This window comes from Paralichthys olivaceus, chromosome 21 (genome assembly GCF_024713975.1).
Source record: "Paralichthys olivaceus isolate ysfri-2021 chromosome 21, ASM2471397v2, whole genome shotgun sequence".
NCBI lineage: Eukaryota > Metazoa > Chordata > Actinopteri > Pleuronectiformes > Paralichthyidae > Paralichthys > Paralichthys olivaceus.
This window is the reverse complement of record NC_091113.1, coordinates 9678306-9738261: the sequence shown is the minus strand read 5'-3', so window position 1 is coordinate 9738261 and position 59956 is coordinate 9678306. Positions and strand designations below refer to the sequence as shown.

Here is a 59956-nt window from a genome sequence, read left to right as displayed (position 1 = left end):
AATGGATCCTCTCCTATATCCCGTGTGGCTGCTGTCAAAGTGGCTGAACTGCCCAACACACTCCAGAGCGGAAAAATGCGTAAAACTTCACTTCAACACTTCCATCACTTCATCATCACAATCCACGCGTCTCCCCGGGTCATTAAGACAACAGAAATCCCTGGCGGCAGCGCACCGACGTCCTCCTGCTCCAAAACTCCCGGCCGTCTCCATGGTAGAAGCGCACGAGGAGCGCGCTCTCTCCGGTGGCTCGAGCGCACTGTCAGCTCGAGACCTGCTGAGAGACAGAGAAATACTTCACCACGGTGACGTCAGAGCATCTTTGCAACTGAGAGGGGAAAAAGTCTCCAGCTCTCCCTCTCTCTCCTCCCTCAGACAACTGACTTCACCCACAGGAAACAGTCAAGATGAGTCCACAAGCCTTATTTTCATCCACATTTAGGAGAAGTCAAAATCGGAATATGTCCACATGCCTCTGGTGCAGATGTGGAGCAAGAAGCAAAAAGAAAGAATCGGTAAAAAAGGTTCACACATATTTAGGCTACATGACAGATGAACTAAAATCTAATCAAAATTCAGTCATTATCTATTCACCACCGTGTCGATGGGTGTGTTTGAGTCTGCAAAACACTTTTGGAGTTTCAGGCGTAAACAGCATTGCAGCTACATCCAATACAATTTAGTAAAACTCACAATAGAGAGAGAACTGCAGCAGTAAGGGGGTCACAGAGGGCATTCAGAATAAAAACATGGTGTAAATGATTCAGTTCTGAGTCTAATCTGAATGTTGGGGTTTACGGACACTTGGATGACACCACAGGAGCAGTATGGAGCCATTTTATGTTTTCTTCCTGTTCTTTTAAGTTTTAAGAAGTGGTCACCATTTACTTCAATGGGATTGGATTTGGCTGCAACAGTGTTTACCCCTGAAACTCCAAAAGTGTTTTATGGACTCAAACACTTCACCCACCCCTCCATCGGCACAGTGGTGAGAAGATAATGACTGACTATCCCTTTAAAAATGGAAAAACATCCATAACCATCCATCTTTTATGACAATAATTTTGCTCAATGATTAATACTTCAAATAAGCGTTTGATCACATAAACCATTTCCACATCAAGCTTTTGGTTGCTGTCATGGTTATAGTGTAGAACTTTACACTGCATTAATACATTTATTTATTTTATCATAGCTACAATTTTATCAATTACGACTTGACAGAGGAAATGCTCTTGATCCTCAAACACAACTACATCCACTGGGGACTAACAAACTGACAGCTGTCCACATATGTTCAGGTCAGTTCCCTTGGATGAAGGTTTTGTTTCAGTAATAACAAAAACTCTGAGCAGAGTTGTCAAACATCTTCTGTTGTTAGGTGAAACAATGAGTATTTCCCACAGCATGGCCACAGCATGGCTGGACTGTAAACTGTCTCGACCTTTTAGAGAACCAGGGATAACAAGGCCGTGGAGCAGTTGCCCACTTTGCTCAGCCGGTAATCCAGTCCTGAGAGGGTGTATCCTCTTGTGGCCTCAAACCAGTAATCTCGTCCCTGGGATCGCTCTCCTCTGAGCGGAGGAAGTGTTTGGGTGTTGTTGGTGTCAGCAGAGTGTGCAGGGTTGGGTCATCCCTCTTAGTTTCCCGATGACTGATACAAATGCAGACAAGCCCGAGGTGCAAACAGAAGAGGATAAAAACTCCCAGGACCGCGGATACACACAGGGAGGAGTCGAGGTGTCACAGAGTTGCTCCCGCGGGTGTCTGCGCCCAATCTCGGAGGCCTCTGATTAAAGAATGATTTATAGAGGCTGGTCGGAGAGGCCCGCTCAGCAATTCGTCTAGTGAATGAGATTTTTCCACAAGAAGAGGGCGGGTAAATCAAACCTTGGGGCGAGAAGTCTGCAACGCTCGGCGATAGGGCTCAGTGATTAAATGTTATAATCGCCTCTGCTGAGTGTGTGGGTTGTTTCTTTGTGGTGCCACTTTCAAGGATACTGATCCCTAAAATCAGTTTAGCCTGAGTTTAATTTAGAGAACATATGTCTTGATTTTGTTTATTACAGAGGTAATAGAGGTTAGCTTTGTGGACTGACGTAAATTATGACAGAAGTGCAACGGGGAGCAATTTAATCCCATGCTATTTGTTTTGCACTTATATAGAAAAAAAGATGATGTCAGAGGACGTCCTCTAAGAAAATTTAAAACCGATACAAGAAGCAATTTTTCTTCTTTCGTAATCTAACTTTTAAGGGAAACAAACAAAACAAAATAAAAGATGTGTCTGCACAATGCACACTGGAGTTTTCTTTATATAGCGGGATGGCTTTTGGAGATTAGTGAATAAAAGGCACTGACCACTCCATCAGCGGCACTGCATCATTTGTCAGAGCTAAGTGAAACCTGAAGGGGGAACGTCAGCCTGTCGTGACTCTGATCCGACAGTGGGCACAGATACAGATGATCCAGACAACGTTACACTACAGATGGATGAAGAATCGCTTCCACAGACCCACTTAACACCCCTTTAGTGAAGCAGTACACACACACACACACAAACTGAAATGTGTGTGTCAGTCAGAGAGTGATACAGTATTAGCGTATAAACACAGCTTCTGGGTCTCAGATGATCCAACCCAATCCAATCCAAACCAACTCAACTATATGAACAGACATTGTAGATCTGTACATTTAGCATTCACAATGAAGACTGACTGAGAGGGGACTCCATCCATCCATCCATCCATTTATTTTCTACCGCTTATCCTATGAGGGTCATACTCACATCAATCCCAGCTGACAATGAGGAGACACAGGGAGAAAATGCAAACTCCACACAGAAAGCCCCCAGCCAGGCCTGGATTAGAACGTCTTGCTCCTGAGGTGACAGTGCTACTCACTGGCCCACCGTGCCACTCTGAGGGTGGAGGATGGCTGCAATTGTTTTCGCTGCTTACTAAATCTCAAACGTACAATATAATCATTAAATATGTAGTTTGTGACTTCAGGTTCCCTCCTTTTTTGCAGGTAGAACCAAATGAGGCAGAAGTGTCACAACCACCTGGTGGATAAGATAAGATAAGATAGAGATTTATCAATACTTAAGGAAACTCTTGTGCCAGATCTTGCTCAATAACAGACAATTATGATATTATAATTTAGTATTAAGTATAAACATATAAAATAATGTGGAGTAAGAGAGGAACAGTTATTATATATTCAACAACAATAAATTAAGTTAGAAAAATATAAAAATATATTGTAAAGAATTTACTGAAAAATATTAATAGAAAAAGTAGATTGGGAAAAATAGAAGCAGGTTTTGCACATGGTAATGAACAAAGTATTGTACGTAATATCAATGGAAGTGATTTTGTACATGAAATAATAAGATGATATTTCACATGATGAAATGAAAAATCTGATATGTATATTTAATTCTATAAGAATATGAGTTTGAAAAGCGACTTTAACCTGAAGTTCCACTGATGTTTTTATTTCAGCTTTGAAATGTAGGAGGCTGCAGTTCTTTGAGAGCAGATTATTGTTACAGTACTGACCCCTGCTGGACACATCGTTGCAGTGCACCTACCGTGGATAATAATGAAAGTGAAAGTATGTGAACAAATGAATTCTGGTAAACAACAACCGGAGGCTAGAACCAGACAAACGGAGCAGGTCAACGACACAAAACAGTGAGTAGGGTCTGTGTGTTCACTGTCACAAGTCAGGTTACATCGTTAAAGTCCTGCTGGATGCAGCAACTGATGCTTACCTGAGAACATTATTCCAGCAAACACGGAAATAGGCTGTTACAGGACTCTGTATGGACGAATATACAATATATAACACTGCTATTTGATATCACGTCATTACCAGAAATGCCTTAGAACTCAGATTGTGTAGAAATTCAGATTTTGTGTTTGAGTGTGCGCACTGTGGGTACGTGTGTGTGTGTGTGTGTGTGTGTGGTGGGGGGGGTGTTGACATCATTGTCAAGACATTCTCATAAAGCTGGGATATCGGCCATCAAAAATATGATGATAAAATTACCCAGCATCTCCAGGACCACAATAATTTTCCTTTTCGCTTTTCAGGAAAAATGGGAAAACCTTCCATTTACTCACTCAAGGCTGGAAATAGTTTGGGGGCTGATGATGAATTTCTTAAAAAACTCACCAAGAAAGGTGCTAAGAAAGTTGAGTCGTTTGAGGAGAGTACCGTGACTATTGTCTTCTGTCCCATAACCACTCGTTATGAAACTGACCTCAACTCAGCACTTTCCAAATTACCAGGTAAACCTGCAGAAACCATAAGTGAAATGATGTTTTGTTTTGCCATGTAGCTGCAAACTGTGATGTGTGTTTTCTTTCTTTGTCAAAGAAATAGGAAGTCAGAAGCTGATTGTGGTGGCGATGCATCCCACTTGTAACCCAAACTATACTACACCAAACAACAGAGAGCTGGACCGTCCAGTCACTCTGGCAGTCAACTGTCTCTTTCATGAAAAAAATGGACTTTTCAAGTGTCCTCAAAATAAAACAGCATACAACATGGTTCGCAAAGAGGTAATCACACAAGTTCTGCATTGGTGTTGCAATATATAAACAATTCAAAATTAAATATCAAACAATATTCCTTTATGCTTCCTGTACGTATAACATAGATTTTGATGCTTTTTAATTTTCTTTCTTTGCAGCTGGGTCTCAAATGGAAGAGGTTAACCAAATTAGAATAAGGGATATCATTATGAAAACAGAAAAAAAGATCTGCACAATAAACAGGAATTCTTTAAATGCTGGACCAAAGGGAAGATACTTCTGGTTTTAATGCATGTACATGTTTGTGATTTCTCATTATTGATCATTTTTCACGATTTACCAACTGTGTGTGTAAATAACAAATTGAGGCTGTAGGATGACGCTGGCTTGTAAATTCCAAAATAAAACTTCTTGTGCACTTATACTTAGTCTGGTCATTGTGTCCTGGCTCAGTTCTTTGCCAGAGGTTCTGTACTCGTCCTCTCCACCCGTGTCGCACAGTGGCCCAATAGGAAGCCAAGAGAACAGACGCGGTGCAGCACAGAGACTGAGCCCCTGCAGCTGCATTGATCTCGTTATCATTCATCTGACTCTTCCTCATTACATGCTTGGAGCTGTGTGCCACTCCCATAGCCAAAGTCCTATAAATTTGGTGATGGACAGAAAGCCAGAGTCTGCTACCAATGCATTTAAAACACATTTTAAGAACATGCATCTCTGTGCTGTTAGGCCTAGGCACATTGATGCTTTGAGCTAAATGCTAACCATCACTGTCCCATGCCGCATGGTAAAATTGTTTTGGCCCAAACTTGGCCCACTATGTCATGTGATTTTGTTAAATACAAAATTGAATTGAATTGAGAACATTGATTGTTCAGCAGGTATAATGAACTGTTAGCATGTTAGCATGCTAAATTTTATATTAAACAAAGTAAAGCACAGGCTGATGTGCATGTCCTTAGTTTTGCAGTTAAGGCAAACTAAAAACGTACCCAATAATGGGGCTAAAAAGTTATTAAACTGTATTCTGAGGGGAATGGAATATCAATATAAATGTCACGGCAATTGAGTAATTGATGTGACATTTCAATCGAAACCACAAATGTGAGTGTCATGGTGGCACTAGATGAAAGAGTAAAGGGATCATCAAAGTCAGACAGATTCATCCTCGGGGATGAATTTCACTTATATTGCTACTGCTATACCTGTATCGCTAGCATGACGACAATATCATCTTTACTTGCACAGGATCTTAAAATAGTGCATAATATGTTATTGTTTATCCAGAAAATGACCCAAATCAACCTCCTTAGAGCAAAATATAAAGACATCAAGTGATATGCCCCTAATGTGCTGTATATATTCTATGTGCCAGCAGTTGTGCAGGGGGTGGCAGTATTGGTTGTAAAACAAGTTGTCCTCGGCAATATGTGTGTTGTCTGCCTTTGGTCTTTGCAGCAGTGACCTTGCTGCTGTTACTTTCCCTCAGCTCTCCCGTTTGATTTGAGGCGACACTAACGATGACGTTTTTCTTGAATAAGAATGTTTTGCCAAAGCGTGCAAATTGCGCTGAGGCATTAGCTTGGCACAATGTTGGACACTGATTCCCCTGCGATAGCTTGTAAATTGTGTGCTGATCTATGATGGTCTGACTCTTTGTGTTGCTGACTGTGTTGATTCCTGCGAGCCTGGAATAATAATCACCTTGTAGAGGTAGAAACTCATGTGTTCTTTCATGTATTGACCCATAGTCTGTTTTTGTTTACTGCAAGGTCGGCTTTCTTGGACATTTATTTTATCATTTTGCATTTTGCGATCATGATGTTAAGATATCTCGACATACGAGAAAAGCTTTCATTATGGTCAGTGGCTACTTTCTGTAACACCAAACTTCAGAATGTTATCTTTGTTATCTGCTGTAAAATCCCAGTAATCCCAGTAGAACCTTTCTTCCTGCGGAACCTTTAGTTACTCCTAAAGCTGGTCTTTGATTGTGACCCTTGTCTTTTTCCTCAGGGTGTAAGGTTTTAGAGACTTTTCTGTACTTATAGTTGGTAAATACATTTTAACAGTGTTATTAGTGTCTTTATCTCTGCCAAGGAGATTATGTTTTCATTAGTGTTTATTAGCACCGCAGCCCGTCAGCACATCCTACTAGATATTACTTTTAGGTCTGAAATTTTCCACTAAGCTGTCAGAGTTGTTCCATCTGTATGTTAGCAGCGTTACACGCACAAACTACAGGAAGCATTACCATGAAACTTGGCTCCACCAAGGACGTGTCAAACCCATAAAATATTGGTGTGGATCTAGACCAGGGGTTGGATCCAGGGATAATTTGTTCTCTTTCTTTAACATTGTGAGATAGGGCTTTTGCTACATTTCCATTGATTTCACAGAGAATACCTCATGGATCTTGATGAAAAAAAATCTGGCATGTTTAGGGGACAGATATTTGTAAGTTGCGACATAGAGCAGATCCAAAGAAAAATCCAGATCTAGTGACTCTAAGGGGACAATTGGGTGTTGGTAGTGGTATGAAAAATATCTGATTGTTATTTAAGCTAAAACATGATGTGTTTAGCATAATAGTAATAACTTGAAGTGATTTCTGGTTGCACTTCAGCTCTTTGGGCACAAGGCGGCAGCAGAAGATGACATTTTCTCTGCTTAAGACTCTGGCTGCTTGTCGGGTTCATCAACTGAATTTTCACTGGATACTGACAAACTTGATGGTGCAGACACAGAGTCTTGACTCTGAAAGTACAAACTAGTGAAAAAATAAAGACATGTTGCATAACATTAAAGCAGAACTGGTTATAGTACATGGTACAAAGTATTAAATTCAAGACACAAGAATATAGATTTCAAATTGTTTAGAGGGAAAATCCCTCGGAACTGTGAAACCTATTAGTTTTGGTCTTTATATAATAATCTCACAGCTTCATTTAAAACCTTATTTCTAAAATGAATAATAGTTCAAATACAAACAATTAATCAATTTTAAAATCAGTGCCAGTCAGTTGAATTCGAATCAATGAAAATGACATTTATTTTTCTTGACTTCAGATTGAATGACGTTCTTTAACACACTCCGACTGAATCACTAGAATACATCCCCTCTGCATCAGTGCACATTCTGCAGGCACCACATCTGCATATGAACGTGGACACACGCCAGCACACAAACAAACAGACGCACACATACATTCCCTCGCATTCGCGCACACACACAAACACACACACACAAACACACACACACAAACAAACACACTGTGTACAAACCCAAAGTGAGTTCTCACAGACAGGAAATGATGTCAGTTCTTGTCTCCAAGGAGATGGAGGCAGTTGCTAAGATACTGTGACACTAGGATTTTTCTCTCTATTTTCTCTCCCTCTCTCTAACATGCACACACACACACACACACACAGGAATGTCACCATGAATAACTCGAAACTCTCTCTTATATCTCTCTTATTCTTTTGCACAGATGGCACAGAGCACCATTCCAACTTTTTCAGTTTCATTCCTAAAAATAACCACCAGAAATGTCACTTTGTTCACAATCCCAATTGGACACTCGGGCCATTAAAGAGATCACTAATTCTCTTCAAACACATCTAATATAATCACTGCTACAAAAATGATTCATTGTCAATCTTCTGCTTTGAAATGTGCACGATTCCTCCCTGCCAGAGCGGCGAGGCCCGTAGCTACACCATGGAAGTGATGGATGTGTATCAGCCCCCCCTTCTTCTGAGCGTGAGCTGCACCTCTCCACTGCTATCAGCATGCCACATATGTCTTGGCACTAGCATGTTACTGCCAAATCCTCATTGCCCTCCCTTTCTCCTGCCCTGTGGCTCCTAACACAGCATTAAGAGTTTAAGGGGGCTTGGGTTGTATTGGAAATGCCATGCACTCGTCCTCTGGATAGTTGGATTAGCTCGCTCCGCTGTATTTCTACTCCAAAAGCCTTCCTGTACTGATGACACAAGCAATACAGCGATGAGTGTTTGTTCATTTACTGTGCACAAATGCATGTCCCTCTCCCTCCCTGCACTCCATCGCTCCCACACACATGCTCAAGGGTGCTGGCGTGCACACAAACACACACACAAGCATACAATACGTGCATAAGGGGAATATCAGATTCAATGTGCAATGACACAGTGAGGACATAGAGTGGAGAGAGGGGGAAGGAGGAAGAGCAGAGGCAGAGGGTGGGTTTGGCATGGGTGGCGTGGAATCTCTTTTAAATGGCGCGGGGGTTGGAAGGCAAAAAAAAGATGCACCGAGAGAGGAGACGAGAGGCAGAAAGGCAGTGAAAGGCAGCGAGGGTCGAGCAGAGAGGCTGGATGTGGGCTAAGATTTCAGCTTGAGTGAGAGGGAATGAGGAGAAGAGGGAGAAGGAGGGAAAGGAGGAATATCCTCTGCACCACTGTGTGACTAGAAATTTAATAGAGGGGGAGAGATAGAGAGAGAAAGCGAGGGAAGTAGAGAGGGGTAGATGGGTGGGAGAGAGAGCGAGGGAGAGGGAGGCTGAGGAGGGGGAGGGGAGAGGAAGAGAGAGGCAAAAGGCACAGAGACCTCATTGCTGTGCGGCTTTCAGCAAAAGCTAGTGGTCGTGAACAATGCTCACTACGGCATTCACGGGGAGAGGGAGGGGAGGAGCGAGGGAGAGGGTGAGGAAGAAGGGAGATGGAGAGGGAGGTGGGAGAGTATATATCTTGGGGGTCTTTCTGAAGCAGTGCTGGCCTGCTCTGTCCTTTGACCTTTACTGTGAGCTAAGACGGACTCAGATTTATTTTTACGCACAAACTAGAGGACACAGAGCCACAAAGGGCTGCTTCTCTCCTCCTGCACACATCTATCAGGGGGATGATGATGATGGTTTAGAGGAGCCGAGGCGCTTGACACGTGTGGACAAACACACCACGAGGATCAATACGCACAGGCCACGCATGCAGAGAGAAAGATCGGCATCTCTTCAATGACTAAATCTGTCTTTATCGGCTAATAACTTGCTGACTTTCTTTCCATTCCCCTAATTGAATCCATTCAGTATTACTCAATTTATGCACATTAGCAGAGGATTCAAATGGTTTGGGTTTTATGATGTGCAAACCTCACAGGGTCGCAGGGCGTGGATGCTGACAGTGGGTCACATCTGGCGGCCGGTACAACTTTAACTTCACCTCCGAGATCCGCTCCGGGGAAGAAATAAACAAATACTCAAAGTGCAAATCTGCAGAACACAGAAGTCACTAGTTTGCTAGATTACCACTGAGCATTCATTATGGTGTATAGGCCTCATACTCTTTCAGGCTCAATGGGCCGGAGATGTTTGTCACTGCAGATGTTTGGTGGCTTTTGTGGTTAAACAGGTGCCCCCATGGCACGGTGGTGAACACCGAACACACTGCAGAGCTTAATATCTCACTTTAGCATGAGTAACACACTGACTCAGATTAATGATCGTTGAGTGCTGCTGAGTCATATTAATACATACTCATTACATGACTGGAGCACAGATCATATTTAGAAAACAAAAAACCTGCAGAAAAAAAAAAAAATATATATATATGTTTATATGTAGATCTGGTGACAGCCAGGTTTGGATGGAGATGTTTTATCCAGAAGTCCTTGGTCCTCCATCTACTCTTCTAATGCTGCCTTAGTGGGATTCAGGCTGAAACATACGGAAAGTGCGTAAAAGGAGTCGCTTATGCTGGACGCAAAATGCTCTGCCCAGCGGGCGCCGTCGCGTTTTGCTGCCTGCGTTCCTCCCCAATGATGATGATAAGGCGCACGGATGCACTCGTCCAGGACCTCGCTCCTACATGTGACAATACCGACATCATCTGCTCCAGCGACCCTTAATCTCATCTCTGTGTTTTTATTTATTTGCCAGAGTTTGTGTGTGTACATGTGTGTGTCTGTGTGAGTGTGTGTGTGTGTGGATTCTGTTCATCTTTAACCTGCCATCACTGTAGCCCCCCGCGTTGCGTTGGCGCTGCGGATCTAGTCCACGAGAACAAGAGGCAGCTCACAGCCGCGGAGACAAGCGAATCAATTTAGGGGGGACGAGGAGAAAAGGAGAGACAGACAGCGAGGCTGGAGGAAGGAGAAGAAAAAAACGGACGATCGGGGAGGAGAAGGAGGACGAGAGGAGAGGAGAGGAGAGAAAACATCGAGCATCGCGCCGCAAACATTGAGGTACGTGTGGATATTGGATGTACAGGTAGAAAAGGGGGTGAAATGGCCGGCGTAATTATTGCATGTTACCCAACATGCATGGATGCTGGAATCGCTCGTGAAATGATGGAGATCGGATAATGAAATGTTGCACGGAAGCGTAATAATCAGTACATCTTTAATACCAGTATAAAGATAAAGCTGTTATGTAGTGTTGTCTGTGCGGTGCTCATTGCAAACATATTTAAAAAAACAAAAAAACATGGCTCCTTATGTAAGTGTTTTTCTACACGTCCACACATTTTCCATATCTCGGCCATATGGATTATTCTCGGGGTGCAGTCGTGTTGTCATTACCCCAAAGACGGAGAATGGATGCAAGCCATTTTGTAATGCAGCATGTGCAGAATTAGGCCTATTCAGAATTTCAATTGCGTTCCCGAGAAGGTGCGCCGTAGTGCGCGCAGCTGCATAGATGAATAAGGCCATTCTGTTGAATTGTAGGAGATATTATGCCGGGGGGTGGGGGGGCTATATGATGAAGAGAGGTCGCAGATAAATGAGAAGATGCACGTTATGTCCTCTTTTTCTTTCTTTCTTTTTTTTGTGTGAGTATTTTTTATACATCCATCTGTTGGAGGATTGAGAGAATATACTTGTCATCATTTGCGGGTGGGGGTGGGGGGATTTGGCATCAGCCTGCAATTCCATCTTTAGTTTTTTAAATATAAGCAATGCTCATCACTATAAACTGGTGAAATGCATCCCAGCATCCTTCCCTGATTCCCACGTCCTGAATCAGTCTGGTGTTGTCATAGTTACAGTAGATGATGTTGGCCCTGCTGCACCTGAGTCGCTTTGTGTTCATCTCCAGACCGTCGGTAAATACATGAGGTCTAATTGGGCCTTTGCGTAGGCATGTATAAAGGAAACATCTCACGGCCATCATAGATGTTTTAATGAAAACAACAGGACTCTGCCTCTTCATAAACCTTAATGACTCTTTTGAGGGGGGGGAGCGGGGCATTGATACAATCAGGCGCTTACGATGATGTGATTGGTTTGTAGCAATTGGTCAGCAGCTTGCAGCTAATTTGTCTTTTCACGACTGAGCGCTCTCTCAGGCCTGATCGAATAATCAATATATACATGGTTGCAATCTGCTCTTGACATGGAAAAACGGCAGAGATCAAGAAAGAGAAAATACCTCTGAGTGCAATTGGTTGGAAAACATACACCGTGTCGTAAACCCCAAAGAGCGAGGATGAGGAGGGAGGCCGCGGGCGACAGAGTTGGCCCTAAGATGAGTCAAGGTGTGATTTTCTGAAAATAAAGGCCGTCATCTGCGTATATGTGCTGTTGCTCCCTGGTGTGCTGGAGAACTTGACGCCAGGTCAAGGCAACAGGCGTCCCTGCTTGTGGATTCAAGGTCTGTTCATGCAATTTTAACCTGTGTAGTTTACGTAGATGGTTAAACTGTCTCCCCTCAGCGACGCTGGCTCTGTGAGAAAATGCTCAGTTCCTTCACTGATAAGAAAAAGCTAAACATGAAATGCATTTGAGCATTTTGCCCCCCCCCCCCCCCCCCCCATACTTTTGCCGATTTCAGAAATGGTGGCAGTGTCTGGAGGAATTCTTGCAATCCCATTTAACTACTATTGTTTTAAAGATATCCATTTAAAAGAAAAAGCACTACCTTTCTGTATTTTCAGTACCAGTGTCTTGAAAAACAAATTCTGATTGGACAGCAGTGGTGTGATCAGATCTTTGGCCGTGCTGAATATTCATGATGTTGTGTTTTGATGCCTCCATGAATCATTTTCTGACGAGCTAATCATTCAAACCACCAGGCCGCCATTCTGGATCAGATGCAATTCTGACGTCTGGAGCAGACACTGAGGCATTTTGCCTCTTTTTTTTTTCTCTTTTTTTTCCAACTCAAAGTCAAATAATTGAAATGCACAATTACCTGCTGGATGTGGATGAGCGAGCAAGACAGAGACTCTATGAGAAAGGACAGCAGTGTAAAGAACAGCATTAGGAGGAGTGTTGCAAAGGGGCTGCATACTGTAACATGGAGGTTTAGAGATTTGTATTCGTAAATCTACATTTCGTCTCGAAGCGGAGATGGATGATGTTTTGTCAGTTCTGTGTGGCATTTGCACCCAAGTGTGTGTGTGCGTGTGTGTGTGTGTGTCAGAGTGAGAGAGAGTCTGTGGCAAGTGCACAGCATCTGAAAAAGTCTATTTTTAGCACACACTCCCTTATGACCTTTCTTAATAGCTGCTTTAAGAGTTCTCGGAGCTATGTTTTTAATAAAGACGGATGTTGACCTAATCCTCAGACCTTGTAGATATTAAGATTCATGGCAGGTTTGTTCGCTCTGTTTTGATATCGAAGGCCAAGGTTTGACTGTGTGCTCCGTCAGGTTCCCCTGCGCTTATGTAAATATACATTTTCATATACGTAGCTGGATTTGCAAGATCCAGTTTTTGATTCTCCAAGTGTCTCTTTAGCAAAAGGCCATTCATTGTATAGGCTGTCTGCAAATGAGGAAATACGCCTTAAACGTTATGTTAAATATACATTGATTTAGACCAAAAAGGTGTTACTGACCGGTTTTGCACGGCAAACGTTCATCAGGCTCAGCTAAGCACAGTAATGTGGAATAGGGCACTGGACAGTAAAAACACAAGATGGTGAGTGAGCAGGTTGCCACAGCAACAGTGTTTCTGGGTGGAGATGCTAAGAACTGCCATGGAAGCTTTTTTTTAAATAACCTGTTTATCAGAGAGTCAAATACTTACACAAATAAGTGTATCCTTTTTATATATAAAATCAATTATGGTAACACAGTGGTCACATAATCTGAAAGGTAACAAAGATCCTCTTGTTTGTGTTCAACAGAAGACACAGGGTTGTGACTGGCCGAATCTTAGTGTCGAGCTTGAGGAAACAACGAACACTTTCTCTTCGGTCGAATCATTATAAGGGAACGAGAACCAAGCATTTCTAAATTTAGTGAGTCTGCTGATGCTCGCAGCCATTTCTGTTTAGAGAAGTGTGTGGCACTCTCTCAACCAAAGTCACAAACAATACACACGCATGCATTAAAAGAGCCATGACAGTATTTTTGCAACATGGTCACAATGCAGTTTTCGTTTTTGCCTTTGTTTCACTAGTTTCAAGTCGGAGATGTTGTCTGATTGTGTGTCACTTGTTGTACACAGAATGGGCATTGCAGTAAAATCTCAGGAGTCAATAATCATTCCCTCATATCTTAATTGCTAAATTACTTCATGCAGGCATCATTTGTTATCTCATTTGTAATGCTGTGCTGCTGCCTCATGATGGATTGCATGAAACTCTGCATTAACCTTAGGTCTAGATGAGTCCCACCGGCAGCAGTAATTGCATCCAGCAACTTGGAATTCCTTTAAATGCAATATTCTACTTCTATCAGTGTGTATCTGACTTGACAAATGCCGGCATCATAAAGTGGACGATGAGATGACACTGCCATTCTAATCATTAGACTGCTGCACTCGTGACCCAGCTTGAGCTTTTGCAAATTTTGTAGCCATTTCAGACACGCCATGACCCAGATGTTGAGTTCAACCTATAAAGAAAATGGCAGCGGACTCACCAGCGAGGCTACAGGTCACAATTCTAGAGGCACCTCTTTGGAAACGAAAGCCAGACTCCGCTTATCATGCAGTCTGGTGACAGGATAGTGTCATATTTTTGAGATATAAATTCTGTGTGATGAGGCTAATATCACCACTGCACACTGCACTTGCTTGACCTCTTTCCTATCTCTGCTTTTCTCTCCCCCTACAGTGAGAAGCACTTGCCTCCACAGAGACAACACATTCAGGAGCAACCCCACCCCCACCCTCCCGAATTTGATTCATCTGCAAAAGATTGTCATGGGAATCGAAAAAATGACACGTTGAAAGTTGTTTGTAAAAGATTTGTCAAAGAAGCATGAGCAAAGTAAAATAAGAATCTGTAAATGATAGATTTAATATTTTAATATTACATCACATTGTGTTCTGTGACTGTTTAAAGGAGGAAATAACTGTATAAGAGGATCAAATATGGACATCAAGATAAGCACTTAAATTCCCTCATTTGGAGGTGACTTAACATTATTGCAATAGGGGTGGGTCATGACTCAGTTGCCATGCGTGTTGTCACGGTGACCAGCCCCTGTGCCCCTTCCCCCCTCCTCTGGTTGGTCCAGCTTTTGTTGTGGTTTCACAACCATGGACCTCAACTCGCAGAGGCGGCGCCCCCCTGCCCCACCCCGTGCACCTGCTCCAATCAGGCGAGCCGTGTCATCTGTACAAGGAAGAGTTTAGATCAAGTCCCAGAGAGTATTTCAGAAAACACAAGATACCTCAATCTACAAGAAAACACCATTCAGGTAAATATGGCTTCATCTACGAGACGATCACACCTTCACACTGAGTAAATAGAAGTTGACAGCCGTAATTCTGATGTTGCTACAACTTGCCTTCATGTTTTTTGTTTCCACACTAGGTGATCAAGTCTGACACTTTTAAGCACCTGCGGCATTTGGAAATCCTCCAGCTCTCCAAGAACCACATCCGACAGATTGAGGTGGGAGCTTTCAATGGCCTCCCCAACCTCAACACGCTGGAGCTTTTTGACAACCGTCTCACAGTTGTACCATCACAAGCCTTCGAGTACCTCAGCAAGCTAAAGGAACTATGGCTACGAAACAACCCCATCGAGACGCTGCCGGCATTTGCCTTTCATCGTGTTCCCTCTTTACGCCGTCTCGATCTCGGGGAACTCAGGAAGCTGGATTTCATCTCAGAGGCTGCCTTTGAAGGTTTAGTAAATTTACGCTTCTTGAATCTTGGCATGTGCGGCTTGAAGGACATCCCTAACCTCACCCCACTATTACGACTAGAGGAATTGGAGCTGTCTGGGAACCAGCTGGGTATAGTTCGGCCTGGATCCTTTCAAGGCCTAGCATCACTTCGCAAGCTGTGGCTAATGCACTCCAGAGTGTCAGTCATCGAACGCAATGCATTCGATGACCTCAAAAACCTGGAGGAGCTAAACCTCTCCCACAATTCCCTGCATTCCCTGCCTCATGACCTCTTCACCCCTTTGCACCCACTGGAGAGGGTACATCTCAACCACAACCCTTGGGTATGCAACTGTGATGTTCTTTGGCTCAGCTGGTGGCTGAAAGAAACAGTTCCCAGCAACACCACATGTTGTGCTCGCTGCCATGCGCCTCCAGGTCTAAAGGGCAAGTACATTGGGGAACTAGACCAGAGCCACTTTACCTGCTATGCCCCAGTGATCGTTGAGCCACCCACTGACCTCAATGTCACAGAGGGCATGGCTGCTGAGCTGAAATGTCGTACTGGAACATCAATGACCTCTGTGAACTGGTTCACTCCAAATGGCACTCTGATGACCCATGGATCGTACCGAGTTAGGATCTCAGTGCTTCATGACGGAACGCTGAACTTCACAAATGTGACCGTGCAAGACACCGGGCAGTACACTTGCATGGTAACCAACTCCGCTGGAAACACCACTGCAACCGCTGTGCTCAATGTGTCTGTGTCAGATCCCAGCAACAGCTACAGTTATTTCACTACTGTCACTGTGGAAACAGTAGAGACAGTAAGAGGAGAGGAGGAAAACTCGGCAAGACAGTATATTAATGAGACCTTCATAGGTTTCCCAAATCCTACTGTTCAAAGAGGGGTGGTAGAGGGGAGACCTGGCACCACTATACCTCCCTCGCCTTTCTCTCCATCCTCACTGTCCCCACGAGATAACAGAGTTCCTGAAAACTCAGTGACTGTGTCCATAATGGATGTAACTAACATTCCAGGCCTGGATGATGTTATGAAAACAACTAAAATCATCATTGGTTGCTTCGTGGCTATCACTTTTATGGCAGCGGTAATGTTAGTGGTCTTCTATAAACTCCGGAAGCAACACCAGCTACATAAGCACCATGGCCCCGCTAGAGCCATTGAAATTGTCAACGTAGAAGATGAGATTGGAGCTGGGGCAGGAAGTGGCATCTCAGGTGGTTCAACGATGAATTCTGGCGTGGGTGGAGAAGGAACCCTGAGGATACATCATCCTGAAATAGTCAACCTCCCCAACATTGGCCGTACAGATACTCTCAACCATTACTACAAGACCCATCATTTCAACAACAACGTGATGGGTCTCAGTATTGGCGGTGAAGGGATGGGACCAGGAGGGATCATGAGTAGCAAGAACCTGCAAGGCCAGGATATCCCCATCTCCTGTACCTCAGTCCCAATCTCTACATCTAATATGCTCAGCTCATCAGGCAATGGCACCAATCCCAATTCTATGTCCCCACCGATGCCGATGTCTCTCCCCATGCCTACTATGGGCTTACATGGATCAATCAAGGGTTTCATGGGCCAAAACCAGAATCCTCAAATGGAGCCTCTTCTCTTCAAGGGCAACTCGAAGGAAAATGTTCAAGAGACTCAGATCTAAAAAACAAAAGCAAGGAGTATAGAGAGAGAGTGAGCAAGAGTCGGAGACAGAGAGGGGATTGATGTTGAGTTTATGCACGGAATGATTAGACACTAAGAGTGCATTGACGTTACACCAGGAGAGAGGATAGACTGACACTGCAATACAGAAACACATAGACTTATTCATGACAGTGTACTGAACCAAGGATTACCACAATGTGTTTGTAGTAACGATCATGGCCATGGAGATCAAGGAATGGACATTGCTACAATGTAAATCTGTGCCAAAGCAAATGTTTTTTGCAGTTTCTACAAGCTGTGTCCTCGTAGGGAAAAACTAGCCTTTCTGAGTAATCAGTCCCCAAATCGTTGTTGGCCAGCAGAGATGAAAGACATGCACAGCACTTACCACACTGAAGATCGGAGATATTACAGAAAAAAAAAAATTCGAAGAGACATTTTTCTTCCACACAAAACGCAAGCCACACTCTCTCTCAAGTGACTCAATAGACTCCCTCAAGGTGAAAATTATGTAGGCATAAATAGATGGACAAAAAGGTACAGTGCAGTACAAACTACTGTGAAAAATCCACAAATTATATAAATATATTTTCATTTAAATATGTATCATTGCAGACTCCGATGCAGAGATATTTTGGGGTGGATGTATAAGCTGGTATAGTTTGTTTCTTTGTGAATAATCAGGGGTGGCGATAGCGATGGTTGGTTATGATACATGTTTTAAGTTTGGCTACTTCTCAGAAACATAAGGGCTCAATTGCAACACTCATTGTGAATCTTTGAATTGGCTTTGTGACATAAAGTCCATTTAGGTTGTAGAACAGTAAATGCAGATCTCTGTTTGACAAACTTTTGTCTGTTGCTTCAGTAATAATCATTACAAACTTTTGTGTTCTAAGAGTGTATTATGTATTTTGTAAAAGCCAGCTACTTGGTATTTGAATTTGAAGATTCTGATACTTAAATGCCAGCATCAAATAATGGTAAAATTATGTTCCACAAAACATGGAAAGGTAACTCGATGCAAAGTTCTGTATGGATAAAAATAAAAGTGTTGACAATGTGTTATTTAAATCAGATCAGTAGCCAGATATTTGCTTTTAGACAGGAATTTGATATGACCTCCTTGCTCATGGTTACCATAATCATGCCATAAAATGCTGTCATAGGGATGATCAGACATCTATCTACAGCAGCATTGAAGAAGGGATTAAAACATCCATCTTTGGATGATTGGAATGAATGGAAATGTACAGTATATTAATAATAATAATGTCTGGTTGTATGACAATTGTAAGATCCACATTTTTACAGTGTAACTTTCATATGTTAAATGCCATTTACGCTTCTTGCGTTTAAACTATGTATTTCTTTATTTTTGTTAGTTTGATATACTGTGTACAGTTGTCTAGCCATGTATCATTACGTGTGAAATAAATCAATCATATATTGGGTTGTGCCGGGTCAATGTGGCAACCACATGAGTAAAGAGTGAGACATTATGCAGGCCTCTGTACTAAACCTGGATTGAATGTATGGTTTGTGGTTTAGCCATTAGTCACCCTGGTAATGACAGGTGCCATCTGCTCTACTAACATGTCCAGACAGGCTTTTAGTCACTCTCCTATAGTTGCTCTGGTTTTGCTAAATTAGTGTTTTTGAAGAACTAGATGATGTTATTCCTAATGAAGGTGCTTTTGTCTGAAGTTAGCCCTCGATGTGCTTCTCCATGGCAATTCTTTAACACATGCTTTTGAAATGTGAAGTAAAAAAAGAAATCCATTGAATAAATCACCTTTCTTTGGGATGACAGACTGTATTTATCAAGCAGGAGCCTAAAATGTTTGTTGCAATTGAGCACAAACTGGACAACACCAGTTATTTTTAGATATATGTACCTGAGATAGTATTATCAGCAAAATCACATCGACAATGTTTTTGACTGTAATGCAGCTCTGTATGTGATTCTGCTGTGTTTTTGTTCTTTTGGTTCTTCTTTAATTTGCACCCCCTCCCTCAGAGGTGTAGTGGGTCTCTCTCTCTCTATATATGAGCTGTTTTCCGTGATGGTTTTGCTTATCAAGTTAACTCTTAATGGGAAAAAAGAAAACACTGAAGAATGGTAATAATGATGTTAATGGTGTGAGTGATGATATCAGAGAAACTCCACACAGATTGCGTTGTCGCAGAGGTTAATCCATGAAAGGAACATCTTCTGCATCAATGCACGGCACGTTGATCCTGATTAACGATAAACATCTAAGACATCTTTTGAAATACGCCTGTTACAATGTAAATGGATAACTCAGCCTGTCCAAACTGCAGCCACGCACTTTCCTCAACTTGGTGTTTTCAAGTGTGGATCTCATTCGAATCCATAGTAAAATGTGAATGTGCTGCGACCCGACCAGCAGATCTGGTGGGCAGGGTTCAACTGTAGCCCCACTGAGACACAAATAGAATATAAATGAAGGCTAAAGACACAACATATGGCCGTTCCCTTGATGTGCTACATGTGGTGGCTCTGTCATCAGATTTCAAAGAGCATATTCGATACCTCCTTGTGCGCTGCGTATGAGGTTTTCTGCATCTCAGTCGCGGCACAAGATCTTTTCTTAATGCTACTGCTGCTGCTGCTGCAATGTTTTATCATGCTGGTGACTCACCTAATCAGCACAGAAATGTTCCTTTCATACCTCTGGACATCCATAACATGCACCGTGCACAGTTATCATCATTATTATTATTGTTATAAACATTCAGAGGAAATGCAGGAGGGCTTTGTTGCATCTTAGTAAAGTGGCTGCCATTGTACATATACAGTACTTGAAGCGATAAAACAGGAGGCTCATTCTAGGAATGCTAACAAACATGTGACACCTTTTTAATGAAGATCGCAAACTTGAGACTGGAATCTGAATATCCGCAGACAAGGCAAATGTGTCTCACTGTATATTATGGTGGCGAATTGATGCAGTCTGGCCACAGATGGAGTACTGCCATACACATGTATCCTCTGCACCAAACCTCGCTTACAATAGATGCTTCAGCCCAGATGACATTTCTTGGTTTTGTTCGGAAGCAAAACTCCTTAATGAAATGGATTAAATTGCAAGACGAGAAAATGGACTGACCTTTTGGTCCTTTAAAGGTAAGCTGTTCTGTTTGATAAATATATATATATAAAGAAAACCTGGGTCTGTTTTGAAAGATTTTTAAAAAGAACGAAGTGTTAAGATCTAGAAAATTTAGATTTCTTTAATATAAAAAAGGAAAAAAAATGTCATTTTGTGTTGTTATTCTTTTCTTTTTTCTTTTACAGTTGTTGGTTGTATCTCAGTATGTGATATTATCAATTTGGGGTCTTTATGTAATGTCATTAAATGTCATTTTTTCCCACGTATCCATCCAGGTACACAATGTGGCAGCAAAGTGTATTTCTTCAGTTATAGCAAAAATCAACATGTGCTTCTCTCGCACTTCAATGACTGTCATACAATGACTGAGAGGTATATTATTTCACTGTTTGCTACTTCTGTGATTCAATTTTCCACCCACTGTAAGGCGTTACTCTGCTATTAGAAACATACACCACTTCCATTCTTTGTTGTGATTCCATCCTGAGGAGCGGTGCAACTAACTAAATGAAAAATGAGTTAACAAGTTCACAACCATGATGTTTAAAATAAGTTATTGCGTGAAATTTTATAAAAGAAAATGGAAAAAACAATCTGAACAATAATTGTGTTGACACTGTATTCTGATGCTTCATTCTCCTTTACACACTTGAACCAGGAAGGAGGGAACAAATATTCTAAATAACACCACGGTTAGACTCAGTGAGTCATATTGAAATATCTGGTAGCAAATCTAACTTAACTGAATTTGAAAAAAAAGTGACAGGAGCTGAATAAACTGTCAAACACTTGAACAAGTTGCAAGGTGTTGGATATATATTTATACAAGTTTAATTAAAAAAGGTTTCATTGACTTAAATCAAACGAACACAAAATTGTGGAAGTGAATTATAATGCTCAACATAGGCTGTAATTTCCCAGGAATAAATACAAATCTAACTGACCTACTAGTCTTTGCTGGTTAAAATCCTAATAACACATTGATTAAGAGGGTAGAAGTCCAGTTAATCTAACAAATTCAACACTTAGACATCCTGTAATCGCTGCAGCAGGGTAACCGCCATAATAAGTCAAATGCTCTGTCATGTTGCATTGGCGTAATTGCGCATTAAACTGTACTGCTAATTTTTTGTTTCGTTTTTAGTGTATGTTGTGAATAAACAAATGTGACAGATACGGAAAATAGAAGGGAAACAAACAAACTTCATGGATTTGCATTATGTCGCTGAAATTTCTGGATGTAGTTGACTTAACTAAATGTGCCGGACACTTGAACTTCCTTAATACATCATTGTCACTACTGCTAATTTAGCAAAGAATTATAAACTGGAGCTTGATTCCTGCTCCACTGTTGTATTCTGCTCTTCTCTTCATCTGCACATCCCAGATTGGATATTTGTATTCTTATTCTTTAACCCCAGGGTGACGTGAAGCTGCATGGACAATCACAGATGTCCAACCCTCATTACGAAACAACTACCCCAAGGTATTCATGCATCAGCTATGAACAGTGATGATGAATTTGAACAATACGTTTAGATAAAATGTTTGGGCCTCACAGCAGAGAGACTGTCTTAGGGGGCACTACGTAAAGTAATGTTCTTTAATGTAAATTTACTTGGCTTGGGTCTCCAGAGACCTCGGTCCCCATGAGATTTCCTGAGCAGGATGTTAAAGGGCCTGTGTGTGCACTGAAATCAATAGAAAATGCAGAGACAGTGTATATTGCTACATCGTAGTATTTTCTGAAAACTGTGACCCAAAGCAAAGAAGGAAAAAAAAAATGTAATCAAACCAAATGTTCTGTAACACCTCGAGGTGACTCATTTTCGAGCAGATATTAATATCTGTGTTTGGCTGTTTATTTTGATGCTGTTTCTCCGTTTGTGTGAATGGTGAGCAAACATCTGGGCTTTGTCCTTTTGGAAAGCTAGCGCATATAGAATGTGCATGCAGCAGAGGTAAAAACATTAATATCCGCTGAAGATGAAAGAGAAATGCTCAAATGCAGCAACGTTTAGAGCATTCTGTGATGTTGGCTTCAATATAATGGGACAATTTTCAATTAGAAAGAAAGGTGGACTTCTGCTTTCTGCTCATTGAAGCAAGAATCCATTATCCACAGGAGGTATATATATCAACATAAATTCCCACTTGTAACTCCAAACTATGTGCTGGGCTCAAAAGAAATGAGGAAAACCTGCTGTTTGGATAATGCACATCCCCGTCTCCAGTTGCACGGTTATGGTGCAGTCATTTTCTCGAAATCCACTGTTCCCCCTGTGACACCCCCCCCATACCATCTCTTCCCTTCAAATTCAATAACCTCCCAGCTGTGTGTTTCTCCAGGGATTTCCCCAGCTACCCCCCCCAGCCCCCCTCTCCCCTCCCCGGCCCACAGACAGACTGCGGGAGTCTGTGGGGAACCTGACACAACATAAACTCCACTGTGAAGCAGAGGTGTCAGAGTCTGTGGGTTGTATCTCCGCCAATCGAGGAGCCGTGGAAAATGTGAAAACCCTTTTATTTCTCCACACTTAAAAGGATGCAGCCAAAAAAAAACAAGAAAAAACACATGTGTTAAATGCGAGAGTGGTGTGTGCGGAACAGCTGTGTGGGATGCATCCATAGGAAATAAGAAAAGTAACTAAGTATAGATCCCGTGGCCTATTTAGACGATGTTTATGTGACTAGAAGTTAGCAGGCTTAGCCCTGAGTGAGGCTGCAAAGTATTATGGGAAGTGTGAGGAGCGGATGACATGACCCACTTGGACTTCATTTGTGTAAGATACTTTAAAGGAAACCAGAAGCCGTTTGATTTAACGTCTGCTCTTTGTTTAAAGATTTAGATTTTTTGTGGAGAATCACAAGCTTACTACTGCTGCTCTCAAAGGGCTTCCTCACGCTGTACTGGATACTCTTTGCTTTTTGCCTCAGCCTATATTTAGATTTGCTCTCTTCTCCCACTGTTATTAAGAGCCACGCTGCACATCCCATTGAGATGGAAATAGTGTTTCCCTTCTTTCACCCAAAGATCTCGATTAATAATCCAGAGCGAGGGAGAGGATACACACAAACATACGAGGCCCATACCGGCAGACGTGTGTCTGGTGTACTTTCCAAGACAAACACTCAGAAGCCCTTGTAACTCCAGACAGTTCCTCGACTCCGCTGGGAATAAAACACTCAACCTGACCAGCGAGGTATGTCACCCGGAAAATAAGCCATGTTTGTTTCTCCTTCCACTAAATGCTGCTGAAGTCAGAGTGGTAGAGTTGCTGTCGTGTGTGTGTGGCGGTGCTCAGATTGATGATGCATGTTTCCAAAAGCTGTATTTCTGAAATTATGTATTCATTTAACATGTTCGTGTTTAGGCTATATGTTGATAAGGCCTGTGCATAATGAGCTGCTTTATAATTCTCTGGGAATAACAAAGAAAACAGAAAGGAGCTTGCCCATAAATATCTCACCAGTGATGCTTGTTACTCTGTAGGCCTGTGGTGGAGGCTGAGCTTTGAAGTAATTACTTTCCTATGAATATCTCGTTTCCTGCATACATTATATACACAGACACTTCCCATGTAATTACTGGAAGGAAGGTATGTTGCAAATTGTTCCCGAGTGCTTACACACCCACACACAAACATACTTCTCAGGCACTGTGCCGGTGTTGGTATTAGATAATTGCACTTACTTGAGTATTGATTTACCATAACGGCAAATCGGGGGGAAAATCTTTTTACGTTGCTTGGTTAATGTTGTGGCTTTGTAATGGTGTTTGTGAATTATGTAGCAGCTTTTACTTCCGTGGTATTCACATATTTACAAGAGGTGGACGTTTTGGGGAATGTATTGGCAGCTGGATGAGAAGAGCGGAGAGACTTTATACAATAACAAAATCTGCCGACCGGCTCCACTAAGCTGCTTTTAGACGAGCAACTAAAGTTCAGACGTTTTCGATGTAAATATAAAGTATTTCAATATAAAGGGCCTTTTTTCTGGAGTAAAGAAATCTACAATTCATACAATTTAGATGAAACAAACTACTGAAAACATCATGAGGATTATTCTGTATTAGATTTCTGCCAATAGATCCCTTTCACTTAAATCTGGACCTTTAATCCTAGCCTAAACTAAGCTAATAAACTGTCATAGCCTCATATTTACCACACACATATGAGGACGGTGTCAATACGCTCATTGAAAGTATTTCATCAGATACTATATAACAGAATGTGATGAATGCTGTAATTTTCAGGTCCTTAGTTTTCTATGTTACATCGACTCACTCTTGTACAAGATGGTGGCTCAGAGATGCTTTCCGAGGGAAGTCAATAACAGAGAGTGTGGTGGAAATTTATCTCGGGATGTGAAATAAAGAGTTTCTCAGACCGGAATTATCTTTGGGTCTTTGATAGAAAGCTCTGCAGAGGGTTTCACAACAACCCATAGGGAAAGAAAATGGTTTAATACAGTTAGGTAAACAGGAAACATAAGAGACTGTTTCTATGAAATAGCATGAAAACTGAACTTTAGTCTGGTTAACAGAGGAAGCGGTCTGCTCTAACTTCTGCATGAAAGAAGAAGTTTTCTACTGCACAGATCAGAGTCAAGAAGAGGATCATCATCAAGAAAGGTCATGAACTCTGAGGTTACATCTGCCAAGTGCATAGCAACAGTCATGGCATTGGATAGTTAAGGGTAAAAAAGTAAAAGGTGCCTGTCTTGTTTCGAATCATCCATCTGCATGTACGCTCTTATGCGAGTACAATTGGGTTTCTATACGAGCATTGTTTAGACATAGGAAAGAGTTCAAGCAAAGTTCATATGCAAGTTTTCCATTACAAGAGCAAACGAGGTGGATGAAGCTCCTGTTGTTTACATTACTATTATTTTTCAAATTATCGAACAAAACTTCTTTGCCTCTGTTTCAGCATTATGTCAGGTCTTCTCTAACCATGAGAAGATAAGGATATCGGAACTTTGACACACACACCAAGAAAAAGGAAAAACATGGAGGATGGACAAACAGACTCATCTTTCTATTTTCCGCATTCCCTTCCTTCTCTCTTGCTTATTCTCCTTTTGTCCTAAAGAAGGACATTTTTGTCCCATGGGGTATAATATTATTGACGTCTAGAGATGAGTTATTGATTGAGAGGAGAGGACAGCGAGACAGTTGACATGCAGCAGACTACGACTCCAAGTAACCAGGCAGCATAAGCAGTCATACATGTCTGTGGTGTGTAAGAAGGGATACGCTGCTTACACTTTCAGTGTCTCGGCCGATGTGCAACGTATCAGTTTTGTTAGAACATGTAAAACATGGGGAAAGAGGAGGAGTGGGCGCACGTCTTTTCCTGCAGGCCTCTTGAGCTTTGCTGCTCGCTACACATCTTTATATGTCGGGACATTGATGCAACGTGGCTTTGTTCTAATGCCTTACGATATATATGAAGAGATAATGAGATTGGGTTCCGTCCTGATTGAGCAGGATGATGACATCGATATGAAATAGCTTCCGCGTGGCTTCTGTGTGGGTTTAGATGCATCTCTCTAGTCTCGCTGGTCATTTGACCTGCATTGGTTTGCACAGATTAAATAGGTGGTTCAGCCCCACACGGCCTCCTACACAGAGACACACCAGGTGGAAGTCTAATTATGTCTCCTTTTATTTCTAAAAGATGCTCAAAGAGACGCCTGATGCAGCTTCTGCAGAGCAGGTCAATGTCACCGAGAATGGCTGAGCGAGACACTTCTCGAGTATCATTTCGTGGACGATATCAATGACCATACACAGCAAATAGATTCCCACTGGCAATTATGCAAATGTGGATGTGACATGCGAGTCTGAGCCAAGCGTGATGCGACGAGAGGGGAATTCACCAACACTTGGCTGCTCCGCCACTGCTGCTGTTGCTGCTGCTGCTGCTGCTGCTGCTGTTGCTGCTGTTGCTGCTACCATTAGCATTAGCATTGTTCACACATCCTCTCATCTTAGGCCACTTCCACACCCCTCCCCCCCTTTCTCTCCCTCTCTATCTTCACCCCCTCCACCGCCATGTCTCCATCCTCCTCCTCTTCCTCCCCGCCTGCCTGCGTCCTCTCTTTCCTGTTCTCGCTGCGGTGTTGCTATAGCAACGGAGAAATGTGGGAATACCTCCGTCCTTCAGAACGCAGGAGAGAGAGAGATGGAGACAGAGAGGAAGTGGGGAAGGATGGTAGACAGACAGAGAGTCGAGGGGTAGACAGAGGTAGAGACGAGGGGAGAGGAAACGAGAGGAAGAGTAGAGGAGAGGAAAGGAAAAGAGAAGAGAGATGAGGAGAGGAGGAGAGGAGAAAGTGTGGAAAAGACTGTTAATTAAAAGAAAGAGAGCAAGTGGCTGTGACTCTCTGCCTGAATGGACACCATTGCCTGTCACTTAGCCCCTGACTCCGAGCAGTTGTCCCCCTCCTCCGTCCCCCTAAAAGCCGCTCTCCCATTGATATTCAGGCTCTGTGATGAAGAAGACGCCGCCACTGTTATCCGACGGGAGGGCGGGTGTGGGTGGGGTGGGTTAGACCGGGATGGCATGGTGTCACATAGCCATTGCGTAGCTTCATGCTGGGCCCTACGCACGCCATTTGTTTGACGATCCATGTGTTCTGGATGTCTCCATTTGTATTGAGGCTGCAGTTTCCATGACAACGACCAGACTAAAATAGCACCCCGCTTTCTTCCCTCTCTCTCTCTCTTTCTGTCTCTCTCCCTCTTTCTCCCTCTCTCCTCCGCTCACAATACACTCATAAAACTGTTCATTCCTGATCTTGGGCCTTGTTCTATCAAGCAGAGATGTCCCATACTGCTCATCTCCATTTATCATATGGATTGGAGCACATGTAACATCCCCCCTCCCCCTCCCCCCGCCCCCCTCCCATCATCACCTTCACACCAAACACACAGACACACACACACACATACACACACACAAACACAAACACACGTACACACAAACACACACACAAACACACACGTACACAAGCATCACTTCTCCACCTACCTCTTATCTTCCATTTTCAGTCTCTCGGTCGCCCTGCAACAGATTCTGTCAACATGCATCAACCTCTGTGTTGCCATGACAACGGTCTTGAAAATCACTGCAATTATTTCAACAAAGACAAAAACACTGCAGCCACTTGGGGGAGAGGGAGGGAAAGGATGGATTGTATGTGCACGCGTGTGTGTGTGTGTGTGTGTGCACGTTTCATGTTTTTGTGAGTGTGAGAGATAGAGACATGCAGAGCTGTGAGTGTGTGCATGCATGTTTAGTGACCCTTCACTGAACTGTTGTGTATCAACTGTAGCAGCAAATGTGCATATGTTTGTGTGAGTGTGTGTGCATATATTAGAGCACAGTGTGTGTGTGTGTGTGTGTGTGTGTGTGTGTGTGTGTGCGTGTGCGTGCGTGTGTGTGTGTGTGTATAGGCCTCATATGATGAAACTCAGGCCTTTGAGTATGTATATGTTGTTCTGTGGTGCAGCACAGGTGGACGCACTGATGCATTTGGGCAGGTGTATCAAAGCCAACCTGTACCAGCTACAGTGCCACTTGTGTGTGTGCATGTGTGTGTGTGTGTGTGTGTGTGTGTGTCAGACTGTGACAGGATTGGATTACAGTACACCACTGTGAAAGGCCGAGTTAAGCAGATGGACAGAGGGAGATTTGCACAAGTACAGTTAATTATTTCCACTTTACTTTACCATCATACCAAACATTATGTAGTCATTACTTCCACCTTGGCCTTATGTAACATTAAAGTGTTGCACATGAATGCAATCTAATAATCAATAATGAACTGTGCATTATAATGTTACGAAAGCAGACAGTTTATATAATTAATACTATTGATAAAGCTTTACATTCATAAGGCCCTCAATGCACTGCAAATTATAAAAACGTGCAAATAGACACAGCACATGCAAAAAGATAAAGCATCATAGGAAGTCACATCAGATCAACAACAGACAGTGTATTCCACCTGGTTCGTTGAATTGATATGTATAAGTCATGGCGGCTTGGGTGTCCCGACTGTATTCATCACTTTTTAATGTTCCCTTGAATGACTCCGTTGTGTAGTGAGTACTTTTCGCAGCATGTGCGCATGTGTCATCATATTGAAGAAGATGTTTTCTCCATTTGAATGTGCTGTGACTCTTTGCACGTGCTTTCTTACACTGTAGTGTGTTGAACTCTCTGCAAGCCCATTGGTTTCCACGCAGGACATAAATATAACAGAATAATACAGATCTAACAGACACTAACTAAAATCATTTATCTCTTATAAAAAGGCTGAGTAACACAGAAACGCAGAAATTTGTGTATTTGTTGGAGGCCATTTTCAGTGACAGGAAGTAGATGCAACAGTTACATGATGAATATGGAATAAACTGTCGTGTCCATGTTTATCATAAGCTACGATACAGCTATAGAAGAATGTCCGATTTTGTCTGTAGATGCAAAATATGGAATTTTAGAAAGACAAAATTATCGTTTCACCTAAATTATCTTTACATCATCTTTGGATTACCTTTATCTGTAATGGAGTGTTTTAACATCGTGTTGACGTCAGGTGGATATTTCCACCACAAACTGTCAAATGTGGGCGTGCCGTCATTGCAGATAAATGTTTAATTTAATGTTTAGATTAAACATGCTACACTGACAAGCCGCCTTTGTGAATACAGTGCTGTGTGTTACTTTGTGCGATAGATCCTATCTTAAACTTATCAAACATGATGTCAACGCTGTGTGCCTCTAAATCTTCACACTCGCTAATCCCATTGTATCCCATAAAGCTGCTTTGATACTAACAGATACTTACATGTGTGCCGAGTCAGGGAAAACACTCCAGGCCCTGTAATTTTGGGGTTAAACCCATGACAGATGACATAGCAAATTATAATGAGTGTTTGTTGCCCGTGGCCAGTGTGTAAGCGTGTGTGAGTGGGTGTTTACGCACGAAGAGAAAAGCCAGGTGGTCGCGTCTTATCTCAACCAATTTCTTTGTCATTTTGTTCTTCTAAAGCCGTAAAAGTCCTGCAGGATACTTGACTGTGGCTCCAAAGTGGATTTATCCACATTTTTCAGGGGGCCCAACATGTATCCTTGAGTTGAAAAGCTGACTCAAATATGTATGCCAGCGTGAGCTGTCATGTCACTGCACGGCGAGGAATTGGCAGAGACAGTGATTTGGACTCCAGTCGACTATGAAGTAGATTGGGACCAGAAATCCCCAGGGAGAGAGAGTGAGACGAGGTCAGACAGGAGGGCTATAAAAGCTCTGCCTCCTTTACTGGAACATGCACTTAATGTCAATCCGGGTATGACTGGAGATTTGGGATGCACAGCAGTGAATCATTTGGCTAAAACAGCTTAATGTGAACAAGTATGCTGAGGTGAGTGCATGTGTCATTTATGCAATCAGTTTAATATTTCGGTGACGAGACATTTTTTTGTTGTGCACATACTGAAAGTGACAAGGCATTTCTACATTTTTAATGAATATGGAAATCAAGATTATGTAATTATGGACAGCTTTTCATTGATTGATGAACAAACATACATGTTGTAAATGTTTTAGAAGTGATCTTAAAGACAAGTTTTATCATAATATTTGCTTTAATAAATGAATAATAATAATAATACACATGATCATCATATTTGAATTTTTTAATGTGGTTTCCTTCACATCAGCAGAGGAATTCCTGAGGTAGAGATCGAGTCAAAACAATGTGGAAGTTGCAGAAAAGTTCCGGCTTTTTATTCTTCCTCTTTTGCATCTGCCTGACTGAGTGTCGGGTCCTGAAGTTTGTCGTCGCTGTAAGTTTTTTTTTTTTACTAGTAACAATTATAATTTTGCATTATATTTATACTTTATATTATACTTTCATATTAAGTTGTCCCACACACAATTACAAGATGCATTTCTTGAATGTTCAAATTTTGATATAAGCTCCTTTAGATTTCACGAGTGCGATGCTACTGTACATGGCTGCTGATTCCACTGTACCCCGCTGCTGCTCGCTGAGCGTTACTACACTCACACGTTTATGTGACAAAGGATTACTTTGAGTCTAAACTCCAACAGTGTCGAGCGTATCTCACTCAGATACCACAGCTTAGTTCGTAAACCTCTTTGCATATTTTTTTTCTCTCACACTGCAGTTCAATGATAGAATGAAAAAAAGGGATTTAAGTGAAAATCACAAATGTTAAAAAGTTGTTTTTCAACCTTTCAGGCACCTTATCTGTTGACTCACATGATGTACTTATGTGTTTTACACTTACTACTGACTTGTATTATGTAACAGGATGACGGCAGTTTACAACTCGAAGTACACATGACTATTAACATTTACACTCGTCAGGGTTAGGTTTCCCACATAATATCTACTAGTGCAGAGATTCTCTATATTTTTTCCCTATAGAAAATATTCCATGTCCCATGTATGCCTCTTGGGATGATTTGAGATAACCTATTTTTATGTCAAAGAACAACAATAGAGAGATGTCTCGGAAAACACTGGCTTATTTTAAAGCCTCTAACTAAAATGTTAAAATTCCCTCAAATTTTAAAATACAAAATAAACATGATGAAAATAATTCAATAAATTCAGATTTCAAATTATTTTTTAATAAAATTTAATTAATTTCAAAGTATGTGTGAATTTTGCTGTTTTATTTTGTATTAGCTGTGAAGTTTGGGTTATTTTCAGTGTAAAATCTTAGTTCCATTTCCTAACAATGTATTTGGCATCAAAACAACAAGGATCTCTGACAGCGAACCGTGACTTTGTTGACTTCACTTTGTGCTCTGCTCTTTCCTTGAGCTTTTCCACTCATGAGTTCAAGTCGCTGTGGCGCAAAAGCAGGAGTGAATCAGATGTGTCCGTAATCCGATTTAATCAACCTGTGTGTAATGTCACTGCTCAGAAAGTGAGTCCTCAGTTTAATCACACTAACAGAGCCGCTCTCAGCGTTTGTGTCTCGATGACATCACCGCCGTCTTAACTCACAGACCAAGCTGCCCTCAGATCTCAGGTTTCTATTTCTGACTTCTGTCCCAGGGTGTTTTTCCTCCTTTAAGTACACAGTGCAATGCCTGACACAGCAGCGTGACATGTGCACCCATAGTGACATCATGTGTTATGAATTTTCAGGTGTTCCGCCACGGCGATCGATCACCTATTGAGTCCTATCCCAGGGACCCACACGGGGACAACGTGTGGGCTCAGGGCTTCGGACAACTGACTGAGGTACTGGGTGTTATTCTGTGTGTGTGTAACTATCATTTTGTGAGAAATATCACAACATCTTTTTTAGCGTTAGTAATGTTTTGTGCACAGGCCTTGAACTTGTCAGTTAATCCCCAGATGTAGGAATATGTTTGATGGTCCTGCCTTTTCCTTCTTTTCTCTGCCTGAAACATTACCTGGGAGGTCAAATAAAAAGGTTTTCATCACTTCTGTCCAGGATCTAGTGTTGATTAAGTTTGGATGTGCGTGTTTTACATAATTTCTAGAAAAATCGTTTGTGGTTAACATGAGATTTGGCAAACAAAATAATCAAATACAAGTTTTTTGTGTTCAATATTTAATCAATCAATCGATTTTTTTTTTCCAATACCCATTTACTCTGCACAGGCCCGTTGAAGTGCAGAATTAGATTTGGACAGGCAACAACATTCATAGAATCACTTCCTGTTCAACAATTTGTAGTTTGTTGCTTCCATTGCTGCAATGCTTTATATGGAGCTGTATCAGTTGAGAGCTGAGAACTTGGGTCAGAAACACCGACATGCAATATATGGAAAAATAACATCTGTCAAATAAATAATCTAAACTCATATATAAACTATAAACATTAACAAAAATAAGGAAAATGTAGATAAACCAGGTAGGATGAATGCAAACTTCACTCTGCATCATAGACTATTTATAAAAAGCTCTGCACAAAATGTCCAGCACACAACCAATAAAAAAGTAACACTGTTTTGTAGAACTGTTTGAGGAAGACTCACTGATGACAAGAAATAATCTGGAAGTAGCTCTGGAGCATTAACACAGGACAAGAGAACCGTCCATTCCAAACAGGCTGAACTACTTAAAATAAAACTTAAACATCATATAAAATTTGTCTTACAGAAAAAAGGGGAACTTACAGTGTAATTATGATAAAGGCAAACGTCCAAGCTCCTTCAGTGTTGAGCTTTTAGGTGGTGTCAGAAATCACAATATATTTCACTTCCCACGTAACAATCTAAAAGGAGTTTCTAATGAGTCCTGAGATGGAAGAAAAACGTCTCGCACCGAGTTTTAATTGAACTCCTTCCTACTGTGACACTGCTCTGCTCTCAGGCAATTAGGCAGTTTATGGTGAATAAACGTGTTATTTTGGGCTCTCGGATGCCCCACAGAAGGGGGTGAAATAAGTTGTTTTATGTAAATAACGTCGAGGCTGACTTTAAATCTGTCGCATCCTCAGCGAAAAAAGGGCACATTTTTACCCAAAAATCCAAATTTACGAACAACAAGGGTGATTTTCCTTTCAGCTGGGCATGAAACAACAGTTTGAGCTGGGCAGGTTTCTGAGGAGGCGCTATGGAGACTTTCTCAGCGAGGACTACGACAACAAAGAGGTGAGTGTATTTGTGTATTTGTGTATTTGTGTATGCGTACTGTGGGATTCTTTTTTTTCCTCTGCTTAGCTGAACTCCCTTGTGAGTGACGTGGGCTTCAGTGTCACCTAATCCAGTTGTCATGTGTGCCTATCGCCCCAACATGTGAAATCGAATTCATGTGTGGCCCGAGATGATTTGTGACGCCTGTAACTACACTAGGTTAATGAGCATGACTCATATTGGTGATATCACTGCCGTGGCCTCGTAATGTGCTGTAACATGTTGGGGGGTAATCTTGTTCCATGTGCAGTGCAGTTGGCAGCATGCATGTTGCTTCAGTGTGCCCCTGGGCTGCATGCTCAGCACACTGTCATTACCAAGATATGATTTCCGCTTTTATTTTCCTGCCTGCCTGTTTTTTTTTTTTTTTTTTTACACTCACTGTGTTCCTTCCCCCATCCCCCTTCTCTTTGCACCCATGCATTCATTTCTCCTCTCTCTCTCTCCCTCTCTCTCCCTCTCTTTTAAATATTACCAGAAAAATAACAACTCTTCTCAGGACCTGTCCTTGGCAATTTGTTGCCCAAATCTCAGTCAACTTGTACCGTACATTTCCCCGCGCTGCCATGTCTGTCTTAATTTGACAAAAGCAAAAGGGGGTGGGGGGGGAATAAGTCTCCTCTGCATCACAGGGACATCCAACCTTATCAACGTGATTTACTGTGTGCAAAAGCCTGACACGGGGTGACAGAGAGATATAGATGAGCGAAGCCTGATGTCAGAAGAGATCACAGCAAAGACGGATGTTGATCCCCCTCCTTCTCTCATCCATTTGGATCTTTTCTGACTCCCCTGCTCTTCATGCTCAGGGAATACCTCAGTTAACTTGGGATAAATACAGCTCACTCATGATACACTTCAGCCTTGCTATGTGCATTTATTAAAACCAAAATAGAAACAGAATTATGTGCATTTCTACTGTGCAAATGCAAATTAATTCCTTTTGAATTTCCAAAATACATTTCCTTTTTCTATAAAAAGCAAACGTGTCCTATTTGGAAGAGCGCAGTGGAGAGAGGGATCTAGTATCAGCACATGCTTGTATTTTCACACAATCTTCCCTCCTTTCTTCTGACAGTTATATGTCCGGAGCACTGACTATGACCGAACTCTGATGAGCGCCCAGGCCTGCCTCGCTGGAATGTTCCCCCCATCCAGACGCCCGCCTCCCATCGTGCCCCAGTTGCTCTGGCGGCCCATTCCGGTGCATACCATCCCCAGGGCTCAGGACAAGGTGCGGCTGCAGGGCCACATAAATATTTCCTTCAACCAAGCCGCAGCACACAGCTGAATAAAAACCTGCACAGGTTCATTTGAGTCCAACCTCACAGCTCCATGTTGCAGCCTGTGTTCACCTCAGCCGTGTAACCCTTTTAATTCCCTGCTGTTTTAAAGTGTGAAATGAACATATAATTGTGCCTCAGAAGAATTGCAGTACCTGCAGTAAAGATGCATTGACGTCGTGCTGTTGTTTTTGATCCCTCAAGCTGCTGAAGTCTCCAGGCAAAGACTGTCCAAGGTTCAGAGCGCTGATGACGGACACCTTTGAGAGTGAGCATTACCAGAGGTTTCTGAGGACTCACCAGGTGAGACAAAGCACAGACGAAGACGCATTCCTCTAAACACACAGCTCTGCAGCTCATCCCCAGCATCTGCTCGGTGACGTGAAGGCTCCACTCGCAGCACAGTTTGTGTTGAAAAACACTTTTCTATGAATCATGTGCCTGTTACCCACCGAAAACTTGCTTGTAACTTGTTGTTTTATATCGTCAGGATTATATAATCCAAGTTGCTGTGAATAATACTTTTCCTCCTTGACCGCGTCTTTTTTTCCTGCGTATTCATACCTCGATTTATCAAATAACAAACACTGTGAAATGCGCATTTCTGTAAAACGGTGAAATATATACTTCACACACAGTAGCTGGTGCCAATGTTATCAGCACCTCCAGCGGACGTGTTAGTTATGCCGTAGACATCATGTCCTCTCAGTTATTTTTCTCAGGCACGGTGACTCCAGTGCCTACAAAAAGCTGCACGGTGCAATTTCTCTCACATTCTCAGAGACACTAATTAACGGTTGGATTGAATTAGATTAAGAATTACAATGAAAAGGTTTTAATTAAACAGAGTCCCACGTGTGCTGCCCAATGAGGTGGGTGTTTGAGATCAGGACAGCCGGGTCCCGTGGATTGAATTTTCACACCCTCTGCTGGAGGCACAGCACCTGCAAGTCACATGCAACAACCAAAATGGAGCCATTTTTCATTGTTCCACGACATCAGTAAACTATATTAATCCATCGAGTTAAGTGGCTTATGTGCAACTTTGCACCCTAAACACATGAGAGACATTTTATTAGCGCACCTGCAATAACAAATCACAAACATATTTAATACTCCTCATAAAAATGATAATTAGTGCTGTAGTTCCTGGTTCATTCAGCGTGAAGATTTTAACACTTTCTCTCTTTACTTCACCCTGCAGTACTTCGTGGAGGGACTCTCCAACCACACAGGCTACCCTGTGTCCCAACTGGTTGGCAAAAAGATATGGAGGGTCTACGACACTCTTAGCTGTCAGGTATGTGGATAATTTCACCTAAACACAATGAACTGTAAAGTTTTTGCAAATGCTTCAATTATTGACACAAGCAGCAGCCGCAGAGCAGAGAGAGTCACGAAAAAGAAAAAGAGCTTCCTTCAGCACATCTGCAGAGGGACGGGGCGGCAGTAGGCGGTGTGGAGACATCATTTTTATTCACCTAGTAAGACATGAATAGGACAACATATTGAAAGGATAATTAAAGCATTATGAGATGGGAGGATTCTAGGCCAGGTTGAATACACTCATTCAACACTTGCAAAAATGAGCATCTGTTATCTTCAGGACCACCGCTAAAAATAGCCAGGATAATAGAAACCATGAAACGCTGCTTCTTTACACAGGCTGTTGTAATCCATGTGTTGTGTAATGTGATTATTAGCATGATGCTATTGTTTCCTGTGTGTGCGCAGAGGATCCATAACTTGACTCTCCCACGCTGGGCCACCCAAGACGTCCTGGACACCCTGAAGAGAATCACGTCCTTCGAGGTCATGTACAGCATCCTCAGCCACAAGAGGAAAGAGAAGGCCAGGCTCTCGGGAGGTGGGGACAAATGATCTTTGTGAAAGTAATGTTGTGACTGCTGGCTGAGCTGGGTCAGGTTTCCTAAAAGCATATTAGCACATTTGAGCTGATGAGGATGATTACAGATGCTCAATAAGGTCAAATAGGATTGTGTTAATGTGTGAAATGTATTCAATTCACACTGCTGACACTGTGTTAATGCACCAGGGGTTCTGCTGAATGCCATCCTGAGGAATTTCTCCCGTGCTGTCGAGCAAGGCAGCAGCCTGAAGTTCATTATGTACTCAGCTGTGAGTTGACTGTTTGGACAGAACACACACACATTTATAATCTATTGCACAAACTGTGTCTCTTCAGCTGCTCACTGCCGTGACGTCTTGTTTCTCATTCCAGCATGACTCTACACTCATCACCCTCCAGGCAGCGCTGGACGTGTATGACGGCCTTCTCCCGCCTTACGCTGCCTGTCAGCTCTTCGAGTTCTACCAGGAGTATGATGGGTAATGACTCTCCTTCATGACATCGCTCTTGTCTATGCATATTCAAGTGCGCTATCACACACTATATTTTGAGTAACCGCATTCCGCTGTTGAGCCCCAGCAAACCATTCGAGTGCATTTGCTGTTTTTCAATTCGATGAAAATCTTGCCAAAGCTCCAGGAAACATAATGGACATAAACCCATTTACATAATGCTCACCATAATTGCACGTCATCTTATTCTATTCATCGTAATAATCCCCCAGGTCCTATTCTCTGGAGCTGTATTACCGCAACGACTCGAGGAGGGAGCCCTACCCCAATGCCGTGCCAGGATGCAACGGGCTGAACCCCTGCCCTCTGTCACTGTTCAGTGAGCTGGTGCAGGACGTGGTCGCAGAGGACTGGGAGGTTGAATGTGGGTTTCGGACAAAATGGTCAAGCACAGGTGAAGATTTTTGTATCACAACACATACCATGACACTGTTAATGCTCAAACGATCCAGTGTGGCAACTGCCTGATAAAAAAAACATCAGGGTTTTTCTGAAAATCTCCCAAATGTGCCATATCCACTTGTACTTCATCAGGATCGTTGTCTCCCACAGGTGTCTTAACTGCTCTTGCAGTGGCTGTGGGTCTCCTGGCAGTGGCGCTGTTGTTCAGCATAGGAGTGGCAGTCCACAGGAGGAGAGCGCACTACTTGAGGGAGGTGTAATGCAATGTGCCAAAAATACATAGAGGTGCTTGTGAGCTGTGGAAACAGCTCTAATAATAAAAATGTGCCATGTATTTTGATAATTTACATCCTGACTGTCTGTGCATGAGCTCTTTGCCTCTTGTTTGGACAACACGAAGAATATGCATCATGTTCTTGGATTGTTAATGAAAACAATTTAACAGAGAAATGAAATGTATTGAAAATAAACGATAATTTATAGCAGGCATCACTACATTTTATTTGATTCATTATCACAGTGTGAACTCTACATGGTGACATTCACTGTTCATTCACTGTTTCACATTCGTTGCTGTTCAGTTTCTCACTTCTTCTCCTGTTCTGTGAAAGCTGTGGAAATAACAGGACACAGGATGAATGAAATGAGACCTTGATGGAATTGTGGGAAGAATCAAGGTGACGTATTATGTTCATACTCAATTATTCAATTAACCTTAGCATCTATAATATGATCAAAACTAAATATCGAGACTTCCTCCTCTTATTCCGTGCCTGTCTCCCACCCTCGCAGCCCCTCTGTTCTGTTCTTACCTCTGACGTCCAGTTTGCACTCCACCTCGTCCTTGCCCAGGTCATTGACAGCCATGCAGGAGTATTTTCCTCCGTCAAAGGCGCTTGGTTTGCGAATGTTCAGGGTCAGCACTCCTTGGTTGTTCTGCATCAAGTACTTGGCATCCCCGCCAATGATCATTTTGTTCTTCATCCAGACAATCTTAGGCTAGGACACAGAAAAGTCAAAATAAAACTGTTTAGATATGATGGAGCAGATTTTTTTTCCTTGTGTCCAGCTGCCACAAAAACAGGTGTCCTGCTGTAAATTTGGCCCCACATTTACCTTGGGGAAGCCTCTGACGGCACAGCTGATGGCGGTGCTGTAACCGGCCACCACAGCCCTGTCGACTAAGGGTTGAGTAAACTTGGGCACACAGGCCATGTCCTTCTCCTTGTAGGGGTTTCGTTTGAGTTCCAGGCCTATGGAGAGGGATGAGAGGGTGGGCAAATGCGTTCAACCCCAATAAATCAGTGGATGCTCATTCTGATCAACCTTTACAGTGCTAGTGGAAAAATGCCCCCACTACCGATGGATATATGTATCTCCACATACAAACAGACGCACACACTGCACGCACCTGTCTTGGCGATGACAGCCGTGTTCTTGCTATGGCGCGGCTCCTCGCTCAGGCCGCAGAGGTTTTCACTGTAGACACGGAACATGTATTCATTTCCCATGATCAGATCTGAGGCTGTGCAGTTTGTCCGTCTGTTGTGTTCATACAAGGTGAACCAATCCTGAACCAAGAGGAAAAAAGTAAAATGATTATATTAAAAACGTAAAGATGGCAAAATGAGCAAAGTGTCATTATCGAATGCAGGCAGGAGGTTGATTGGATCCTTTAGCAGGAAAATGTAGGGGTGGATCGAGGTTTGCCACATCACCTCTTCTCCCTCTCTCACCTTGGTCTTCATGTCCGCCTTCTGGATGGTATATCCAGAGACCTCACAGTTGCCATCGTCCTTCGGGGGGTCCCACTCCAGCGCTGCATTGAAACCCCAGACGTCCGTCACCCTCAAGTTCAGTGGAGGCCCAGGCTTGTCTGTTTGAATCAAGCGTCAGTGACATTTTCACACAGTCCAAGATGTAGGCTTCTCACGATGACAATTAACGCAGAATCCTGACGACATTACCAACAATCCTGATCATGATGGAGGCCCTGTCTTCCAGGTTCTCAATCTGTAGAACCAGCTCATACGTTCCAGAATGCTCTCTCTCTGCTGAGCGGATGAACAGGATGGTGTCCACGGTTGAGTTACGCACGTTGACCATCTTGTCATCTAAGGGTTTACCGTCTTTGTACCAGGTCGCGATGGGGCGTGGTTTACCCTACAAGACAAAGGAGCACGTAAATAACTGCTTCGTTCTCTGGTGATAGGTGCATCACATTTTGAAGCAAAACTGACAAAGAAAAATACAGACATGGCATCTCATTAAAGTGGGATGGGTCGTGAAGATGACAAATTCATCACATATGGTTCCTCTCAGGACTCACTCCACTCATAGATCTTGATTTTGAAAAATCAGGCACATTTAGTACTGATATCTCTGGGTGTGTGAAATTTTGGGTGTGAGCTTGGTTGAATTTAATGGGACTCTTGGGCCTTGTGGAGGTATACACTCTATTGAATGCCATTCTAGTTTTATCATATATTTTAGTATGATCTCCAGGGTGTACCCCGCCTTTTGCACAATGTCAACTGGGACTGGCTCCAACTCCCCTGTACTTAAAGTACAGCAGAACAGATAATGAATGATGGATAGATGGATGGATGGATATTTCAGTACGCATTAGCGCAGCCTTTCTAACCTGGAAGGGGATGGTCAGGTTGATCTTTTCTCCTACTCTTCTGATGTACTTTGTTCTTAGATCACGAGGAAGGCGGATCTTTGGATGTTCTAAAGTAGAAACACAAATTAAAACAGGAGACATGTCATTATACATAAAGATAAAACATAAAGCAGAATAGTGTGCTACAAAAGTCAATCAAAAAGCTATGACAAATAAAAATATGACATGAAATAAACTCGACTGACTCACCAACAATCTCGCGGATGGTGACAGGCTGCTGCAGCAAAGCAGGTAAACTGCGTCCAGCAATGTTTATGGCCACCACCCTGAAGTTGATCTTCTCTCCCACGGGGAGGCCACGCACCACGTACCCCTGTCTCTCACAAAGGTCCGTGTTGGCCACCACCCACTCAGTGTCTGAAATCAAACAGAACAACAAGCTGTAGATATCACAGTTAGTTGGATTTGAATCTTAATACTTTTTTCTTTGTTATCATATACAGTATAATCTGCCCTTTTAGTCACACACAATATATGCATTGGTTATTGAATGAAGGTCCTTAAATCATAGTTTAATTGGAGGTTTTTTTTAAATGGTCCATGAAGGTTCATATCCTAAGCATGATGTGTGGTCCTATCACCTCCTTCCTTGCAGTATTCAATAATGTAACCATCCAGGCCCCCAGCTCCAATCCTCTCAGGGGCGAGCCACTTCAGACTGCATGTGTTGTCTGTCACATCGTGCACCGTCAGGCGTGTCGGCTCACTGGTCGGGGCTGAGGGCGATAAAAAGAGAGACTCAAAGAGAATCCCTGACGGGCCGGGCTGAGGACGGGACAAGGAGAAGCTGAGAAAGAGCAATAAAGACAGCAAGGAAATATACCAATGGGCATGAAGGGTTTGGAGCTGAGGCTTGGAGGAGACAAGCCGATGCTGTTGACGGCGAACACCCTCATCTCATACAGGACGCCTTCAATCATCCTCTTAGCTTCGTATGTAGTGGAGTCGTAAACGTCAAAGTTGAGCTTTGTCCATCTGGAGGAGCCCTTCTTCTTCCTCTCCATGAGATAACCTGATGGTGGAAAAACACAAGCAGATTAACAATTAAGATAGTGTGCGTTTTTTTGGGAAATGTAATATAGGTCCCGTGGGGTTAGGTATAAAAAGCCCATTGTGTACCTTTGACTGGAGCACCACCATCAAATTTAGGGGCATCCCAGACCATGGTGGCGCAGTCCTCTCCCACGCCTGTGCATTTGACATTCTCAGGGGGGTCGGGCACATCTGAAATAAGATTACAATATATTTTGATGTGCTTCAAAAAAGATCAAGACACAATACACAAATCACATGCTGATGTTTTACTATAAAATCATTCACTTACCCACAATCTTCACAAACAGCATAGCCTTATCCTCTCCGGCAGGGTTAGTAACACAGATGGTGTAGTTGCCCTCATCGTCCCTCTCTGCTCCCTCAATGACGAAGCAGCTCAGGTCTTTCCTGGACTCAACCCTCACACGGCCTTGATTTTCTGTGACTGGCTAATAAATGGCAAATTGTGGCACAGTCAGTTATGGCACAATACACAAGTTCCAAGTTAAAGGGTTAAATGGTAAATGGACTGTATTTATATAGTCCTTTTCCAGTCTTATCAGTCCCTTAAAATGCTGGACAGTACAAGTCTCTTTCACCTATTCACGCATACACATTCATACAGTGCTTCATATGCACTCTTCCTATAACACATCACTCAAATAATGTAGGCACAGCTGTCAGGGAGCAATTTGGAGCACTGTATGCTGCCCATGGACACTTTGGAATGCAGACTGGAGGAGCCAAGGATTAAACCTGTGACCTTCTGGTTAGTGGACGACCCTCTCTACCTCCTGACAAACAGCCATCCCAGTTCATGTTTGGCCTCAAAGTTGCATTTCAGCAAACAGACTTCATCGACACTAGGGCAACTAGGGGCACTTGGGGGCCACTTGGCTTGACCTTTATATGACGAGGGCAGCACTTGGACATCTTATGTGACCTACTCATGTATTATTAGGGTAAAAACGATACGTTGGTTCGCTTCACATCCTTACCTTCTCTCCTTTTGACCAAACAACAGTTGGTGCTGGTTCTCCTGTGATCTCCACATCCAGTCGCAGCTTGTTGCCTGCCACCACAATGATGGTGTTCTGGGAGACCATGTTTCCAGTGGTGTCCAGGTGGATCTTTGGAGGATCTGGTTAACATATAACATATATATATAGAGAGAGAGAAGGCTCTGTGGAAGTGGGTTTATTATGATGGCAAATTAACTATAGACAAGATTAAAAAGTTTTTAATTATTTGTAAATGGAGGTGATGTAAGTTGGCTTACCTTGTCTAGGCACATAGTCGATCTTAATTTCTGTTTTAAGAGGAAAAACACAAGATTTGACAATATTATCCAGGCTGCTGATGATTAATGCATCCACAATAAGAGCCTTTTGTTATCGCTCCGTCTTTCTCACCCAAGAAGTTGAGTTTGGCAGAAAGTGACAGAGCGTATCCATCAGGAATAAACGTGTAGTCTCCGGCATCCTCTGGCTTCACCTCATCAATAACCAGTCGGTGAAACCTGAAACAAGCAACAGAAGCGATATTATGTAGGGAAAACATGTTTCCCGTGAAATAAATACACTGTTTTTCAGTTTTAGCAAGCATACAGACATTCTTTATAATCTGCGTATATTCGCCCTCATCCTCGTACCTTCCAATGTGACTCATTTTGATGCGGTTGCTTGGTAAAACCTCCACGCCATCTTTGAACCACTTTCCTGTGACCTTTTCATCAGACACTTCACACTTGAACATGGCCTGGTCCGTCGCCCTCACTGTCAGATCAGCGATGTCCTGCAGCACCTCCAGCTCTTTCTCTGAATGACACAGAGGAAACCAAGAGAGGAAGAGTTCAGGCACGATGAAGATATGGGGGGAGAGGGAGGTTAAGGGTCTTTATAACATACATGACATACACGACATACATGACAAACATGACATGGCGGCCATTTTCACAAGTTGCTCATTTGATTGTAAAAAGAGGTGTTAAGCCCTCAGGCTGCTGGGTTGAATTCAGTTGCATCCTCATCACTAAACACACATTTTAATGACCAGACTAAATATAGTATATCTATTAAAAAATATTTAAAACACTGTGCTTGATTAGTATTGTCTTTAAAAAAATGAAATAAATATATTCATTACTCATATTCATTTTTAGCATCTAATGTTTTAAAGTTCTAAAGTTCACAAAAATGAAATAAAAACTGGATGAGATTATATTTTCCAGTGGTACCTTCCACTTCCAGTTCTCCTTTGGTATGCCCCCCGTTTGTCCAGGCATGGTACATTCCAATATCATCCAGCGTCGCCTCCTGGATGATGAGAGTGTGCTTTACTCCGTCCTTCTTGAAGCGATACTTGGTGTCTTTGTCTCTGTGAAGCTCTTGATCCTCAAAGTACCTGGAAATGAAAAGAGAATGAGTTTGTCTCAGTGTGCCTGCTAAATATTTAACAGAATCACATCTGATGTGAATCTACCAGCCACATTAATATTTCCACCATTCACCGAGAGATTAAAAATTGCATTGGAAAATATGAATGAGCTTTGAATTCATCAATGTGAGAGATTATAAAAATCAAATCTGTGCAAAGGGAAGGATAATGTGTTACTATCCATGAAGTAAAATTATCACGAGATTTATCATCCCTTATTTTATATTTTATTGATTGCTGCTAACTTATACTGACAACAATTTCTTCATTTGTTGGTTTAACCTTTATTTATAGTTTGAATTGAATAGATGGGGGTCTTCTTTTTAAGTCCCCCTCAGGTTTTAAACATGTTAATATAGCTGCCTTTTGTCTATTATATGATAAACGAGGCATGAATGGGAGGCAACTGTCTCTGCTACTTTGGTGCATGTTTGACTTTGCTCTAGTTATGAAGTAAACAAATTCCAGTCTGAAAAAAACGGATTCAGACCACCCGGGTTTGTGATGTCACAAACCTAAGGCCTGATTATCCTGCATTCCATATCGGTAGCCGATGCTGATGCCAGGTGTTTTCTTCCCTGAAGGGGTCAAGTGATAGGATCATTACGAATCAGTGTAGGCCACCTTGTGACCGATAAGACCCATTTAGCAAGCAGTTGCATGTGCTTGTCTACGTTATTGTTTCCATCATCACCTCTGCCTGTCCAAACTAAAATGCAGCGCCAGAGTTTTTCAAACCAAAACAGGGCCAGCAGCGTTTCCAAGCAACTCCATTTTAGTGGCCATAAAACTGGACACCAGGCATATCCAAAGCAGCATTAATGCGTTTTCAAGAGAAAAATCATTCTGTGAGGGTGGGGTGATGGCGATCATCTCAGTAATGAAATGTGGAGGGAAGGTGTAGAGTTACATTTAAACCATGTAGGGAATTCTTTCATGACAAACCTTTTGAATATGTCATTTTGAGGAACAAACAATACTCTGTGTAATAAGCTACTGGAGTGGTGCTTAAAGTTTGGCATACCCACAATTAAAACTGGACCACATACAAAAAGAACCTCAGTGAAAAGAAGGCAAAGAAATTAAGAAATTCAGCTCTGAATTATATTGTTCAAAGTAGGCTTCCCACACTATTCAGCATTCAAACAGAGTCTTTAGATTCAATCTAACTTGTTACAGATCTCCTTTAGAGATAATACATTTAGATTTGATCTAAAATGAAGCAAAGTCTGTCTGGTGCAGTGATGTGTAGCATAAAAGTACAAATCAGTTATGGCTCTTGTGACAAAAGTGGTTGGTTTTTGAGAGCATATAATTACACAGAGATGATGTCTCATTTCAATACAAGGAGGTGAGTGATTAAATATTCAGACTCAAAAATGTGACTCAAGCAGCACATCAGATAACAGAGGGCTCCGAGCGTATATTACATTTTTATCTGATATGTTGAAGACAAGAAGCTCAGTGGCTTCAGACAATATACGACTGTGACACTATACTCAACATGAAGTGGTGTCATTGTACTCTGCCAGGGATTAAAGACATGTCCCGAAGCAGAGTCAAGTCTGGTTGGTTGTTTTGATCACGTAACGCCCAATACTGTGAAGTTTACTGACCACATGACGTGGGCGCCCTCCTCCGACACTTCGATCTCAAACTCCACTCTCTCTCCCACAACCACATGATAGTCATCCATCAGCTTGGTGATGGTCACAGGGGGCTCTGGGTGGAGCAGAAGGAAACATTAAAACTTAAAAAATTAAGCAGAAACTCAATGTGAATGCCACAAATTCAGTCAGTTATGGTCCAGAAAAAAAGAGATGAAGCACCTTTGACAAACACCTCAGTAAAACACTTGTCTTCGCCAACCACACATTCATATGCAGCATCGTCAGCCAGGGTCGTCCTGTTTATAGTCAGGGTTCTGACATTGCCGTTGGCCTCCATGACGTACCTTAGCAAGAAAGATTGAAAGTCAAACAGAAAAGTTTTTGGGTCAAACAGAGATAGTAAGTTCATCTGAATTTTTTACATTCGATTTATTTTTGGCAATGCTCTTTAGGATTCGGTATTGTTTAGATTTTTTTCCAATACTGGTGCTGAACCTTAAGATCGGTTCCGGTGCTTAAATGATGCCATAACAGAAGCACAAAATGGAGGCTGACAATAAAAATGGCTTTTTTTTCAGTTTCGGTGCTGGCTCTTGACTCCCCGGTCTTAACTGTTGCTCGGACATTTACTGCTCATCCTGGTGTGGGAATCCTGTAGCGTGAAATACAGCCACACTTTTGACTGAAGTGTGACCGAAGTGTGCCGAGTTTGAGGTAGCTACTGGCTAACTATAGGCTAACGTTACATGCTGCCAAAGAGTTAAATGTAATGTTAACTAGTGTGGTGTAGTGTACCTGGAAGCAGAGCAAATATTTCAGTTTGGAGCTATGGCAGTGAAATTAAGCAACAAAATCTGCATTGTGATTTGGTCCAGTCGGAACCAGCCGGGTGGGAATCAGTGCCCGATCGGCAACGGCTTTCACCAAGACATGAATTTTCTCTATACATTTCACTTTTCTTCTTAGTCATAGATATTTTTCCACATTAAGACCTTTAACTGCAGTCTTAGAGGTCTTTGTCCTACGGGTAGGTCTGCATTAGTCTACATGTTTACACTGTCTTGGCGGGGCGACTCGCTCAAGCCACTTGGAGGCTTCTCATGACTGCCTAAAAATAAAACGTGTTGATGGTAGCATCCTTTCAGGGCATGATCTTGCACAGATAATTTTAACTTGATATTTTAAAAGCACTGCCCATCAAGTCCATCTAAGCTATGATTAATATGATACAGCTAGCATCCAATTAGGCAAATATCTTGCATGATGCTTAGCATGGTGAAAAAAGACACTAAAACAGGTCTGTGTGAACTAACAGTTATCAGAGTGTGGGTTTTTTTGCATGTGTACTTGGCTGAGGGTTTGATCTCCTGGCCGTTCTTCAACCATTTGACCTGACAGTTGGGATCGACCACCTCACACTTCAGGACAATCTTCTTGCCCTTTTCCACTGAATAGCAAGAGTCCATCTTTGACAGGAAAGCTGGGAAAAGGGAAAATGTAAGAATTAGGAGCTCATCAGTTCACAACTTCACACTTTTCTCTTTTTATTCACTCTGTTCAGTTTAGAGGGGTCCTTCCTTTGTCTTGCAGTCCCCCCTTCTCCAAATCCTTGATCTTCAAATGCTCCCCTACGACTTCCCCTCCCTTTTACACGTCACCTGACAACTTACCCTCGGTGTGCTTGGGCTCGACCTTCATCTTTTTCAGACGTTTCAGCATGCCCCTCAGGTCAGTGATGCCATACTCAAAGGCGATTTTCTCGTACTCGCTTGGATGGGCGCTCTTCAGCAATTCCCACACATCTATTGGTGGTTCCTCTTTTTCTGGCTTCTTCTTCCTGGCAGTCAAGGAAAAGGATGTCTTTTGAGGGAATGAATCATACTATGTGCTTGATAATTGGGCCAAATAACATGTAGCTTCTCACTTCTTGGTGGCTTTGAGCAGAGCACTGAAGTCCAGATCTCCTTCATCCTCTCCAGCATCCCTGTGCATACGGAAAGAGAAGTGTCGGTTATATCTTCTGACACATCATTAAACTGACAACCATCATATTCCGCAGGTGCTGAAAGACCCCTTCACACCCACAAACACACACACACACACATACCCTGGGAAAGATCATAAATTGTCAACGTATGCATTTTCCTTCATGAGTAATTTCACATGTGCGAATACACCACTTGAAACACAACTCCACTGCACTTACGCTCTCTTGAAGGCAGACAAAATATCCCCCTGCACCTCTTGCTGTGCAGCTGTAATGAGAGAAGTTGCAGAGGTGACAAATGAGGCCTGGATCGGATCAATACATCAGCACAAATGGAACTTGTGTCAGCCTCTGCGAGCCAGAGTCCGTTTTCACTCACACTCAACAGTGACTTCAAAGATGGAGCTGTCGCACTTGTCTTTGGCCGTCACCTCACACCTGTAGCCTCCAGCATCCCCAGGGACCACTTTGATGATCTTCATCTCATAAGTGTAGATCTTGGGGATGCAACATTACTTAATTACTTCTTAGTTATTTATGACAAATGTGAGAATTATCAAACACACACACCTTAGTGTTCCTGTCATAAGTTTCTTTAAACTGCATGTGTTTCCCGGCCTTGCTGCCAAGGTCCAGCCACTTGCCCTTCAACCACTTCATGGTGGGTTTTCTCGTCAGGGTGGTGGAGTCCACCTTGGCAATGAGAGTGACGTCCGCCCCTGCCATTTACAAACAACAATGAAGTCCTATAACATTATGTAATCGGGCTACATTTGCTACTGTTCCCTGTTATTGTTCATCCATCCATTAGTGTTTCAAACCTGCAACTGCGACAACCTCATTTGGAGGTTTCTCAGTGAAGAGCCCGGTGAGCTCAGTTGATCCAGGCTCTGAAATGAGGGAAGAAAAAAAATTGAATTAACTCTGATGGCGTATGAGCCCTTATATGACATGGGAAACAATACTGTGCAACATCCACCTCTGGGATGTTTTTTTATCAACAACCACAAATCCCCTCTGCACACGCATAGTGACCCCATACAGCACATATGAAAAATTACAAGCACAAAATGATAAACAAGAAGTATTTGGCTAAAAGGACAACAGCAACATAGTGGCATAAAAAACATGTTCGACTCACTTGCTGAGCTTTAGCTGTAAGTAATAATTAAGTTAGTTAAATGAAATCACAAATGAGCCCAAAGCTATATCAGACCTATATATCAAAACCAGTGGTGGAACTTCAGTGTTTGCTCACAATCTTAATGAAAGCATTTCTCTTGCTTAATATGAATCTTAATTCTTCTGCTGGTTTAGATTTTTGAAAAGTGTGGTCTGTCATTTCTCAGCTAATGACATTAAAATATGTTAAGTCTGAGTCAGTTAATATTTTTAAAACTTAATTTATGGAATTGTCACTACTCATAAGTGATAGTTAAAGTGCTTCTGCTTCATGGTTTGTTAAAGGTTGAAACATGGCAATAAAAGTAGTGTACAAGTGTTTCCATATTCATCTAAGCGCTGTCATGGCTTTTAGCAACAGGACACTTACTGTGCTCTACTTTATGGACATTTTTATTGGCTAGAACTGCTGTTTTCTTGTATTCATTGTAAGAGCAGCGATGGGGTTTGTCTTCCCCGGTCATAAATATTTAGTTCTATATTTTTCATCAGACCTATTCATGTGAAAGAAGACAAAAATACTTTTTCATTATTTTTAATGTTTAGAGGCTAAAATAACACTGGGACGAATGGGACGATGCTTCTTCAATGACAGATCACAACTTCAACCGAGCAGTAAAACACATACAAGGACAAAATGGCTGTGTGGATGAGTTTACATAGTCAGTGTTCCATTGATAAATCATCTTTGCAGATGACCTCTGACTGTGCTAAAAAATATAAAGTATAAAATGTTTCTTCTGTTGACCTTCTTACAGCAGCACTTTCTCCCCATATAAAAGATTTAATGTAAAATCTGTCAACAACACATGACTCGTATTAGTATGTAGATTAAGCCAAAATATTCAGTGAAAATTCTTGTTTACTTTTTGAATATGAACAATATATATCAGCTACCATTGACCATATATAAAGATGGATGACTGCTTCCGAAAAAAACCTTCTCGATGACCACCTGGTGACTGGCTGCAGTATAGGTCATGAATCCTGCCTCCTCCATGGTAGCATTGAACATGGGTGAGAACTAAATAAATATCAATTAATTTTTTTCAAAGATGGTCTCTGTCATCACATTTGTGTTTGTTCAAGTGTGTATTTTTCTAGTAAATTAGGTTTGAATGAGTTGTTTGACGCTATTAAAACGGGGTGAAACGGCATGATTGACAGCTGAGACTGGCTAACAACTGGTAAAGCTCATATATCAGTGGGACCTCGCCTCCACAACCCCGTCCCCTGATCACTTCTGCGCAGGCTCCAGATGAGCAAAACGGCAACGTTCTTATCCAGGCTTCCTTTCTGCAAAGGAAGTGGAGACGTGTTTTCCATCTTTATATACAGTCTATGGTTTAACCCTAACAAATCTAATCAATATATTAATCAACCATAAACCAGCCACCCAAAAAACACTCATTGAGTATGATGTATGACAGAACAACACATAGAATGCATACATCTATATTGTATTACATCATATTTGCATGCAGTGAACATTCACAGTCCTGAACTGTGCCTTCAGCTCGTCCTATCCCTCCTCTACAGGGTTTGACTGACATTAAACATTAAATTAAATAAACATTTTGTTATACTATAAACACAAGTTGGTGCAAATTCATTAAGTGAGACAAGACAAGTGATCATCAATGACAGAATAATTCTGTAGACATTTGACATTGATACATCACACAGTGAACTGCAACCAAAACTGAATATAGCACATGAGGGTAACATCATAACTGTTATAAATCAAAACAGGAAGTAATCACATATGTTGATTACTGCACTTTTAATCGCCAAACTAGGGATAAATTATTATTTGAAATTACTGTGGATACTCCTTATGGACTGATCTTGTGAGGCTGCTTCTCACAAGAAGAGGCAATTACTTTACCTCATACAGACTGTGGTGCACCCCAGGCCACCTAAACAAACCACTGAAGTTTGACTTAAAAAGACATTTGTTAATTATTGTTGGTTTGGAGCATTGATGCATCGTGAACATTATAATTTGTATCAAAGTTTGTTGCATTCGATTCTTATGACACCCCGAGACTAATTCAACTGCAGGCATTGGGCACATTCTGCTTATCATGGCAGCAAATTCCTCCAAACATTCACACGCGGTGCTGGTGCAAGTGCCCCAAAACAATCTGCAGTTGGCTAAGTGATGATAATCCCCCACACACTATACCCCCATGGGTACGGATTTAAACAGCCTTGGAATGATAAACACTTCCCACACAGAAATTCCATCCCTATACACACACTGACATCAAACTCAGTGTCGTGCGACTCTAGAGTTAGGACTGGGAGTTGAACAAATGATAGCTATGAAAAATCAAAACAAAACCAATGGCTGCTGTGTATAAATGTCAAACATGTCCTCCTACATAGTGTGCATGTAATTCTTTTTAACACAAATTATATCTCAACAGCACCTCCTGCACACCAGCTCTTATTCACCAACCCCACCAAGAGACAAAGGCCAGATCAGGTCAGGCATGTTCTTTCATTTTGTGCAAGTGCAGGTGTCAGGTAAATACTTAAGTTTCCCAAAAAAGTTTTGTTTTGTACTCTCTCTTCCTGATGCCTCAAAACTCTTCCCTCCAAGGTAAATGGCAGCGTAGTCTTTGTATTGGCTAAAATTGGAAATGGATGTTCAGGCATCTAAACTGGGCTGAGTTCTGATCAAAGAAAAGTCCATATCCTCAGGTTTCCATCTGAACTTCCCTCAGCTGCTGTCTTTGGATTAAGCTTAGCTTGGTAGCCAATCAGCTCACCACAATATGTAACAGTAGCATAACTCTAAACATAGCTCTTTGAGAACCGATAGGGTTAATGCTCAAGAGAACAAGTGCTCCCACCGCGCTAGATACATGGCTGATAGTAACAACCTCAGAGTGTTTCTCTTGTGCAGCGTTTGCACTTGCTGATCCCTTTTCATCTTCCTTCCATGCTTCAGTTTTCCCCCTAATCATGCTGTGACACTGCGATTGTCTTTGCTTCTTTTCTGTATGTGTCACAGCTCACGCTGAGCTCCGTCTGGAACATCTGCAGCACTTTATACCTTTCCTTCCTCTGGGCAACCGGTGCCACAGCAGGAGGAGCCTGCCAAGTCCTACATTAAGTGACAGAAATTCAAGACAGGAAGGGAAGGATGGCGAGTTGCGAACTCGTAAATGCAGTAATATGGCATGACCAGCAGCACAGGACCCATTCCCTGAGTAATTTATGGATGTGACCTAGAGAAGCAAACAAATGTTGACATTTAATATCCTCGCTCTGCTCTTTGACCCCTCTCTTGGCTCAGCAGGCCACATTTCAGGGCAAATTTCAGCCTAACAGCAGCCAAGCCAGGTTCAGAGGAGTCTGAATATCCACCTCTCATCTGCATACCCCCTAGGTCTATCATCCATGTCTCACCGCAATGGCCAAAAAGCCTTAAAAGGATGTTAGACACATTGGCCTACCAGCCTTCTCAACATGTGATAATGTGAACTGCACAGAAGATTAAGGACTGCTCAGTTCACACAAAGCCCTTTGGTTAAGCTCACCCAGGTGTCCTTCCTCATCCCAGGAGTGGGATAAATGAAGGATGTCAGTGTTGCCCCTCTGGCACAGTAGGTATAGGATATTCCCATACAGTATATTTGAAGGACACCACAAGAAAATATCAGCATTCAGCTCCCTAAAGCTTTGGCACTTCCATAACCCTTATCCATCCAATCTACTCCTACCATGTCCAAATAGAGCAGATTGCTCTGGGAGCTGTGCCCGTGAAAGACGATGGCAGACAGGGGACAGCTTTGAACAGCTCTTGGATTTCACTTCTAAAACTTGACTTGTGGAGCATCCCCAACATTCTTAGAGCATTGATTTATAACTCCTACTGATGGCTGTGATATATACCCAAGTTGTAATTAATAGGTGATCCACAGGCCTTTGGACATCAGATTAAGGATGAGATGTGCTCATTGATGAGTGTGATGGTCTGACTAGAATGTCTAAGATAACTTGAGCTCTCCTTGCAGCTTCCTTGTGCAACCTACCGGTAAACAAAGAAGTGAACTATAAAAGCATCATCACATCAGATGACAGCGGTATGTTTCAACAGCTGCCACTGTTACACATGAACCACAGCTGTGTTGCCATTCTGATTGTTCAAAACGCCAGAGGGACAGAAGCAAAAGAGAGATGATATCATGGGTCGCAGATGGAAAGGGCAGCTATTCCTCACATGGAGAAGCAAAGTCCGACAAAATTGCTGAAGGAGCACAAACAGAATAATTTGTAAGCAGGTCATCTGCCAGCATAGACTCATGCCAGTGATAGAGGAGAGGACAGGTGAATGAGACATGCATAGCATCACGAATCACTGAATCAAGACCAATCCAGTCAAGTCTCCTGTCGTCTCTTTGAAAAAGCTCAGTATCTGGTGAGTCATAGGCCTGCGGTGTGGCTTATTCTGACAGTAACTGCTACCAAGTAACAAGAAGCTCTGAGCTCTGAGGGGGATTTTCGGGGGATCAGAAAGGTATGAGTCCTGGAGGAAACCCTGCTAAGACCATTTACGTTTTGCAGCAGAGAAAGGTTTTCTTTGTGACATTGTGCTCAAGCAGCCTGATGGACACGATTAAGATCACTGTGATGAGGCTTACTTCATCTTTAGCTACAGGGAAGTCACAAAAGGAATTAATTGATGATTTTGAGATAAAAGAAACCTTAAAAAGTGTACGGCGAACGGAAGATTGCATCCTGTCTCACATTCTACACCGGAAGCCCCAAAATATTGGCCGTTGCCCCCAGAGGAAAATTCATCATGAGATGATAGACGATGGGCTTCTGATACTACTTACATATAACTCTGGAGTTTGGTAAATATCCTTTTAATGTAAAAATCAGTCCACATTGGTGTGATGAAAATAATTTCAAATAATATCCCTAGTCCTTAACACTTCATATATTATGTGACATCTTAACCAGCACATAATACCAAAAATTATACACCGCATAATGTTATAGCCACTCAAAGTCATACTTTTGGATTGGCAAAAGTAAATTGTCAATAGACACGTTATGTTTAAATGTCGCTCTTTTCTTACCATCCCCATCACCTTCTGAATCTGCTGCAGACAAGGAATTAAACAAAACTGAAAATCACACCTGAGAAGCAAAACACCCGGTGTTCCACGAGACGACAAACAGTTGCAACAGAGACCAATGAACAAACATAAAACAAGAACCATCAAATTTGCATGCATTCAGAAAATAAATATGTGGATAAACGGAAGATACAAAAAAATGCATAAACGCCCACAGTAGAAGCACGCGGACCACAGGACGTACCAGTATATTGTTGTATACTGTAATTGAAAATAAAATCCATACTAAATCTAAAATCACACATATCATATACTTGTACAGTATATGTGTATATCAGTCAGATGACTAAAATGCATATTCCTACTACCCACATCAAGGCAAAATTAGTATTCATCGACCTATTCACTAACATACATCCATTCACGTTCACATAAATTCATGTATTTTTGGGCAAAAATACATTCAAAATATTATGCAGGTCACCTGAGACCAACCTGAAGAAAATAAACCATCAGGAGCCATGCAGGTATTGTCATTACCACACAGTGTTGCACATGTATGCACCCATACTGTGTGTGAATACATTACGCAGATTATACAAACAGATTTACTACTACATCATTCTGCGTTCAGGATTATGCCTTACCTCCATCTGCAGGGGGTAGTTCTGAGGAAGATGAATGAAAATTAACTTGTGCGTAAATAAAAATCATGGTTAAATCGTTGAGAGGAGAACGATCACGAGACGATCGATGGGATTGCGTTTGGGAACATGGCACAAAAAAAAAAAAACAGCAACCACAGCATGAACAACTCAATCAAATAAACAGAGAACACTTGATATCTCCGCACACCTCACATGCCTGCAGTCGACCAAAGGTCACAGTGTGAAACAAGAGTTAACAGGAAGGGGAATGCACCCAGTTGCAGTCAGTGAATGTGTAGTAAAATGTACAAAGATGGTTTGTCTTCATATGTATGGATCTTCTCTCTGCAGTCCATGAGTGTGCATGCAAACCACCAAAAGGGAAAAAAGACCATTAATTATTATTCAATTGGTCTTGAAAACACGTCAACAAACCAGAAAGAACAGATTCAAAGGATGCTGTGATGTAAAGACATTACATCAGACATTAACATTCTGTCATTAGATCATACATGAGGACTTTAACCACACAGCTTCTTCTAACGCATGCTGTCGCCTGAAATACAAACAAATCGATTTAAAGTGGCATACTAATTGCATTATCCCCTTCAGCAGCTTCATGCTGTCAGATATAATGCCACAGACTCATAGGCCTGTCCTCTTGACTCGCTAATTGCTCGACTTATTATCTACAGCAAGACCACTTGTTGTGTATCATTCAGATAATTGCCCTGACTCATAAGTGCAAATGCTTCTTTTTTTTCAACACTCAAATCAAACCAAACTGATCACTCAAAATAAAGAAAAGCATTGACCTTCACCCTCCTCAGCTGGTGCCTCTGGGGCTAAAATTAGTGGATTTGTGTTAGCAAATGAAAAGTAACACCATGGTGGCCCAAATGGAGAACAAGTAATAAAATAACTGCAACAGCTGAAGAAATAGATTGTGTCAGTGTGTAATGCATAAAATCCAGAGCAGAGTCACATGTGACTTATGGAAACTAAAGCATGTTTCTCATTGTGCTGTGTTATGACCTCAGACAGTTGAGTAAACAGCGTCAGTAACAGATAATGTGTTGTGGGGCAGATTTTCTCTTAAGAACAAAAAGAGCAACATGCTTTCATTTGTAGATCAAACCAATAACACTGCCCTAAACGGAATGGTGCTGGTTTACGGTGTTAGCCTGGCAAACAGGCAGTAGACAGGGTATGTGAGTGAAAAGTGAAAATGAGAGAGCTATAATCGAGTCGCTGTATGATAATGTATGGCACAGGAAAGGTCAGAGGGTTAATGTTGTGGAGCAGCTGACCTACCTTCCCCCTCCGGTTTAGCTGAGGAACAGAAAGAGAACAAGTCAATTAGAAACAGGCATCACAAACAGTATTTATATCCAAATAGTCATATTAACAACATATCAACATATATGGTTCATGATTGTGATGCAATTCAGAATATCCTAAAGCACATGAGTATCTTCAAAACCACAATTTGTTTTGTAAGTACACCGTATCGTATGCTGTTTGTGTGAATCATTTTTATGTCAGGTATGTTTAGACTATCTGTTTTCATGGTGAACCCTTTAACACTGTCCCTGTAACATCTCGGGCAAATCTTTGAAATGGATATCTCACCCCATGCATCCAAAAGACTGACACCTCTGTCCCAGGAATGGAACAGGCGTCTTGAGGTTTATTTTGAAACCCACTTATTTCATAAATGCGCGCCAGCGTTGTAAGACATGTTTCTGTGGCCGAATTTGAGCTTCGGAGTCAAACGGACACTCGGGTTTGTTTTGAGCATGCAGTGCTGCTTGGTGTGATTGTTCAGGCCTAAATCTGGTAAAAGGAAATTCTCCAACTGAAATAGTGGCGTATAATATACCCAGCTCCCCCAAGTGTCCCAGTGGGGGTCACGTTAGCTGCTGGTAAAGGCCAGGGATGGTGTCTTATGACCTCCCTGAAGTCATGCCACGTTCTCTTAAGTTGAACGCAGTTTCCCTGAATAGCCGCACCAAATTGACCTTGCTTGCTTTACTGTTTGCTCAGGGATGGTTACAAATGTATTTCTAATATAGGTGTAATGGAATCACAGTGTTCACCTGGCCTTGAGAAAAACATAGAATCTTGATATTAAATGTATTGTTACATGTGATGCTTTGATTTCTTTCCTTTCTCGGTACAAAATGAGAAGCTGGAACTCTGCTCACTACGTAAAGTCTCTGGTATGAATACTTTTATCGGATGATTTAACACCTGCACGGAGCGCAAATCTGGATCAGCATCTGCTAAGTCGATCCACTCGGGGTGTGAATCTTCATTATCTTCAACAAGTTTGTGGTGAAGCTGGATTATGAAGTTCTGAACAGCTGCTCCGCAAAGTTCAAATCTTCCCCCCCAAGATTGTCGTACATTGGCAGACCTGCCTTGGACGTATAATCCCTTAGATTTTGATGGTATGCTAGTTGGGTGTGATTATATAATTAAAAAGGACATTTGTGTCTCAGTTACCCCTCCTTTATTCTCAGAGGAGTTATGGATATGTTTTGGTGTTTCACTAATTATTTTCTAAGGTTAGTTAAGGTGCCGCAGGTCCACCTCACACTTTGTTGATCACCACTGACAGCTTGATTTACTGAGTGTGTGATGACCAAGAGATAAAGGAAGTTATGCGACGGCCTGACCTGATCAAACCTCTGAGGATGTCCTGGCGTCTGTGGACAGCCAACTTTATGAGACATTTCAGCAACACATAATTTAATGCTTGAGCTGTTGGATCTGCTATAAACAAATGTGGATATGAAAGTCATTTAATATTTATTTTTAGTTACAGGTATTTGCAGTGTCCAATTATAGATCACTGTGGAGTTTGTCCTACACAGGGCAATGGTGTGTGTGCCAGAAAGATGAGAAAATCTAATGTTTTGGAAAACTTTCAGGACAGCTGCTAAACCAACAGGTAAACATTTGAAAACTTAATATTTAATAAATACTTATATATCTGAGGGCTATATTTCATTAACACAAAGTTTCAAATGAACTAATGTAATATAGCCATAGATATAAGGCAATGTCACATTAGAGAATATTAATGTCAGAAATTCACTGACTAGCCTCATATTTACTGCAACGTAAGATAAAGCATCCAATTTCACGAAATGAATCTCTTCTACATGTTTTGTACAATGCCTTTTTTTTCTATTTTCACACAAAGATGAAAACATTAAGGATTAAAAACTCAAAAAGTATTAAAAGACCTGTCCAATCAATCTAGGAGTGACAGGAGTCTGTGATTTGGATCAGACTGTACCTTTATTTGATTTAAATTCTCATCAACAATAATTCGATGCCCTGGATTTTGTCTCCTGCAGGAGATGGACCTGCGTTGGGGACTGGAAAAACTTCCCACAGCAGTTTTGTTTCAACTCGCCCTTGCGGTGTCTCATCAGGTCAAAGCGATGAAAGGAATTACGAGCATGAATCATGAGACCACTCCCGACCACTGAGAAGAACACTGTCATGTGCTCAATTGACGACCTCGCAGCTACGTACGCATTCGGGCAGGGAGTGTCTGGCCTGCTGACCACTAGGAAACTTTGTGGATGAAAGTGGCAGATTATGTCATGATTTATCTCAGCTGGGCCCATGAGGCTTGTAGCAAAACCTGATACACGCAGGTGTGGGAAACTCTATAAATTTACGAGTATTTCAAAGAAAGAGGAAAAGGTCAGGGGTTATTCTGGATTATTTTTAGCCATTAGCTGAGGGCGGCTTCTGGCTGCCAAGTGAAGCAGTACAGATATTGTGTCAGCTCATCTAATGTAAGAAATAAACATTATTGTGGGAAAACAAGTGTTGCGATTTAAATTAAGGGTGAAAATGTTGGGTCGAGTTTCGAAATATGATTCACAGGATTTTCAAGTTACAAATTTGGAGTAGCCTGTTATCTGAGCCTCACACTCGAAGCTCTGCAGTCGAGTTTGGTATGACGGAGCAGTGGGAGGTGCAGACATACAGTAAGCAAAGTGGAATCATATCCATATTACATGGATAAAATCTGTGGCTGTATATGGTGAATAAAACCAGTGCCTGGTTATGTGTCTGGGATAAAAATAAAAGCAGCTTGTATTAGATGAGATTAGCTCTAGGTGAGCGATGCAGAGAAAAAAGGATAAAAATGCAAAGTGCGCAAAGGAGCAAATGTGAAAACAACCCGAGCAAAGTCTATTACATCCACAATCACAACACGGTTGGCGTAGAAATTAGTCGAAGGGGTTTGAAGGGCTTAGCTCGCTTCACATCATTTTGGCCTGTGAAACTTCTAACAGACTAATCCGCTATGACAGAGTCTTATCTCAGGTTTCTGTCACTTCAGTGATTTAGAGAACGCTCTGCAAACGTGGCAGACAGATGGTGCCCCGGGGGTGAAGGACACAAGAAAAACTATTCATGAGAAAGTGGCATTTGCCTGAAAGTGCCAAGTGTGAGGTTTTATGTGAGGGGAAATCTGGATTATTTTTGAAGAAAGTAAAAATATACTCGTATGAAACGTGAGAGTTCAGAATCACAGTTAGTGTGATTCTCTCCATAATGTCGACTTTTGCTATAAAGAATAAAAAATGTGGTGTATACCAGCCACAGTATTTACTTATAAAGCTGCTACTACCCCAACCGTCTCTGGAAGATTTCCAGTTGTAAATAAGGTGGCAGTGACACCGGCCTGATGATGTCACAGCAGTTGCTCCTATGATCATTTATGGCCTTTGAAATGTTCTTTATGTAAAAATAACAACAGGAGACAACAATTTCATATTTTTTAAATAACTTTAAAATTTGTTTCACTTGCAGTTTAACTGGGTATTTAAGTTTGATATAATTCTACATTTTAGCATTTTGTTTTGTGACACCAACATAAATATGAAAAATGAAAAACTGGGTGAAACAACTTAAGACTGTACTTAAATGTGCATTTACAGTTACAGTGATCGAGGAGAAAACATGACTGTCAATCACACAGGATTAAACTTGTGTGCCTGAGACTCCTGAATCTCATCACTGCTTCTGCAGAATGTCAGACTGAGCATTTAATTAAAGCTCACCTGCTTGTATCTGTAGTACTTTTATATTGTCCATTACAACAAAAAAATTTCACTCATTTTGTCACAGATGATCTTAAATACCAAAATAGGATAATTGTTGAAATAAAGTAGGAAATTGCATTTTACGCTGAGCATCACTATCACTATCATTTACTTTCCAAGCAAACATAGGACTTCACTAAAACCTTCAACCAAACTTAAAATTCAAGCATCAACATTGCAGCTGAAACAAGACTAATTAGTCGCCTAATTGCAATGTGATGAGACTTTCCCCTTCCAAAATAAAAGCTATGTCCATACCTGCAGGGACTGGCTCAGGCATGGTTATTCCTGTGTCTTGTCTTTGCCGCTAGAAGACTGAGGGCTTGTGCTGCTTATTCCTTTTATTTCTCCCCTCTCGCTCTGTTATTCAAAGCTCTCCTGGCACTCGAGTCACCCACACCCTTCAGTGAGCGAGGAGCGCAGAGGAGACTGACGACACTTGAAGAGTTCAAGAAGAGAGGAAGTCAGGAGTGAGTGTGATAAGGTGAAGAAATAAGTGGGCGAGGTGGCGCTGAAAGGGCCGCTTCACTTTTATATCTTCACTTTTATAATGAGATTAATGAACTGTCTAAACCCATCGAGCTCCAGTGAGTTTGTTGGAAGCACAAAATACACTGATGACCATCAACTGACCCAATTGTAGACACTTTATATAGCAACTTGTGATGTTGCATTAATCTCCCAGTCATCACCCCTTTACTGCCTCATTAGGAGGGGGATCAACAAGTATTCGCACATAATTTTTGTGGTCTGTTTTAGTACGGATCACTTGGTGCTGCACTAGATGTGCCAGGTTGGCTGAGCAAGAAATTTGTGAACACAGACGTCTCACACAGTTTGATGTTTGACCTGGTGCTCCTGAACACATTTTACAAAATTCTATTTGCATCAATTCTTTTAATCAGAAATAAGGAAACCTGATGGCCCAAA

At 42.0% G+C, this 59956-nt stretch overlaps 4 protein-coding genes and 1 long non-coding RNA gene across 14 annotated transcripts in view; 3 read left to right on the top strand and 2 right to left on the bottom strand.

The window, feature by feature from the left end:
* The window catches only part of LOC109626785 (heparan sulfate glucosamine 3-O-sulfotransferase 2-like), a 5841-nt gene extending 5007 nt beyond the window's left edge, over nt 1-834 (bottom strand). The window contains exon 1 of the mRNA XM_020082946.2: nt 1-834. This exon is cut by the window's left edge and continues 554 nt beyond it. The gene's annotated coding sequence lies outside the window, so the exon portion shown is untranslated.
* A 2732-nt stretch (nt 835-3566) lies between these two features.
* Nucleotides 3567-4966, top strand: LOC138406065 (uncharacterized). Its single transcript, XR_011239729.1, has 4 exons — nt 3567-3698; nt 4101-4298; nt 4387-4571; nt 4703-4966. It is a non-coding gene; the product is annotated as an uncharacterized lncRNA (long non-coding RNA).
* Nucleotides 4967-9446: 4480 nt separating this feature from the next.
* lrrc4bb (leucine rich repeat containing 4Bb) lies at nt 9447-18738 on the top strand. The gene is made up of 3 exons (XM_020082705.2): nt 9447-10764; nt 14584-15172; nt 15289-18738. Exons 2-3 carry the CDS (start codon nt 14930-14932, stop codon nt 17278-17280), a joined length of 2235 nt encoding a protein of 744 aa, XP_019938264.1. The 5' UTR covers nt 9447-10764; nt 14584-14929; the 3' UTR covers nt 17281-18738.
* A 10414-nt stretch (nt 18739-29152) lies between these two features.
* On the top strand, nt 29153-37695 carry LOC109626713 (testicular acid phosphatase homolog). Of its 3 annotated transcripts, none has more exons than XM_020082846.2 (12): nt 29153-29855; nt 30157-30279; nt 31620-31715; nt 33011-33097; nt 34218-34373; nt 34627-34725; nt 35627-35722; nt 36157-36289; nt 36479-36561; nt 36665-36771; nt 37017-37198; nt 37357-37695. In XM_020082846.2, the coding sequence occupies exons 2-12, from the start codon at nt 30190-30192 to the stop codon at nt 37464-37466; spliced, it is 1239 nt and encodes a 412-aa protein (XP_019938405.1). In that variant the 5' UTR covers nt 29153-29855; nt 30157-30189; the 3' UTR covers nt 37467-37695. The 3 variants fall into 3 exon arrangements, with proteins under 3 accessions (XP_019938405.1, XP_069373698.1, XP_069373699.1); XM_069517597.1 differs by having other exon boundaries at nt 29278-29855; nt 30154-30279; XM_069517598.1 differs by lacking the exon at nt 30157-30279 and having other exon boundaries at nt 29282-29855.
* mybpc2b (myosin binding protein Cb) lies at nt 37683-59638 on the bottom strand. 8 transcript variants are annotated; one of them, XM_069517592.1, is made up of 31 exons: nt 59285-59441; nt 55203-55220; nt 54704-54733; nt 53889-53909; nt 53242-53265; nt 47782-47850; nt 47531-47679; nt 47340-47457; nt 47180-47228; nt 46898-46957; nt 46644-46810; nt 46321-46453; nt 45193-45317; nt 44980-45085; nt 43164-43330; nt 42579-42744; nt 42340-42446; nt 42207-42236; nt 41926-42068; nt 41217-41376; nt 41012-41116; nt 40716-40904; nt 40474-40608; nt 40082-40249; nt 39851-39939; nt 39174-39369; nt 38943-39082; nt 38618-38777; nt 38323-38459; nt 38019-38205; nt 37683-37817 (listed from the first exon to the last, which is right to left on the bottom strand). In XM_069517592.1, the coding sequence occupies exons 1-31, from the start codon at nt 59304-59306 to the stop codon at nt 37792-37794; spliced, it is 3396 nt and encodes a 1131-aa protein (XP_069373693.1). In that variant the 5' UTR covers nt 59307-59441; the 3' UTR covers nt 37683-37791. The 8 variants fall into 8 exon arrangements, with proteins under 8 accessions (XP_069373693.1, XP_069373694.1, XP_019938901.1 ...); XM_069517593.1 differs by having other exon boundaries at nt 53242-53262; XM_020083342.2 differs by lacking the exon at nt 53242-53265.
* Nucleotides 59639-59956: the final 318 nt, after the last annotated feature.

What these genes read in the sequence shown, in the direction of transcription:
- lrrc4bb (XM_020082705.2), top strand. Translation starts at nt 14,930, where the DNA reads ATGCGTGTTGTCACGGTGACCAGCCCCTGTGCCCCTTCCCCCCTCCTC. An exon ending in TACAAGAAAACACCATTCAG is followed by an intron (nt 15,173 to 15,288) that starts GTAAATATGGCT and finishes TTTCCACACTAG; the next exon opens with GTGATCAAGTCTGACACTTT.
- LOC109626713 (XM_020082846.2), top strand. Translation starts at nt 30,190, where the DNA reads ATGTGGAAGTTGCAGAAAAGTTCCGGCTTTTTATTCTTCCTCTTTTGC. An exon ending in GGTTTCTGAGGACTCACCAG is followed by an intron (nt 34,726 to 35,626) that starts GTGAGACAAAGC and finishes TTCACCCTGCAG; the next exon opens with TACTTCGTGGAGGGACTCTC. An exon ending in ACGACACTCTTAGCTGTCAG is followed by an intron (nt 35,723 to 36,156) that starts GTATGTGGATAA and finishes GTGTGTGCGCAG; the next exon opens with AGGATCCATAACTTGACTCT.
- mybpc2b (XM_069517592.1), bottom strand. Translation starts at nt 59,306, where the DNA reads ATGCCTGAGCCAGTCCCTGCAG. An exon ending in CAAACCCTTCATGCCCATTG is followed by an intron (nt 40,609 to 40,715) that starts GTATATTTCCTT and finishes TATCGCCCTCAG; the next exon opens with CCCCGACCAGTGAGCCGACA. An exon ending in AGGCGGACATGAAGACCAAG is followed by an intron (nt 38,778 to 38,942) that starts GTGAGAGAGGGA and finishes CTCTTGGTTCAG; the next exon opens with GATTGGTTCACCTTGTATGA.